This window comes from Electrona antarctica, assembly GCF_951216825.1.
Source record: "Electrona antarctica genome assembly, chromosome: 11".
NCBI lineage: Eukaryota > Metazoa > Chordata > Actinopteri > Myctophiformes > Myctophidae > Electrona > Electrona antarctica.
In genome coordinates, this window is record NC_136792.1 from 17,152,153 (window position 1) to 17,208,407 (window position 56,255).

Below are 56,255 nucleotides of genomic sequence, written 5' to 3' on the forward strand. Positions count from 1 at the left end.
GGTGGGATGGGGCTTATGGGTGTAAGCACACTTGGGCGTCAAGGCCAAGCCCCCAATAAGGCTATCCAACGTTGAAGATGCCACTGGCGAAATGTGGAATTTCAGCACTTTAATGGAAGTGGACCGGGGCTAGGCTAGGCTAAACTTCCGCTCGCTCGAGCCATTGAGTTATAATTATACTTCCGGGTGGGGGGGGGGGGGGGGGGGGGGGGGGCTAACGCTCCAGTTCGGTCTCTATCCTTCTTTATACTCTATGGTCAAGGCGCGGCAAAAAGCCGCTCGTGACAGGCGTCTCTTCCTGGTGTTTAGACAGGATGGAAATGAAGCTCCACCCACGCGGGGGCAAGCGTTTCCGGGAATCTGGTCGACGGTGGAGCTTCATTTCCATCCACCAGCTGTCTAAAAACCAAGGTATATTAAATGGAGGTAAAGTCACCAACGTCATTTTCGCTATCACGCAATTCCAGACGGCAGATTCGTCACACCGGCAGAATGCACTGTCAATGTCAACGTTAGTGAGAGCTCAGTGACCAGCTCATGAACAAACACTATTTCTGAATGACTGAGATCTTTTGTAAAGTAATCGCTTCTGGCAAATAACAGAAGACATGACAACACATTATTGTCTGCTGTGTTGCGTTTCGATGTGTACACTGTGTAATTTTATAGAGGTATCTAAAGAGCAAAAAGTAAGTTTCTGAACGTGCCAAGTATCGCAAGACTGTCCACCGTTTCCTGTCTGGCAGCCAAATCTCGCGATACCCCCGGAACAGAAACGATACCTGCTGCTGTTTAAATCCTCAAATAAAATGATGTACTGTGCACTCTGTGCACATCGAAAAGTAAGTGATTAGAAAACAACCTGTGATATCTCTTCTTTTATATTCCTGAACCGATTATATGACACAGGTCTCAATGGTTCATAAATAATGTTTGTTATGAGCTGGTCAAGCTTGCTCCATTCACTGCTTTGTATTCATGTAACTTCCGGTGCGAGATTTGGCTCCCATGAAAGTGTCATGGCGCAGCACTGTCACGTGACCATGTCACTTCCTTCTCTAATCTTCCTTGCTAAAAACCAGGAAGAGACGCCTGCCACGAGCTGCTTTTTGCCACGCCTTGATGCCCAAGTGTGCTTACACCCAATATTGTATTCATAGGAGACCATTTCCTAGGGTGCGCTTCGCCCCGGGGATGGCGACCTGACAGTTTTCTGAAAAAGCTATGTTTCTATGTCATTGGTTCTATACAAGATATACAAGATAAATCATACGATAACGACATACAAGGCCTGAGGTTCAAGTTCAAGTTCTTTATTAATGTCCCAGGGGGGGGCAATTTGGTTTACAGCAGATCATAGAGGTTTGAAACATAAAAACAGTACAACAATAGCCAATTTTCTTAGACAGTAAGGGCGTTGCTGGCCCTTCTTGCACAGCATGTCATAGTGTTTGCGTAAAATTTCAATTTATTATCCATGATCGTGCCAAGATACTTATAATTGGGTACGATTTCCACTGGCTGGCCTTGGATGACACTGTTCAGGGTAGGTTAGGGTTGGGGCAGGGTTAATAATGTCCGACATACAGTACATACTGTTCCTGTTTCTCGGACAGGAACAAACTGCATGTTGAAAAGGCCCTCAGCTCTGAACTCTGTAGAATCTGCACCTGGCTCGCTGACAACAAACTATCTTTACACCTGGGTTTTCTGCATCCATTCTCTTTGGATCAAATAATAATCTCAGTAAATAAAGACAGTTGGCTTCTTTGTTAGAGTGGGTGACAATATTATCACACAAAAAGATGAAATTACCTACCTATAGGTTCCATCTTTCTGGTGATAAAATGGCCACCAACGTAATCAAAAAAGTCAACCAAAGAACAAGATTCCTATACAGGATCTCCTCACTGGTCAACAAAAACACCCTGAAGACCCTAACAGGAGCCCTCGTACAAGGTTTCTTCGACTATGCATGCACCTCTCTTGGTACCACAGCACCTCAAAGGCCCTTAATCCTGGTCTCTAAACTGCCTCCCCCTGGCCAGCCGGGGCGCCTGATGGAGGGGAAAGGAACTGGTTGGAATAATGTGTTTTCCACGCGTTACGTCCAACCAGGGAAACTCCCCCCTGTCAGGTGTAAAGGAGCAACTTGGACACTCAGGCATGAAGGAAGCATGAGTTCAAGTCCGTTGCTCTCCCCATGTCCCCCATATATGGGGACTAGGTTGGCGGAGGGTGTGTAGAGCCCAGGATCACATTATAGATAATTGCCACAGGGGTGAAAAATGGGTTACAAAATCGTGGGATAAAAATTTAAAAAAACAAAACAAAGGCCCTTAAAACAAGGCTCCAGACTTCCCAAAACAAACTGGTCAGGTTACTACTTGGCCTCACTCCCCGAACCTACCTCACCCCTGCCCACTTTGACAGGCTGGAATGGCTTAGCTCTATGATGATTTCCTGTTTTTGGCTATATACTGTAGAAGTGTATATTTGTACGTCTCTAAATGTTATGATGAATTGAACATGGTGGACCCTATACAAGTGTAATGCTTTATGGTGTCGTCCACAGTTAACAGTTTTGTATTGAGTTGTGCTTGAAATGTACTGTAATTCTCCAAACTGTTCATAAATACTTCAATCAATCAATCAATACGTTCACCCGTGGCTTTGTGCGGTGCCACTCAAAGTGACTACTGGGTTGAGCTTTCTGGATGCATGGTCCAACGCCAACCCCTATAGTATGTATGTCAGAAGCAGTTGAGGGCTGATTTCACCCCTGTGCTAAAAAATGAAAAGGCTGCACACTCATGCCAAAATGTATTTAAAAAATCACACCCGTGTGAACTGAGTGGTGTAAGGCCTGTCTGACGTAATGAAATCATGTCTGATGTAATGAAATCACACCCGGGTGAACAGGGTGAACATAGCAACCATGCTCATTTTTTCTGCACTAACGTCTGATGTAATGAAATCACACCCGGGTGAACAGGGTGAACATAGCAACCATGCTCATTTTTTCTGCACAACAAAGCCAGTTGTAGGAGTGGTTTACACCACTCAAAAGATGAAACCAACGTTTCAACCTGTAAGGTCTTCTTCAGGGAATGACCTTTTAGTAGGTCTACACCAAGTTGTAGGCCTACTCATCAAGGCCATTTGCTTATTTGTTTAAACCTTGAATGATGTGTTTGTTTGTTTGTTTGTTTGTTATTTGTTTTTTCATTTAGGCATTTACCAGTAGTTTTGAAAACAATTTAGCTTTCATTAAAGACATATTTTCACAACAATTATTGTGAAAATTGATTGATTGAAATATTTATTAACAGTTTGCAGAATTACAGTACATTTCAAGCACAAACTCAATACAAAGACTGTTAACTGTGAGTGGACAACCCAATTAAGCATTACACTTGTTTACAAGAGGGTCCACCTTGTTCAATTCATCAAAACATTTAGAGACGTACAAATAGACACTTCTATATATAGTCAAAGAACAGAACAGGAATTCATCATAACGGAGGTAAAAAGGGAAAAGAAACATATACAGTAAGGGGAAAAAGGGGGTGGGCGGTGGGGGGGATTCAGATTTTACGGAGGCCAGTTTCGAATTGCAGCCGTCCGTAGGTGCCCTTTGAGAGCGGATTTGAAGGAGTCAAGGGATTCGCATGTCTTAATGACTGTTGGTAGGGCATTCCACATTTTGGTGGCATAGGAGCGAAAAGAAATTAGTCCCTTGTTTGTGCCGAATCTGGGTTGTACATGGTTCGTTGCACTTCCTCTGGTGTTATGGGTGTGGACTTCGTTAACATTAAGAAAGTATCTAGACAGGTACATGGGTATCTTGTGGACCAGACCCATTGCAAGATGCTGTACTCTGTCGTCGACCCTAAGCCATTCCAGCCTGTCAAAGTGGGCAGGGGTGAGGTGGGTTCGGGGGGTGAGGCCAAGTAGGAGCCTGACCAGTTTGTTTTGGGAAGTCTGGAGCCTAGTTTTAAGGGCCTTTGAGGCCCTTAAAAACTTATATCTAGATAATTAAACAGTTAACTTGTAATAGATTTATCTCAAAATATATTGAATCAGGCTGATTCAGGAACTTTAGTTTAAATATAATTTAGGACGATATTAGACAATATTAGCCATGGTTCACACTTCACAGTCATATCAGGGCATAAATGTGCTCATATTCAACATTTCTAAAGCAAGTTCAAGTTTAAGGAGAACGTTGTGTGCTGACGTGTCGCTGTCCATTGTCGTGGTGCTGAACCATTTATACCAATCGATACGTCAACGTCGATATTTTAATGTCCAATGCAGGCCAGGTGGTCACAAGTTCACAACAGAAATGTGTGGGTTTTGGTTTGTTATTTTATGTAAACAAAGTGAATAACGGTTTTACATCATAATCTTTGATATCCATCCTATCCAACATTAGATTCTGCAGTAGACGCGGATTCTATGCGCGGATTCTATGTGCCGTGGCGTCACTACCGTGACGTCAGGGCACATAGAAATCCGCGCTGTCCGTAGTGACGTCACGGAACATAGAAATAGGGCGAGTGAGGCTCGAGAGCCAGAGCTTACTAGTTAGCGATCAAGACGAAAATTAAAGCTTAGTAGTGGTACCGAGGCTAATCAAGACGGAGACGTGATATCTGATTCTGAGCCCTTTAACAGAGCTCGTCATTACTCTGGCCATTACTAGCGTCATTACGTCTCTGTTGCGAACGCGGAAGGAGAGAGGTGGGGGTGGAGAGCGTGCATAGTGTCCACATGGTAAAAATGGCTGCGGGTGAGGAAAAACAACAGACGCACAGACCCGGTGTGTTTAAACAGAAAAACAAAGGCCACAAACATGGCAAGCATCGTACGAAAGGCGAACTTGAGAGAGAGAACAAAGGTAAGACTTTGATTCGAATTGATCACACACTCCTCGTCAGTAACATAAGGTTCTGATGGGGCATATTCTCTGCTAGCCCAGCACACGTGTTATTTTTGTCCGACTCCTAGCTAACCACATCAGCAGTACATTTTCAAGGTGGAAAGCCTGGTGAGGCGATGTTACAATACTCCAAGTAATCCAGAGTAGTCTGACAATAGTGACATTTAATAGCCCCAACTGTGACCTCCCTCAGGTCACGCGGGGGGCTGCTAGATTCAAGACTAGAGACATTTAACGCCATGGACCAGAGCTAGCTAGCTATGGTAGTTCGTTATAGTTACTAGTGAAATGAATGGCTGCCATGATGATTCCAGCAATCGCTTGTACTACCGATCACGGTGCCTTTTAAATAGATAACGGTAACGTTGACAACTTAGTGCTTCACGTCTAACGACAATCAGTTACTGAGCCAATTCATTGTTTTGCTAATTTACATCGACAATGCGATAGACGGCAAAACAACAAAAAAATCACCCTCGTGTTAAGTGAGGGGCGCTCTTATCATCATAGCCTACATCACATTCCGTGCTCAGCCAATCAAATCATCACAATGTCATTCCGGCCACTTTTGGCGTCTTAGCTTTTCTGCCCTCAACTTTTATCTTATATATGTACTTTTGGCTCGGCTCTGCCAATCAATCATCGCTATCGGGTGATCAGCCAATCATCAGCCAAAGTTTGTGTTCACAGTAAACCTGGAAAGCTGGGCATAGGAGGGGCTAGCGCCCCTCAAACATCAATGCCAAAAAAATATTATTTAGGGAATTTGCTGACATTTTCCAAACAGTGCTTGTTTGTTTGGCAAGTTCAGCTATTAGTGTAGATTTTCATCTTACACAAACATTAAATTCCCATTGACAATGGAGAATTTGTCATGTGTCTGAGCAAATCGGCTATTTTCGTTCTACACAAAGATTACATTTCCTGTAATACATATTATGTCTACACATGTGTCTGTTACATCATGATGATGTATGATGATAAGAGCGCCCCTCACTTCACACAGGTGTGATTTTCTTCATTATGTTCAACCATTAACAAATACTATGGTAGACGTTGCACACTAAGGTGATTGTTCTATTAGCAATTTTAATTATTGCAGAGGGCTCTGCAGTGCAGAGACTCGAGGTAAGGAATTTGGTGTAGAAGCACCTCCATGTTGACCTCACAATATAGTGGCATAATGGCAGTACATTATCTGATCCTAATGATCTGTCATACAGGAAGAGTGTCGGTGACAGCCCTTACAAAAAAACAGAGAAAAGAGCAAAGGAAGATGGACAGAAGACACAAGGCCAACCAGCTTCGCAGAAATAAGAAAGACATGGTAAATTATTTTTAAATTGGTGTGGATAATATCCATCCATTTATCCATCCTCATGAATATTTGATCCATTGACATTGAATATTTGTCTTGTCCATCTAGGTCCTGATAGAGAAGCGACGTCTTGGTACCAAGGATGGCCCCCCTCACTTGGTGGTTGTGGTGGCCCTTCATGCTGCAGTTGATGCTGGGTGTGTTACTAAGCTGTTACGTGGAGAAGATGCTGGGGGTCTGGTTCATCAGGAACTCTGTGTTAGTGGCATCAATGACAGCTTCGGTCTGATTCTGCCTCGTTTCAAACAAAGGTTCACTTTTCTGCGCCCTAACACTGGTAAGTGTCAACTAATGACTGATGATTGTTCAATAGATTTATTAAGCCCAAAATGGATTTTTACCTGCTAATTTATTTATTTTTTATGTATAAATTATTTCTTGAATAGTTTTCCCTGGCCTTTATCACTAGATTACTATGCATTGAGTGAAACAGGATATAAAATATGACCCATTTGGATGAGTTTATTCATTTGCAACTGGCTTATGATTATGAAATATTTCTTGTGTCTTTTGTGCAACATATATATAGTATAGAATAGATCATTGTGCTTGTCCCTAAAATACCACAATCTGTTATCTAAAATGTAGATAACAGATTCTAAATGCTGCTTCTAGTCTGATATCTTGTGGCTTCCTCGCTCTTTGTATAGCTGACCTGACCTCCCTGCTGGATGTCGCAAAGGTTGCAGACAGCCTGCTATTTGTCCTCGACTCGACTGAAGGTTGGGACAGCTATGGAGAATACTGCCTCTCCTGTCTCTTTTCCCAGGGTCTGCCCAGCCACGGTGAGTACACTGTAGCTTCACAAGGCTGCACACATGAACCTCATTACAGACTAGAAATATGGACATTTCATGAAGTTTGGTTAGTGTTATAACAACTTAAACCAACTGTTTACCAGAGTCTGACAGCTTTCTATGCTAGGCCTAGACCCCTACTTTCCCCCCTCTATACCAACTATCAATAGATAGCTGATAAGCTCAGCATGTAGATTGTTCTATTATCTATTTTCTCTAAATGTTAGCCCCAGAATACAAACGTTGGGCTTCATGTGGTTAAATGTATTGAAATTTGTTGTTATTGATGGTTGGGACTTGGAAGCGTACCTATCACTTGGCCTTTGATTGATTGCATTGAAATCACTACCATGGAGTGTGGTGAACATGAAGCTTGTTTCCTCAGTTGTATTGACCTGTCTTTTTCCATCCGGGTGCTTTCCTTTCTCCTGTAGCGCTTGTGTGCCAGGGTGTTGGTGATCTTGCTGTGAAGAAGCGGACAGACTTCAGACGAGCTTTGTCAAAAATCACAGAGGTCCGATTCCCAGATGCTCGTCTCTTCCCGTTGGACACAGAACAGGACGCCATGCTGCTTCTGAGACACCTGGGCTCTCAGAGACAGAGGAAGTTAGGCTTCCGCTCCAAACGCGCCCACCTCTTGGCTCAGCACGTAGCCTATATTCCCAATAGCTCTGAGGTCACGGGCGGTGCACCCACAGGCTTAGGGACCCTCTGTGTGTCTGGGTATGTCCGTGGCCACCCTTTGCAGGTTGACAGACTGGTACACATCACTGGACATGGAGATTTTCAGCTCAGTCAGATTGATGCTCCTTCAGACCCCCTACCCCTCAGTACAACAACACCCAGGCCAGAAAAGCCTGGAAAAGGAGGAAACACAGACATGCAGGTGGATTTCTTGGGAATCAAAATCTATTTAGTTCAGTCTTATTACCGGTATTATTATTTAAGTTTTTGTTTTATGTTCTTGATAGAGGGTGTATACAGCGATTGTCAGCAAAAAACAATTGATATTGTTACACAAGTAATGTTTTGCTAAGATTAATGTTTGTAAACAGGACTGCTGTCATAAGGAATGTCTCTAAAGGGATTAATCTTAATTAATAATAATAACACACAATTTGTATATTGATTACAGTCAGATACTGAAAATAATTGTTGTATAGTGCAAAGGATCCACTATTAAGTCCACTGACAACTGGATGTCGTCATCACTGAGTTTTGGGACTTGAATCATGTCCTCTGTTCCATATGTTCCACAGGATGGCACTGAGGAGGAACGTCCAGTTCGGGTGCTAATGAAGGCAGATCCATCTCGCAGGGAGAGCCTGCTGGCAGAGGCCGCGGTGGACCCCATGGATGGAGAGCAGACCTGGCCCACTGACACAGAGCTTTTGGAGGCAGAAGGTGGGAATGGAAGCTGTTAAATTACGTTGGAACATCTTGGAACAACGTTGAATCAAAATGACCACTATTTGAATATGGTCAGTGGTTGATCTCTAGACCACTGGTTCCCAAACCTTTCAGGTTGAGACCCAAAACAGAGATTAGATGTTTGCCCTTCGCACCGCGTTGCGAGCTTGTAGATCAGCTATTTTTTTATTTATGGAATTCATTAGATTTGTTTGTTTTAAAAATGTCTAAAACAATGTTTTTAAGGGGCACCTGGAACATTTTAGTTAAATGTTTTTAAAAACGACAATGAAGGGAAAATGTACGTCATATTGTCTCTATTGTTAACTGTTTCCGCACCGGCCCCGAGAAAACAAGATTGATTCACCTTGTGCACGCTCGTGCACGCACACGCGCAGTCTTTACATGGCACTCTTGATTAAGTATGGTTTATTGTGATTGTATTGGCAATGGGAAATGAAAAGCAATCCTTTCACTATCTCCATGTTTTTTTTCTACTGCTGGACAGAGGCCAGTAAGAATAGGCGTGTGATGAAAGTTCCAAAGGGAATGTCAGACTACCAAGCCACCTGGATTTTGGATGAGGATGCAGACGAGGAGGAAGACGGCTGTGATGATGATGATGATGATGACAATGATGGAATGATGGTGATGGATGAGGCCATGGCTGTAGATGAAGAAGAGGATGATTCACAGGTACAATATGTAACACAGGAAGCCGGGGTCTTATGATTCTATATGGTTGTTCAGTCAAACTTCTGCTTTGCTTGAATGTTAGTCAATTTGACAGACTGTGGTTTGTAGTCATGGCAACATGAATAGCATACGTTATGGTTTCTGTCATGGAAACGGACCGCCCTTAGGTATGTGACCTTTAAGGAGGAAGTGTGTGGGTGTTGAACAGGGCAGTAATTGGTGGAGAAGGTGTGCGTCTTGAGTGCTGCTGGTTCCGGGGGTGGAACAGTGCATACGTGACCCATGGTTAGTGCACCTCTCTATTGGGAGGCATTGTTTGTTTTCTCAGTGTCTGTCTCTGGCCTGTAGTGCCAGGCTACTCACCACAACAATAGTGTTTGGAACAACGGTCCCGAGAGAAGCCTCCCGACATCCCGTTCTATGAACACAACTTCCTGTCTGGACATGGGGAGGGGACGACCATTTATTTATTTCCAGCTTTGCTTAAAAGAAGGGGGACATTCTTTATGTGCAAAGGATTCATTTTCGATCTCTGGTTGTTATTAATGTGTTTGATGTCAGGGTTAGCACACTGGAATATTTGGATGATGTTAACAATGGGAAAAGTGGCGCTTCAGAGGGTTATGTTTATTATCATTATTGCAGCTAGGATTGTTCTAAGGCTTGTGGGTCAACCCCATGCTGAGTGGATTCCCTCATATACCGTAGCAAGAGTGTGTCACTGTACATTGCCATACTAGGGACTAAGTACCAGTTTATTAATTTGATGTTAATGAACATGGGCAACTCATGCTCAGAACTTGCAGTCCGGGTTTCCGGGTGACGCAGTTCCTGCCCACCACCGTGGAAACTGAAACTGGACTGGAAGGTTAAAATCATCATGCAGTCATTATGCATCCGGCTTGGCCAGGTGCTCTAACGCAGTATTTCCCAAACTTTGTATGTATTGTATGTATATTCATGACAAGTGAATAGTGACAAATACCCCAAAATAACTAAACAAACAAAACAGCATCCTCCCGGTGAAGCTCCTTAAGTCAGCTGAAAAGAAGCAGTTGATGGCTTAATGTTTATCGGAGGACACGTGGTTGTCTACACCCTACTGTGGTTATAGCAGTGACAGGGCACTGTACACCTGGGGGAAATTGGCATACTGACTAAATTGAGAGAACAATGGTGGGGGGAAAGATGGCAATAAGAGAATGAAGATGATGTTTGAGCAATGTCCAAGTGACCAGCTTTTTGCTGGCCCAGTGCCAGTAAAGCAAATGGACTACATGAATACATGTGTTGTTGGGTAGCCACAGCCAGACAATCAGAGATATCTGCCTATTGATACGCCTGGTGACATCTAAGTTCAGTAAATGGGCTAACATTGGGTGTAAACAATTCAGAAATGTAAAAAGTAAAAGCTTCAAAGAATCGATGCGAAGACTTTGGGGCGGCCCTTCATATGGAATGTATCAGGATTGGTTTTCAAAGCAGTGGGTGTAGATCTGAAACTATTGTTTTCTGGTGTCCAAGCCCATTCAAAGGATTTAGATTTCCCTAGGCATACCGGTAAGCAGAGAAGACTAGTTATTATTATTGTTTTTGCTTTACAGTACAGTGAGATTAATATTCTCAGTTCTGAATTAGGAAATGCATCCTGATTCCTTGAAAATCATAATTTACAGTCAACATCAACATCTCTTCTAATTTATTGTCAATAGATTCTCTTGTCTTTGGGGGGTGGGGGGTGACATACAGTACGTATGTATCAAGAATATTTAATAAATGGTCACAGACAGAGAACTAACTGCACTTTGGTACAAGGATAGAATTTTCCAAATACCAATTGCGCTGATAACCAGTGCGGCTGGTCTTGGAATGGTCATATTTTATATTGATAATATCACTGTGTTCTGTGACAGGATCTTGGTTCAGCCTGTGACTCCGGAGAAGAGGAGGAGGAGGAGGAGGAGGAGGAGGAGGAAGAAGAGGAAACGCTGTGCTCCACAGATCGATCTGGAGCAGATCAACGTTATGATCAGCATATAGATGAGGCTGAGGAGGGAGAAGGGCTGAAGCGCTATCGTGAAGCTCGGTCTAATGATTTGTTCCCCGATGAGGTGGACACACCCCTTGATGTGCCGGCGAAAACCAGGTAGGGTCCTTCTATTGCATTAGCACTGTATGAACCATTTGCTTTACATTATTCAGAGCCTTTCAAGTAATACTGTGTGAGACATCAATTTAAAGACAATAGCGCTAGTAACATTTCATGCAAGTTTTCAACTGCAAATGAAGAGACGGACCTCTGAATCAGTCACCCTGATCCAGTCATGCCTTGCCATAATTTTAGACATTGCTATCGTTTGGTCTCAGGTTCCAGCGCTACAGGGGTCTGAAGAGTTTTCGCTCCTCACCTTGGGACCGCATGGAGAACCTGCCCCTGAACTACTCCCGCATCTTCCAGTTCCAAAGTTTTGACCGCACTCGTCGCCGTATACTAGCCGAGGCTGCGCAGGAGGAAGAGGGAGCCATGGTACAAGCATGTGCATGATTTTAGATTTTTTTTTGCTATACCCTGTATACCGTATTTGTGGATTCACTAAACCCTGTTCACGCTATTGTTGTAGGTGGGCTGGTATGTGACTTTGCACATTATTGATGTTCCTGTCTCTGTGATGGAGAGTGTCCAGTCTGGCAGCCCTCTGGTGTTGGTGTCCATCTTGCCTCATGAGCAGAAGGTATGGACCATGAAAATGTGAATGTCGTTGTCGCTGCCCGTCAGGCAGAACACTTTTAAAATATTTTAAAAATAGCGGATCTCGTTCATTTGAGTCCTTTCTCAAGTGGAATACTGCACATATTGATGGTTCTGCTATCATTTACTTCCATACATAGATGTCAGTGATGCACATGTTGGTACGGAGGCACCCCAGCAACACAGATTCCATCAAATCCAAAGAGGAGTTGATCTTCCACTGTGGGTTTAGGAGGTTCAGAGCCTCTCCTATCTTCTCTCAACACACCTCAAGTAAGTCCAATAGTACATACAAGTTCGTAGAGACTGCATGCATGTAAATCATGCACCTGATTTCTTATAATGCACCACAGCAGTGATTTTCAAACTTTTTGTAGCCAAGGCACACCAAAGGGCAAGTCAAAATCATGAGCACCTGTGTTCACAAACAGAATTGATTTACTCATGCCAAATACAAAGTTTTAAATATTTTTTGTAACGTATAGGATTTGCCTCTGCATTTGGGAAATGAGTGCAAACAAAGTATTGATATAGTAAATTAAAATAAATATTATAATTTTGTATAGTATATATTGCAATAATGGTGTGGCGTTTGTCATGAAATCTCAACTTTATTTGTATGCATACCGTTTGGGAACCACTGGCATATAGCACAAGATATTGCTTTTGTGTATTACCGCGTCGGTTCACTTTGATGTCAAAATCTGATTTGCTTTTCATTAGGTGACAAGCACAAGTTGGAGCGTTTCCTTCTGCCAGATACCCCCACTGTGGTGTCTGTGTATGCTCCCATCACCTTCCCTACTGCAGGGGCACTGCTATTCAAACAGAGGAGTGATGGTATGCCATAGAATTAACCTCTTTCAACCTGGTGGCCCTATTTTGGCCATGTCATAGGCATTATTATTATTAAAAAAAACACACAAATTAGTTGGAGATTATTTATTTATTTTTAGATTTCACGTTTGTTTACATATCCTCCCAATGTCTGTAAAATGCTGCTGTGGAATTGCTGAAAATGAGAAGGTCTAGGAGGCTTGAATTTTATTTAAGTAAATCAATATTTTCTCCAGGTATTATTTGGGGCAAAGCGTTTCAAATCCAATCCATACATGCTTTAAAATGCATTTAATTTTTTTTTAAACATTAACATAACATTGACAAAAATAACGAGATTTACTGACATTTACCGGTACTGTCTGGCAAGTTTCAATTCTCAAGTGTTCCTACTGCACTGAAATGAACAGATGAATGACTTCCGCTAAAATCAAACAAACCACAGCATGCTTTGGAAAATGGTTCGCAGTAATGTCAAGTATAGAGTGAGTCATAGCCATACTAAAAATGCCAGTATGGTTCTTGAATAAGTGATCTTATTTTATAGTTGCTTTTTGGTACTGTGACCATTTCTTTCTGTTCTCTAGTTATGTAATCCAGGGGTTCTCAACGTTTTTGGCCGGGGACCCCCGGAAATGCTTTGGCAATGTCTCGGGACCCCCGCCCCGCCCCCTCCCGACCCCCAATATAAATTGACTGCTACAATAACCTTAAACCATTTTGGGCGGGAACCCCTTTTGGTGTTTTAAGCATTGTTATAATTTAGCTATTGAAAAATAGCAGATCTACAAGTCTAGTTATGTAATCAGTATGCAGTACCTGTATTTGAGGTGGTTCTTTTTGTCATCCAGGCATACAGGACTTGGTGGCCACAGGCAGCCTGTTGAGTTGTGACCCGCAGCGTGTCGTACTGAAGAGAATTGTGATAAGTGGACACCCATTGAAGATTAACCGGCGCTCCGCTGTCGTCCGTTACATGTTCTTCAACAGGGGTGAGCACTGCTGTCCAGTAGTGCATTCATATGCTTTATATTTCATTACACTAAACTTGGTCTGACGTTGCCCCAGTGTTAATTTAACTCTAAAGTGTGTACAAATGGAACCAAAGATTTGATTATGTTCCTCTCTCTCAACAGATGACATCATGTGGTTCAAGCCAGTCGAGTTACGAACCAAATGGGGCCGGAGAGGTCACATCAAGGAGCCTTTGGGTGAGGGAATTTAGGGAAAACTAATGGAATGTTTCACCTGGAATATAGTTTTATGTTCAAGACACGGGTGCAGTACTTTAAATTCTGGATCTTGTGTTTTTCAGGAACTCATGGTCACATGAAGTGTGTATTTGATAGCCAGCTACGCTCTCAAGATACCATCATGATGAATTTGTACAAGAGAGTGTATCCTCAGTGGACATATGACCCATATGTTCCACTGCCCTTACCCTGGATCAAGAGAGAGAACACCGATCAGGAGATCTATGGCGGTGCCGGTGACATGGAGTAGGAGAGACAACACACGTGGAAATAGTAAATTGTATTGAATTGCCATGACAAATAGTCATTATGCCTTAAATAAACCTGTTTCAATCTAAAGTGCCTGATCTTGAAGTTGTTGGCAATCCAGTGTGAGATGTTCCTTCACTTGTGTTTTCATGTTCCTAGATCCATTTCTACCCACTAGATGGCAGTCATGATTAAGGATCGGTAGATGAAACGTATCTGAAATGATTGTGTTGAATAACTGCATGACTTTTGGTTGAACTATTTGGGGTTGTATGAATGAATGCTCATGATCAAAGGTGCAAGTGGTGCGGAGGGGAACTTTATGATGATGTTGAAGTGCACATTTCTATAAAAACGGTTTTCAGCAATAAAATATTTTTGCAGGCTCATAATAGATTATATGAAAGTCTAATGCTTGGGATATATATATATATATATATTAGTTCACATCTTATTACTATCAAACCAATGTTGATAATATTGACACAGATAAATCAGGTAACATGGCCTGGTATATTAATTACAGTCATAGCTGAAATCTCCATAATTGTCTGTATTTGGCCGCAGCAGCTTTGGATTTATGCTTTTATCACTGATTGCCGTATGTACTACAATGTATTTCTTGTGTGTTCCGTTAAACTTTCTTACACCTATTAGATTGTCAACAAGGGTTCTCCAAATATTTTGGTCCTGACTCCTGAGCCAACCTCTGTAACCTGGTGAGGCGCAGCGTCATGGCATCTGCCTCCAAGTCTCTGCTCCAGGTGTTTTGTGGTCGCACAATCTTTTCCCGTGGGGGTTCCACTTGAGTTATTGTCTTGTGGTATTCAAGGCTGGTTAAATTATAGCCATCTCCAATGATGCAATAGTGTTATGGCCTAAAGGTTGTGAGGTGTGAGCAGCAACTTTCTTTGGAACTTATGATTTGAACTACATAATGTGGCTGTACTGTACTGTAGTTATAATCACCAATACTGTAGTTGCTGAACTTGACCACTGTCTGGTGCATCTTTTCACCTACTTCTCCCTGGTGATCTCTCCCTGACCTGAAGCCCCCTTTTCACCACCACCCAGACACAGTACAGGGAGAGATCATGACCCTGCTCTTGTTTTCTCTCTGGATCCGAAATGCTCAACAGTTTTACGTCCCTCCTGGTTCCATGCTTTCTTTTCATTCTCTTTTTTTCACTCGGAGAAACAGTGATTTATGAATTGTAATATTTATCATAAAACGGTGCTCTTGCATGCTCACAGCAACATGATTCATCCGCAGGCTCTGCTGGGACTGCACCACAGAGGCATGCCAATATGTCTGGGAAAGCACAAGGTGAAGACTTGGGGATGGGGAGGAGAACATGATCCAAGAAACCAAGGGGAGCAAAAGTTCACTCTGTACATTTTTTCATACACTGAATTTGATTATGACGGAAAAAGTTGAAAAATAAAGATAATACAATCGGGAAAGAATAATGTCTCTTTATTGCCTTGGGGGGCATGCTAGAAGCCCTGGACAGTTTTACTGTAACACTCCATTTATCCACTCCATTTTCTCTCTTTTTTTGGGGTCTAACATGAATTAAGGCGAGGGCACTGTAACAGTGATGTGTTGAACACATCTTGTTAAAGCTGAAGGGAGGGGTGTGGTTGGTGTGCATTTCTGGCCCGCAGTTCACATGGAGAGGGGGGAATTCAATACCCCCGCTATGGAGAGACTGTCCTTAAAGGAACACATGTAGAAGAAGAATGGGACTGAATTTAGATGCAATGCATGCACAACTTTTCCACCGACACTATCAATTTGACACAGATAAACATTTTAGTTGTTTTGGGGACCAACTGCGACGTGGTGAGGCAGAATCCAGAACCATAAGTGAAGTGTGTGTTTGGCACGGGCCCGTCGTCAGAATAAGGAGTGAACGCTGGTGGCTTAGCGCTGTTTGGATCAGGAATGTCTTTGCGGTTCCCCAACTCGCTGCCACCACACTTCTGCTGGCTCCCACTGAAGATATAATGGGTGAGAGGTTTTTCCGTTGGACGAGGATGAAGAAAGGGAAGGAGGAGAGATAGGGGACGAGCCAGTTGATGTTAAAGGCCGTCTGATTCTGATATATACCTCGGCCCTATGACAGTGTCGCTCGCCTATAGCAGATCTACAAGGCCGGCTATTATCAATTTAAAGATAACGAATACAACCAAAGGCTTAGGCAAGAGAGATGCATAGAATTCAGCAATTAAAGTAAGATCGGGGGTGGGGGTGAGTGCGGGTGAAATGGAGGAGTGTGAGAGAGAGTCTGACTGAGGTGGTGTGGGCGAGGGAGGAGAGGGAGAGAGTGGCTGGCGTTTATGGATTGCAGATGTGGCGCTGTGGGGTTTTGGCAGGCAGGGGCCATGTGTGCCTGAATCCTGCACCGGCTGGGTGGCACCGGGGTGAGAGGGAGGTCACTGCACCGCAGCACACAGCCCATAAAACACTGAGAGTTGGGGAGAGGAAGGAGCAAGCGAGGCCTCAAACACATGCATGCCACGCACGCACGCACACGCACACACACGCACACACACGCCTGGGGATACAGGGCAGTGAGGGTGAGCAAATCACACTCTGAGAGGTAAGGTTTATGCATGCAACAGATTCCAATTTAACACAAAAGTTGTTAGGAAAAAAACTGTTGGTGTTAAGCTGTTCAGCTTAGCATTATGTCAAATGTATCAACAAACTCACTCAAATCTTCCTGTGGAAAAATGTTTCTGTCTTGTTTCTATATTTTAAATTTAAATGGATTTTTTTCATCTGTCTTGATAGTATGCTGTTGCTGTGTTTATTACAAAATATCACAAGTTTACAAAAGAATAGCGAGTCAGCCACGTGGTTTGAGGATGTTCATTTTCTTACCAAAGTCATCCACCCACCATTCTATCTATTCTGTCTCTTTCCATCCTCATCATTCCATATCAATCCCATGTTCATTTTTCTTTCTCAGGAAATGACAGTGGATAGAATAATGACTGGATATAACTGGTCTTGGCCAACTTATCATTCTGAGAATGAAGAATCTTAACCTGCTTCACCCGCACTCTTTCCCTACTTCTTCACTCTTTCCCTCTACTTTTTCACTCTTTCCCTCTACTTTTTCACTCTTTCCCTCTACTTCTTCACTCTTTCCCTCTACTTCTTCACTCTTTCCCTCTACTTCTCCACTCTTTCCCTCTACTTCTCCACTCTTTCCCTCTACTTCTTCACTCTTTCCCTCTACTTCTTCACTCTTTCCCTCTACTTCTTCACTCTTTCCCTCTACTTCTCCACTCTTTCCCTCTACTTCTTCACTCTTTCCCTCTACTTCTCCACTCTTTCCCTCTACTTCTTCACTCTTTCCCTCTACCACTCTTTCCCTCTACTTCTTCACTCTTTCCCTCTACTTCTCCACTCTTTCCCTCTACTTCTTCACTCTTTCCCTCTACTTCTTCACTCTTTCCCTCTACTTCTCCACTCTTTCCCTCTACTTCTCCACTCTTTCCCTCTACTTCTTCACTCTTTCCCTCTACTTCTTCACTCTTTCCTTCTACTTCTTCACTCTTTCTCTCTACTTCTTCACTCTTTCCCTCTACTTCTTCACTCTTTCCCTCTACTTCTTCACTCTTTCCCTCTATACTTCTTCACTCTTTCCCTCTACTTCTTCACTCTTTCCCTCTACTTCTTCACTCTTTCCCTCTACTTCTTCACTCTTTCCCTCTACTTCTTCACTCTTTCCCTCTACTTCTTCACTCTTTCCTTCTACTTCTTCACTCTTTCCCTCTACTTCTTCACTCTTTCCCTCTACTTCTTCACTCTTTCCTTCTACTTCTTCACTCTTTCCCTCTACTTCTTCACTCTTTCCCTCTACTTCTTCACTCTTTCCCTCTACTTCTTCACTCTTTCCCTCTACTTCTTCACTCTTTCCTTCTTCACTCTTTCCCTCTACTTCTTCACTCTTTCCCTCTACTTCTTCACTCTTTCCCTCTACTTCTTCACTCTTCTTCACTCTTTCCCTCTACTTCTTCACTCTTTCCCTCTACTTCTTCACTCTTTCCCTCTACTTCTTCACTCTTTCCCTCTACTTCTTCACTCTTTCCCTCTACTTCTTCACTCTTTCCCTCTACTTCTTCACTCTTTCCTTCTACTTCTTCACTCTTTCCCTCTACTTCTTCACTCTTTCCTTCTACTTCTTCACTCTTTCCTTCTACTTCTTCACTCTTTCCCGCTACTTCTTCACTCTTTCCCTCTACTTCTTCACTCTTTCCCTCTACTTCTTCACTCTTTCCTTCTACTTCTTCACTCTTTCCCTCTACTTCTTCACTCTTTCCCTCTACTTCTTCACTCTTTCCCTCTACTTCTTCACTCTTTCCCTCTACTTCTTCACTCTTTCCTTCTTCACTCTTTCCCTCTACTTCTTCACTCTTTCCCTCTACTTCTTCACTCTTTCCCTCTACTTCTTCACTCTTCTTCACCCTTTCCCTCTACTTCTTCACTCTTTCCCTCTACTTCTTCACTCTTTCCTTCTACTTCTTCACTCTTTCCCTCTACTTCTTCACTCTTTCCCTCTACTTCTTCACTCTTTCCCTCTACTTCTTCACTCTTTCCCTCTACTTCTTCAGTCTTTCCCTCTACTTCTTCACTCTTTCCCTCTACTTCTTCACTCTTTCCTTCTACTTCTTCACTCTTTCCTTCTACTTCTTCACTCTTTCCCGCTACTTCTTCACTCTTTCCCTCTACTTCTTCACTCTTTCCCTCTACTTCTTCACTCTTTCCCTCTACTTCTTCACTCTTTCCTTCTACTTCTTCACTCTTTCCCTCTACTTCTTCACTCTTTCCTTCTACTTCTTCACTCTTTCCCTCTACTTCTTCACTCTTTCCCTCTACTTCTTCACTCTTTCCTTCTACTTCTTCACTCTTTCCCTCTACTTCTTCACTCTTTCCTTCTACTTCTTCACTCTTTCCTTCTACTTCTTCACTCTTTCCTTCTACTTCTTCACTCTTTCCTTCTACTTCTTCACTCTTTCCCTCTACTTCTTCACTCTTTCCTTCTACTTCTTCACTCTTTCCTTCTACTTCTTCACTCTTTCCTTCTACTTCTTCACTCTTTCCCTCTACTTCTTCACTCTTTCCCTCTACTTCTTCACTCTTTCCCTCTACTTCTTCACTCTTTCCCTCTACTTCTTCACTCTTTCCCTCTACTTCTTCACTCTTTCCCTCTACTTCTTCACTCTTTCCCTCTACTTCTTCACTCTTTCCCTCTACTTCTTCACTCTTTCCCTCTACTTCTTCACTCTTTCCCTCTACTTCTTCACTATTTCCCTCTACTTCTTCACTCTTTCCCTCTACTTCTTCACTCTTTCCCTCTACTTCTTCACTCTTTCCCTCTACTTCTTCACTCTTTCCCTCTACTTCTTCACTCTTTCCCTCTACTTCTTCACTCTTTCCCTCTACTTCTTCACTCTTTCCCTCTACTTCTTCACTCTTTCCCTCTACTTCTTCACTATTTCCCCTCTACTTCTTCACTCTTTCCCTTTACTTTTTTATACCAGGCACTGCAGGCAGGGTTTTGCTCCACAGGCCTTCTCCCTATCACCGCTATTGTAATCTAACCGACTCCCAGAACGCAGCTATTGTGACAACCCATGAAGTTCCACTGCCACACACACACACACACATCTATAGGCCTACTGTGGAGGATTGGATCTGTTCTCCGGCTCTAGCTCTAACTATTGATTGTTTTTTAAATGTATATATATTTTTTTTTATATGTTAACAAATCAATTAACCACTTAATTGTTATTTTATACTGCGGTGCACAATGGTGTGCAAAAATATAGAAAATTTCAGATCTATGAGCTCACAACACCTCGTGATGTGACATATGAGCTTGTAGATCTGCTATTTTCAATACATACATATACAGTATATATCTTCATAATTAATTGATTATTTAATATCAATTTATTTTTGTATCTGTTCACATCCGCTGAGCTGTTGCCATTCATTCATGATTCTGGGTCCTCTTACTATGTATAGTGTTCGCCAGTAGTTGACCAGATCAACTAAATAATACATACCTGGTTCATATGGTTAATACACACGTTTACTTCCATATACATCTCTGCTGAATGCGGCAAATTTGGTTGAGTGCATTGTGAGTAGGGGTGCACGATTATTAAAATTAAATTATGACCGATATCCGATCTCCGATTATTTGCAGGGTCGATTCTGATATTATACATACAGAGGATCACAAGGAAACTAGGCCTAGGGGCTTGGCCCAAAGCCTGTTAAGAAAGTATTCAATCAATCAATCAATAATACTAGACATTTGAGAAAAAATCCTCTGCTAGCTTCAAACATTAGAAATACACAAAACAAAAGTGACAGAGACAGGCAGCTGCTATGCGAGTACAAAGCCATCGACGATCACATTATTATTGCATCATCAATATCTGTGAAAATAATCTGGATTATTTTGAGACCGATCCGATACCGATATGGCATTTTTATGTCCTAACGATTATGTCCTCTATCCTCTGAAATAGAGGGTATGTGCGTGACATCATGATCATACCCAGAAGTTATGCGGGAACGCCTACGGAGTGGCAAGAAAACGACTTTCTGGCCTTGACAGCCCTTACAACCAAACAACTACCCCTCCCTTTATTATGCTGTTCTCAATTTCGGTGCAGAATTGCAGACCTAGTTGAGTAATGAGTTTATAGGACTAGATAGTACAATCCCTTAGATAATCAGAACTTGGCATCAAGTGGGGTAGGGAGGGGTAAATCACAGACATAGATTGAGTGGAATATCAATGGGATAAATGAGATAAATGAGGTGGCTGGCATCTCTTAGAGATAGGGTGAGAGTTCAGTAACGTTCAGTAGAGTTGCTGCTTCTTCGCCTGGAAAGGAGCCAGCTTAGGTGGTTTGGGCATCTCCCTATAGGGAGGTCCTCGAGGCACGTCCCACTGGGAGGAGACCCCGGAGCAGACCAAGGCACAGTTGAAGGAAAGACATCGACTCAATGGCCTTGGCGGAGGAAACCTCCATGCAAGGCACCGACCTGCACATCAGGAGCAATTGTAGGGTTCAGAGTCCTGCTCAAGGAGACTTAGACACAAACTCTGGATGTCATTTCTCTATCTGCCACTTATATATAACGGGTGTCCCCCGTGGCACGCTCGTTATGCGATGCTCGGCCAATGGCACACCTTCCAACCTATCACAGTCAAGGCCCAGTCAACTGAGATCTTGCCAATGCCCATGCAGTCTAGCTTCTGAAATACTGGGGCGAAAAAACAACAAAAGATAGCCTTCACTGGCAGTAACCTTGGGTCACCAGTCTTTCTACCTCACCTCGGAGTGACATTGGCAGCCCCTCACCCTATTCATGCACATTTCTGTTGTAGCCAACGTGTCCAAAATCACACCAACCACAGCAAGCCAACATTGCTTTAAATGGTCCCCCATTAGCAAGTCGGCAAAACCGGTCCGAGTTGTGCCCCCCCCCCCCCCCCCCCCGATCATTACGTCACACTTCCATACTCCAATCATACCTCTTTTCCTCAAGGCACTCCATTTAATAGGGACTACCTTTTTCGCAGAGCCTTGGAGTCGATGGGCACTAATGGCCTAATGGCTTTCTCACATTCTAACACAGCCAGAAAACCCCACTCTTGCAGCCTGCTCGTGTCTTGCTAGTCATTACTCCAAACCTACGCCTCCTGGTATTGAATCCCGCTGCTGGCACTATTTTTCCAACAACCGCTTTTTTGGCCGATAAAGTATTAATTAAAGGGATATTTCACTTTCAAAAAAGGTTTTGGTCATTTTAACGTCTACTCAGGCTTATGTGAACACCCCGGGCAGTTCTTAAGTTGCTTGATTCAGTAATTAGATATTTGATATTTATTTTAGCTGCCCTGCCCCCTTCCTATACAAACCCATTATAACTTAAAACTCCATTTTAACCATGATAGATTCATCAAAAACACCTAAACCTTTTTCTGTTGACTGATATTGTCCTTCTAATACGTGAGGGGCCGTGGTTTTTCATTGACTGTTTCATTTATTTTTAATAATTATTTTGGAAACGAATTATTAAAAATAAATTAAAACAGTAAATGATAAACCACGGCCACCTCACGTATTAGAAGGACATTATCAGTCAACAGAAAATAGGTCGGGTGTTTTCGATGAATCTCATGGTTAAAGTTATAATGGATTTGTATATAGGAACGGGGCAAGGCAGCTAAAATGAATATCAAATATCTAAATACTGACTGGAGAAACTTAAAAACTGTCTGTGGTGTTCACATAAGCCTGAGTAGAAATGATGAAATGACCAAAAGTTTTTTTGAAAGTGAAATATCCCTTTAAGGTCATAGTGGGTGGCAGCGGCTCAGGGGTAGAGTGGCCGGTAGAGATGCTGGATGGATGGCAATGATGAGGTTCCCGGTTCGATCCCCGGCTCCACCAGAGTTAGTGTTGAAGTGTCCTTGAGCAAGACCCCCGATGTCCATGTTGGTGCCTTGCATGGTTGGTGTATGAATGTGTGTGTGAATGGGTGCTTGTAATGCACAATCTATATGAAGTGCTTTGGATAAAAGCGCCATTTATAGGTTTAGTATTATATATGTTTTGTGAGGTTAGGGTTGAGGTTATGTTTAGTATTATATAGTTTTTGTGAGTTTAATTGCGTGGGGTCCAAATGAACACAGCAGAGCGCTCCCTATCCCATTGACGGCCCAGGATAAAACAAGCTGGTAAAAACAAGCGCCCCATCAGCGCCCATCGACTCCCAGGCTCTGCGAAAAGGTAGTCCCGTTTAAATACGGCTCTGCTTCAATTGCATGCATGAGACACTGCTGCTGCTACAAGCTCGTAGTTCGAGCTTGTAGATCGGCTATTTTCAAAAATGTATACTGTAGGGCTGAAGTGGGTAATGTATGTTTTATAATAATCAAAATCTACAAAGTAACTAATAACTAAAGTTTCCAAATAATTAAAAGTACAATATTTGCCTCTGAGATCTAGTGGAGTATTGAAAATTGGAAATACTACAGTAAAGTTAAAATACCTCAACATTGTACTTGAGTACATTACTTCAGTTCATGTAGCTAACGGTATAGTTACTCTCACTGTCCCATTCCACATTCCAATGAACAGACATTATATAATGCACTGGCTTGTAAGAACCTTCGTTCTTATAACGTTCTTATAACCTTCGTTCTTATATAAGAACCTTTGTTCTTATAACATGTACGCTCAAAGAATGAAAATAATTAGCATGATCAGTAATAGTTCCTTGCCCTGCACAGCTCTTTCCGTGCAATATTTAATCATATGGCAACATAATATTGTTTACAAGTCATTAAACCAGGTCATGATTGTTCAACTTGGTGTCCAAAGCACATATACTGTAAAGGGCATTTGAAAAACCACTGAACTAGAGAAATATAAGTGGTTCAATATTGACCCATTACAATAGCCGTGGGTTTGATGGAACCATTATGTGCTTTATTGAAACACTGACAGTTTTCCAAACAACACTGAGAAACATTTTTTCTTTGTTTTTTCGGATGATGATGTTATGCCATTTAATTAAACCAACTAAATCAACTATATGAAAACCTACGATGAACTTCTGTTCACTCCCCTCTTTTCAAATAGGTGTTGCTGCTGGACAATACTTCTGCTATTGGGTCAGCTTTATTTTTTCTTTTGTGATATCCTTCCTTCCCTTTCTTGTTCCCCCTTTTTTCCCCCTTAGCCTGGTCCTGACTCCCTGGTTCCTGGGGCCTGGCCAAGGCGTGTGTCCCATGAGGAGCCAGAGAGGAGATGGAGAGAGGGGGCAGTGAGGGGGTGCAAAGACAGACTCCAAAACCACAGCTGCAGCAGCCTCTCCTCTCCTCTCCTCTCCTCTCCTCTCCTCTCCTCTCCTCTCCTCTCCTCTCCTCTCCTCTCCTCTCCTCTCCTCTGCCTTCACTCTGTAAGGAACTGGCCTGGCACACTCCCCAGCCCTGCCATTAATCAGAGAGAAGGGTATTTTAGAGTGTGTGTGTGTGTGTGTGTGTGTGTGTGTGTGTGTGTGTGTGTGTGTGTGTGTGTGTGTGTGTGTGTGTGTGTGTGTGTGTGTGTGTGTGTGTGTGTGTGTGTGTGTGTGTGTGTGTGTGTGTGTGTGTGTGTGTATGCGCGCGCGTACATGGACGTGCGTGTGTCAAAAGAGAGCAAGAAAGAGAGACAGAGAGATGAGTGTGCGTGCGTGCGTGTGTGCGTACGCGTGTGTGCGTGAGTGAGTGTTTATGTGTATCTTTGTGTGTGCCGATAGAGAGCTGGATGGAATGGGGGGTTGATGGTATGGAGACCAGGACCTCACAACAAAGCTGAGGAGTTCACCCAGCGAGCGCAAGGAGGAGGGAGCGAGGTTGACAGACAAAAAGCCTGGCGAGCAGATTGTGACTGCCAGCGAGCGGGACTAAAAGGATGAGATAGCTAGATGATCTGCAGAAGTTTTTAGTATCACAGAAAGAGCCAATCCAGACCCTGTCTTGCAACCTGGCGTTTTCAAAGAAATTCAAAAATGGACGAAAATAGTAGATCTGCAAGTTCATGATGTGTTGCATCGCTATGCGTTGTGAGCTTATAGATCAGCCATTTTCACACAACAAAGTGTAAAATACTACTTAAGTGGCGTTCTCTGATGGAGTGACAGAGCAGAGCTACCTTATCAGAAAGTGTTTTATATGTTTCCCAAACTACAGTATAAGCTTATAGCTTTTCCATTATTAATTTGCATGAATGTAAATCACATGCAAAGATGCCCACGTGACTGCTACTGTACGAAGGTAAGAACATCGTTTTAAAGGGACAGTTAACTGAAGAAGGGCATCCAGGTTATGCAAAGTCCATAAGACTACCCCTTCAGCTATCCCATCACTCCCATCCAGCCGCGTCCCCTGATTATCCAGGTGGGAGTGAAATTGAGAAAAAAAAGCTACTACCCCCCTCCCCCCCAACACCCCCCCCCAAGGGCCTCCCAGAATGCCTCTCTGCTAACATCACCGCACAGAGTCCTGGCAAGCCAATCTTTCCCCTATTCTCCCCTTCCCCTCTCCCTGCTTCCTGCCCTCATGATGTCACGCAGCATATGGTTTTCAGCAATATCAAGCCGGAAAAGAGATTTAGTCAGTAGAGAGGAGAGGAGAGAAAAGAGGGAGGGCTAGAAACAGGGTACATGTCGGACACAGAAAACAAAAGGTTGCTCTTCCCCCATTCGTACTGTGAATGGAAGGTAGAGGGGGAGAGGAGGGGAGGAGGAGGGCTGTACTGTGTGAGGCTAATGAGGAGAGACCAGGGAGCAAAACCCAGGCAGCGGACAGCCATGTGCACCACAGACTCCTGACAGGCTGGCCTACACACAAACACGCACGCATGCACACGCTTGTGCGTGCATGTAGACACACACACACACACACACACACACACACACACACACACACACACACAGTGGTCAGTACCCACACTGAGTAGAAGAAGGCGGGCAGAAAGCAACATTTCTGGAAAACCACTGATGTTCAAAGGGAAAAGGTCAATCTTTGTACAATTGATTTGATTGCATGGGCACAAGATTAGCTTGCAAGTCTACTGTTTGTTATCAAACTTTATAGTTTGAATTTCACAATAATGCAGTCAAATATCACAAACTAAATTAAACTAAATTAGAAACATAAGTGGTGCAGGCCTACTGAACAAATCTTTTTTCTTGTAGCACAAATTATGATCTCATATTGCATTCATACCCATTACCCTCTGTTATCAAAATGTAACCCAATAATTTCTGATCTGGCTGTCATCATGACAAGATAATTGCCCATTGCCAACAGAGGATGAACTAGAATAGCGACCAAACGCTCACAACAGCTCGGCTCATTCAAATGACATGCCTTGCACGCCTATCCCCTAAAGCTGTCGCAAAACTGCTCATTACAATGAATTAGGAGAGGCCTTGTGTGTAAATGTTGAGCCTACCACTCAATTTATGGTGGTGGACGGTTGCCTCTGAATGGTGGGTGTCTGGGATAAGCCCGCTTTAGCTTATACTTCGTCATACGATGGAGTAGGAAATTAAGAAAAAAGCAATAGTGGGGCGGCACAAGTAAGCATTTGGTGATGTCCATGGCATGTCCACTGAAATGGAAACGAAAAGAATGGAAAAATAAGTGGATGGGGCTGGGGGGAGAGAGACAGCGACAGAGACAGAGACAGAGAGAGAGAGAGAGAGAGAGAGAGAGAGAGAGAGAGAGACCTAAAGGGAGTTACAGTATAGAAGTGTGCGACATTGGGCTCAGTCTCTCAGATGGCTGTGGTGTCTGGTTCAAGGTGTTAAGATTACTTTTTTTTTTACTTTGCTCTCAGCTCTCATGGTGCTGCTCTGTGTTGTCTTGACTGCTGCAGGCCACCTGCCAGACAGTAATGGAGCAATAATAAGTTGATTGGAATGCTAGTCATTCAGAGTGCAAATTGAAACGAGGTGCTTTGAGCCTTGGAGAGCTGGCAAGTCTACAGTGTATCTGCTCACAAGTGTCTCGAAATAAGAAGAATGAGCTGCAGTCAGTCATGTGTTCACCACTATATATGGACCCACGTACTCTGTGCAGGACGTGTACCACACATAAACGTAGCATTGCTAACACTTGTAGAAATAGTGGAGGTGTGTGATTTAGAGGGTGACACTAGACTGTTAAGTGATTTAGTTGTTCAGCTGCACCAAGCCTGCCTTATCTCCAGTTCCTCTCTGCATTGGTCCTGGAGGAAGTAGCCATGCTCAGCATGCACTGCGTTGTGCTCCGTGGGTTGGGCTCCAGTCCGGCTCTTGCAGCTTTAATTGAATCATTGCTTACACCAACCCTTTGGAAGATTTTTCAGTTCATTAAAAGTTCAGTGTTTCAGGTTTGTTGCACTCCAGATTACGTTAAATTGTGTTTTGACAAGTTTAGTTTCAACGTCCAGTACAGGTCTCTGGAGGGAGATTGATTAGTGAGATAAGGTCTGTCTGGAAAGACAACAGCTGTGTCCCCCTAAAATGGAGAAAGATCGAGGCGCAGTACTAACAAAATCTGAATGTTGTGTCCTTTGAAGTTTGTTTTGTTGTATGTATGTATTAACAAAAAACGTTAACACTTGTACTACAGTGTATTAGGACCTTAATCAGTCATTGAAACACATTTTGGTCTGGCCCTGGACAACCCCCTATGTACAGTCAAATCTTAAGTGTCAATTTAAACCCGAGAGTGTATAAAGGACCGTTTCAGGTCCATTTTGTGCGCTCTCAGAGTGAGTCTCTGGATTTGACTGTGTAATATATTCTCTTGCTTCTGCCTCGCTCTGACAGGGGAGTTAGTAACAGTTCATCATCATGGGAAACTGGAAGTGAGAGACATCACTCTCCTCCGATCGACTGGTGAGTCTGGTGATCATTACAACTTATTTAATAAAGTTGTAGCATAAAGACGAGGCTGCGTGAATCGATTGTCAGTTGAGATTAAAAGATTATACTGCACCGAAATTAATAGGCCTCAGTCTAGTAAGTATAATATACAAAATCAAGACATTTTGTCTAATAGCAGAACTAATGGAAAGTGTATTATTTAGACACTTTGGCAAAGGCCAATCACTAGCAACTCTGAGACGGCCAGACAATGGGAGGATTTGGAGTGAGTATCCTACTGATGTGCTCTCATAGGAACATAATATATCAAACAAAAAAAGGAGTTGACAAAACCCTACCTCTTCTAACCTGGAAAGTATATGACACTCTTTCTTTCTTTCTTTCTTTCTTTCTTTCTTGTGTTGCACAAATTAAGAGTATCTATATTGACCCTCGCCCACCCTGTATCTTATCTTTTGATTGAATAATTAAATTGATTGGAATCATTGACTGGAATATTACAATTTGGATGATGGCTATTTCTGTGACATGTATATGCCACAGTTTAAATTATGGCATCATATCATATTAGTTTATAAAATGGCCTAATGCTGATGCTGACAGATCAGACCATAAGCAAATATCACGTATAATCTATAGACAACTAAGCACCAGTGAAGGTGAAAGTGTTAAATTAGGTCAAATATATATGCTAATTAATCATTAGTAGCCTAATTATGTAGACTTGGTCTACTATAGAAATAGATGGGTTGCTTCTACTGAAGGAGGCTGGGTTGCGTCCTTGCGTGTATCTCCTACATGTTATGGCCATCGAGTGTCGCTGTGCGCGCGTCCACGGCGGTAGAGAAATCTGGTCCGACCCGGACCCCGACAGAATCTGAAGGGTTTGATATTGATAGAACTGTTTCACGTGAGAAAGTGGGTTTTTAGCATGGCAGACAGACAGTGAAAGGAGAATCGTCAAGGAGGATAGCGATACATGCGGTCGGAACTGTTTGCAAATAGTTCGGGAGTTTTAGGAGAGTGGGGTCTGACTGAGAGTGAAGGAATTCATTCCGAGACGGAGACCAGACCAACGGCCACGACACCAGACATGAGTCCGAGGTAGGTGTTTTGAGACGGGAGAGAGGAGTGCGATGCCGTGCCGTGCATGAAGTAGAGAATACACAACACACCGTGTCTGGACGAGCGCTCTGTGGCAGAAGGCAGATGAGACCCATAGTCTGTTGTAATGTGTAATTTCAAATGAGTTGCTCTGAGTCCTTTGGTTACATTTTGTTCACTATCGGTATCGGTTAGGTAAGGTTACAATTTACAAGTTGACTGTTGATATTCTGAACGCTTGGTAGTTTTGGCTATACTGTAGGTGTCTGTGGTTGCCATGTCAACGAGTAGCCTGCTATCACTTGTTGCATGTAGTCGCATCTGAATAGTTTATGATGTCTAAACACAGTGATGATCACACGGGATCATACAGGTGGAGTCACTCCATACACATGACATCACACATAGGGTAAAAATAAATAAAAGGAGTGTAGTGCATCATAATAGCAGGATGACATTGGAGATTTTGTTTTTTTTATTTTTTTACATGACCCGTTACAATATTAAATTCAATGGACTGGATCTACTGGAGATGTTAGTTTATATGGCAGTTTTGCCAATCAGTGTGAAACAGGCCATATATCTTTATCTTCCAAGGGGATCTTGTGACTACAGGCCGCCAGCAGCATAGCACATTTAGCCCTATCTGCATCTCGCCTTGAGGTGATGAGGGGGAAAGGCCTTTTACTGATATGATATAGATCAGATCAGGTGTTTAGGCTATATATATTAAACCACTTATAGTCTATAAGGCAGGAGGACACACATGGTTACCGGTGAGAAGGAGAGAAGTGACGCATTCTTTTCTTTAACGCCTAATCGACTATACCATGATTACCATCTCATTATACTTTGGTTTAACTTTAAACTTTCTTTCTTGTGTCAAACGTTGCATTGGGGCTGCAGTGACATACAGTAGGCTAAGTGCCTGTCTCTTTAAGACGATGTGTTGTGAAGTTCAAGTTGGGGTCACATGAAGTTCCTGCCCTCTATTTTACCTTTTAGTTTTATTATAGACTGACATCACACGGGGCGCTAAAACACTTAAGAGGCGCATAGAGGCTCCATTATCATCTCAGCGAGCGTTATTGCCTCCACTCAAAAATAGCCGAGGAAATTACTAAGAATAAAAAAATAGGAGGAAACTGGTGCTGTTCTAGGCACGTATTTTTTATAGGAGGGGATGAAAAAGAGGAGAGGAGGGGCACGGAGAGAGAGAGAGAGAGAGTGAGAGAGAGAGAGAGAGAGAGAGAGAGAGGTGGGTGGGTGGGTGGGAGGAAGGACGTAGAGCGCAACAAGAAATTCATATCAATTAATAATAAAAAAGAGTTGGCAGACGTGCTTGGAAAACTGGCATGGATTTTGGAGGCTGGCAGTTCAAAGTTGACGCGTCAGATATGACTCCAACAGACTGTTGAGATGATCATTAAGGGCGACTTAGATCGGATGGCAGAAGAGATCGGGCATGCAGGTAAGAAGATGCCCTCTTTAGACTTTACTCAAGCTTTCAACAGCGAACAAGAAGCAAGGGGAAATGTAGCCTATAGCCTAGCCCTATATAACTTGTTTTGGACATTAAAGTGTAGGCAGTATGCTACAGCAACATGTTACATGGACTTTCCTTTCCCTTTGTTTCTTTTATTTTATTCTCTTATCATGGAAATAACTTTGCGCGTTTTATAATGCAACAGTTATTGTTTCGTATGGAATTCAATTATTTTTTATATCAATAATGGCATATTGGCATTATTGGCATATTTATTATTTACGTAAAACAACTCATATTCTAAATTAGGCCTATGTATGCAGGTGATTGTATTTCGAGCCTATTCTGACATACCATAATTTATCCCGAATAGCCTTTGCGTGATTCTCTAAAATCCTGGGACCGATGATCATTACCTGATATGATCTGTTAGACAAAAGAATACAAAGTGTAAACACTCATACGTAAAAAAATACCAACATAAATTGCCAAAAAAGAATTGGTCGTCTGAATTAATACAATAAATATATATAGCCTATTGTTTGACTGCAGAATGTGATGCACCACAACCACCTGTGGATTAAGTCGCAGCATGGTGTTGAACTGGAGAAACGTTTATGTATTACGAATGTATTTGCAATTACATGTTTTTCTTAATTGCTGATCTTAATTGGCTCTTTTTATAGCCTAAAGATTAGGCAGCAGAGCTTGAGGAACGAGTTGCTTTATAGCTCTGTTGACAGACAGGTAGAGAGATGGCTGATATTGTTTAAAAGAAACAGCTGTGTGTTGCTCCACCTTGCTTGCTCAAAGGCCTGCGTAGTTTTGAATGATTTTCCGGAGATAAAGGATGTGAGACACTTTCAGACAGAGAGCTATGGTTTCACGCGCGTTTACGTTTGGTGTTGTGCTTAAATGTGAGGACAGATCAGAGAGGACAACGTATTGGTATAAGGAGCTTTATATATAACATAACGCACGAAAAACAGTCAAAGTAATGCTGTTATTTCAACCTGACATCTGATTCATATAGACTCAAATTAAGCAATGACTCGAGCCTCAGAGGGCATTATAAAGTCGTAAAGCATTATTAATATATGCTATCTATTGAACTATTATTTATTTAAAAAAAATATATTATTAATAAATATATATAAAAAAATCTGTAATCATATAAAAATGTTTCAACAAGATGTCAGACTTATTTCAGACGTATATCTGAACATCTCCAATGTGGAATCGATTAGGCCTATAGGCTATGTGGTTAACATAAAAGTGGCTAAATGTATTATAAGATATTGAGCTCAACTTGAGGAAAAATATTACACTTACAAATGTTATTGTTTTCAGACTTTGATCATTTCCCTTTTTTCTGAGTATATTTGACAGTTAGGCTAACTAAAATAATGCATCTTCAAACTGTATCATAATTGTATCACATTAATGTCATATAGTATAGCTCATGGCTGACATGCGGTAGCCTATATTAACTGAGTCCAGGGTTTGTGAATGTAAATCCACGTTAGTTCACATATGGTAAAAGTGAACATGCATGCAGGAGGCATGGAGCTGTGCATGCGAGGTGTTTTATAAACGCATGATGAAATTCGAAGCGTCGATCGCGGTATACAGCTTTCGGATAGAAACCTCGTATCTGCATATTTGTTTTCGTCTCGTGGCCTGTAAAGATTGTCCAACATAAATTAATTCGTGGAAATTATAAGTTAATGCCACGTGTTGTGCGCTTGTAGATCGGCTATTCACTATTTTAATTAAAACAATATATGCCTAATCATAAAAAGGAACTGCTTTGGACATACAAGGTTTCCACCTGACAGCAACGATATAGCATATGGCTCTAAAAACGAAACGTCTGCCTCCTCCTGATGCAAGCCTTCTGCAGATTCTCACTTGTGAGTTTCTGAACTTGACTGACTCGCTTATAGCGGCTGCTACTTCCGCTCCTCATAGTTTTAAAGTGCATGAGTTTCATCACTAATAGTTTCATGCTGCTCAACAGCATTTGTCCCTTTCACGATGAGACCAACATTGTTCTTCAGTGTAGCCTATACTTTCACTTTGTCCACTAATACTATATAGGCCTACTCCTGCGACTCCAAATAAAACACAGTCAGAACTTATTATTTCATAAGATGCTGACTTTTTAAGCAGATGTTGTCATGCTCAAACCAATAATTGATAGGCATACAGGCCTACACGATAGTCTTACAAAATAAAAATAAAACGACAGCAAATTGTCCTTTTATTATAGTCATCATATAGGGCCTAAACGTATTTTGTTACACGTGCCATGTAAATTAAAATAAAACGAAATAAAATACCATTACAAGCTTCCATCATTCGAAGCTTGTTCAGGCAGATATCTAATTGTTTATTATGATAGACAGTAAATCTAGAGAGATAGGGAAGTCTAGTCTGCCCGCAGCAAACTCACCCGCACAGACACAGCAGTCAAAACATTGTCATATTGAACCCTTTTAAGAGCATATAATGTAGGCTATATCAATCACCCAAGTATATTTAGCTTTTCAAGAGGTTAGCCTTTATGATAATCCCAGAGCCATCTCTTTAGAGGCGTAGCCTACAGTAAATTAGACCTATAGTCAAAATACACATGTGCTTGTTAGCTGAATATTCAGATATAGCCTACAGCGTTTACAAGAGAAGCCTGCAGGCATTCATTTTTGGCTGCTTTCTAAATAGCCGATATTTGCCACTTTGTGAACTGAGTGTGTGTTAGATTTTCAGATTAAGGGTTTAAAATGCCTATCTGCGCCCCCGAGCATCTAAACAAATAGTCAAAATAAAGGTTGTTATGGGCCTATATCATTGTCAATTAACCAATCCAAAATATTCTTCTTCTTTATAGGCCTAGAAGGGATTACTGTAGGACTGATTACTAATCAGTTTAGCCCTAGTCAGTCAATTAACATTTTCATTGCGGTATAGGCAAAACAGGTGCGTGCAGCACAGAAATACATGCCGCTTCTCCAGTGAAATTATTATTTTACAAATATAAAAGCAATTAGTTTGTGTCACAGACTCACAGTGGCTCTGCATGTAAAATTAGATCCATCAGACGCGAGGAATATTGAAAAATGACGGGTCAGAAGAACTGCATTTGAGTGTTCCCGAGTGTGCGTGTGTGTGCGCGTGCGTGTGTGCGCGCGCGCGCGTGTGTGTGTGTGTGTGTGTGTGTGTGTCACAAAGCGCCGCGCATCGGGCGCATGGGGAAAATGTATATGCGCGAGCACAGCGTGTCATCACTCACCGCGCGGTTCACAGCGTTGCAGGCCTATTGTTAACCGCCTATATAGGCTAGCACCCCCTGGCTGCCCCCCATGTTTACAGACTTCACTTCAACATTGTATGGGGATATTCTGCAGATTAAATACATTACATTTACAGTAGGAATAAACTTAAGACCACTGTGAAATCAAAGCCAGAAGAGAGACCAGACGTGGAAACAATATTCATGCTTTCTTCTTCTTGTTGTTGTTCTGTTGTTCTTTCTTTCTTTCTTTCTTTCTTTCTTTCTTTTACAGACTTCAACATTTATTTATTTAATGTATTTATTTTGTGGATTGAACATACAGCCAATCCAATAGACCTGTATCCAGAATCCAGATCTATGTCTAATCTATCTAACGTCAACAACATTGGTTGAATTTGAGCACATACCTATAAGAGCCTGTACTGTACAGATACTGTATTGCTGTAAGCCTGTTGTCAAATCTGCTATGGAGTGATGTATGGATGAAGACAGCTATGCTAAAGAGCTCTCCGTCTCTGTTCATCTGTTCATTTTACTGGGGGCATTATAGGCCAGTGGTTGTAAAAGTGGTGTCTGTCTGGACAGCCCCAGGGGTCCTTGAGGGGGTTCTAAGTGGTCTGTGGTCCTCAGCCAAATTAGTTAAAATAGCATAAAAATAATTTTGACCACTACTAACCCTATGCATCCGTTATTTTCAAAACATCTTTAACAACACATTATCTTGTACGGTGATGTGATGGCCCCTTGCACAACATGTTTTCCGTTGGGGGTCCGCGGCCAAATCCATATTAATTTGGGGGTCCTTGGCATGACAAAGTTTGAGAACCATTGTAATATAGGCTACTCAATGAAATCAACAAGACGAGGATGCACTTCAGTCAGGAAGACCACGATCGGATATATTTATTTAGTTGCTTGTTTCCCATCAGTGAGACTAAGCCCTTAGGGAGGGTTACAAACGTTTTCATCTCCTAAAGTAAAGCATCTTCAGACACCACTGTTTGAACAATGCATCCTGAATAATTTCTATAGTTCATATAGTTTACTTTATATGTGGTGCAACAATACACATGAATATGTGAGTGATACTGAAGTTTTTACAGTGCTGTGTGTGTGTGTGTGTGTGTGTGTGTGTGTGTGTGTGTGTGTGTGTGTGTGTGTGTGTGTGTGTGTGTGTGTGTGTGTGTGTGTGTGTGTGTGTGTGTGTGTGTGTGTGTGTGTGCATTGGAATCCTGCTGTTCTTCTTGAGTTAAACTATTGAACCATCCAATTTTGCCATGATTTACATCCCGTGCGCTCAGCGTTCCTTATATGACTGGGTATAGAGGAGCAGCCAGACCTATCTTTTTTTGGACACATCTTTTCCCCACAGGTTTATACCTGCTGTTCATCACACTTGCAAAACATTCACTTTGTTTAAACCTTCTACTACTTCTGGAATACTTTATCAGCACACCAGCAGCTTAAAAACACTCATCTCTGTTTTTTTCTCCTCTTTTTTTTGCTTCTTATATTCTCCTTCTTAATTTTCTCTGAAAACTGCTGCAGAGGAAATGAGTGTGTTGACTTGAGTTTCTGATAATGACAAAACCATTGCAGCCACTCAGCCTTATAGCAGAAAGTCACATACAGTATATCCAGTGGTCTTTGTACACTATACACCTTCCCATGCTTCTGTTTCATTGGCTATAATTAATCAGTGAATGATTGTATTATTTACTTAATTGCATGCATTTACAAATAGGCCTATACTTAAAAAATAAATAAAAGGCGTGTTGTTGATCATTACAATAAAGAAAGAAAAATAGAACAAAAACAGTTAAATATATATAATTAATATTATTATATACTACACATTTTTCAACATTTTCTTTCTTTTCTCTTTTTAGCTTATTACCCAATCTTTAAGCTATTTCGGGCTTTGTGTTAATTTAACTTTAAAAAACGCACGCACACACACACACACACACACACACACACACACACACACACACACACACACACACACACACTCTGTTTCTCTTCTTCTCTCTTCTTTGACACACACAATATTTGGCAAATGACTAATTAATGACATTAGTTTTTATTATTTTATCAAGTATTATCATTATTGTGTGCCATTTGAAATGCAGATGAAACATGATGTTTACAGATGTGTGTTGTTGTTGTTGTTGTTGTTGCAGGTGGCGGTCTAAAGACGATGTTGGATGCCATGGAAGTTCCAAGTCATGCTAGGCACCTCCTCCTGCAGCTCAACAGCCAACGCACCAAGGGCTTCCTGTGTGATGTTATTATCGTGGTGCAAAATGCCCTCTTCAGAGCTCACAAGAACATTCTGGCTGCCAGCAGCCTCTACCTAAAGTCGCTGGTGGTCCACGACAATCTCATCAACCTTGACCATGAGATGGTGAGTCCAGGCGTTTTCCGGGTCATCCTGGACTATATCTACACCGGCCGCCTGAACGAAGGAGACCCCACCTCCCCCACTGAACCCAACCTGGGGGCCGTCTTGGCTGCTGCCAGCTACCTGCAGCTGCTTGATTTAGTCGCCCTGTGCAAGAAGAAGCTCAAGAGAAATGGCAAGTACCCCCCACGACCAGCTCCTGCATTCCTGCCCTATGCAAAGATGGCGCCCAATAACATGGGCTTAGGGAGTGGTGGCAGGTATAGGGTTCCTACTCCTGTCATTCAGTCCTGCCCTCCAGGCGGAGTGGTGAATAGCCACACACCCCGTGCCCCACCACTAGAGGAGCTAGTTCCCCACCCCATGGCCATTCACGCTGGTGAACTGTACGCTCCCACGTCCAACCAGGGCTCTCAGGTGTTCCCTTCGCCACAGTCCGCCGCCCAAATTGGCCCGCGCTCGGCCCACCCTGAGAGAAACTGCTCACCCATCTATGGCCTGGACTTGTCCAAAAAGAGCCCCCCCTCCCAGTCACACCTGGGACATGCTCTGCCACATAACGATGATGAAAGAGGCGGGGCTCTGAGTGGTCGTGGCAGCCCTGTGGCAGGAGCCAACGGGAGGGCCTATCCCTCGGAAAAGATGGAGGCATGCGACCAGGCAGGCTCTCTCACGCCTCTCCCGTTCCCTCACCTCAACCAGCCACTCGGCCCCCATCTCCCCCACCTGCACCGCTCCAGTTCACATGGCCCAGACCACTACTCGTGCCCCCTTAGCCCTGACACCCCCACAGACGCTGGAGAGACAGCCAGAGAGATGGGCAACATCTACCGCTGGGTGAAGCACGAGCCCCCGTCCTACATGGCCGAGGACGAGGAGGAAGATGAGGATGAGGACGATGGGGGCGGACACGGAGAGCGGGAGAACCACCGCCAGCATCACAACCACAAGGCTGGGGAGGAGAGCGAGGGGGCGGATGATAAGAGCGGCTCGGGCAGCGAGGAGACGGGCAGCAGCGAGGGTCGGCCGTCCCCCGGGGCCATGGGGAGGTTCCACATGCCCTACGAGCCCGAGAGCTTCGGAGACAACCTGTATGTCTGCATCCCCTGCGACAAGGGCTTCCCCAGTTCTGAGCAGCTCAACGCACATGTGGAGACGCACACGGAGGAGGAGCTGTACAGCAACTCTGGTGGCGAAATGGGGAACAGCAACAATGGAAATGCTAAAACCAACAGCAGCAATGCTAACGGTTACGGAAGCCTGAACAGCAGTAGCAGCCTGAACAGCCTGTCCCACCTTGAGAGTAAGTCCAACCAGGGGCTCGGTTCCGTGGGCATCGGGGAAATGATGCGCCCCTACCGCTGCTCCAACTGTGAAAAGTCCTACAAAGACCCCGCCACGCTGCGCCAGCATGAGAAGACCCACTGGCTAACACGGCCGTACCCATGCAGCATCTGCGGCAAGAAGTTCACCCAGCGCGGCACCATGACGCGCCACATGCGCAGCCACCTGGGCCTCAAGCCTTTCGCGTGCGATTCCTGTGGCATGCGCTTCACTCGCCAGTACCGACTCACCGAGCACATGCGCATCCACTCTGGGGAGAAGCCCTATGAGTGCCAAGTGTGTGGCGGTAAGTTCGCCCAGCAGCGAAATCTCATCAGTCATATGAAGATGCACAGCAGCGGCGGGATGGGGGCGGGCCTCACCGCCGATGGGAAGCTCAAGCTGGACTTTGCAGAGGGGATTTATCCTCTGAGTAAATACACAGCAGAACTGGGACTGAAGCAAGAAAAGGTCAACGAGCTCCTCATCCAAGCCCAGCACCACCACTTGGTGGCTGACGCCAAGGCCATGGACAGCCTCTATCCGCTGTCCAAGCTAGCCGCCGACCATCTGGGTCTCACGCACGATAAGTTGGACATCATGGGGGTTCTTCCGCCCCCACAGGCCCTCTCTCCCCACGCCCGAATCGAACGCTACTCACCCAGCTAAGGCCACGTGACCTGCATCCATGGCGACGATCTGTAGATGTTTGTGCACTCATGGTGTACGTTCCACCTCAGCTCAGTATCTGTTCTGCACCTCAGGCCAAGAGCTTTTGGTCTCCTGGTGCGTATGGAAAAGTGTAGAACTGTCCTAAGTGTCCTCCTTTGCAGCCTTTAAGTCCTTTACAGTGCTCCTTTAAAAGGAAAGACTGTGCTATGCCGTGACCAAGGAGCACTCACTCAAAGCAGTGCAGTATTTATGTACAGTGAATGCAAACACATTAGTTTTTTTATCAAGCCATTGAGCCAAAGCAACAGATTCAATACCAAAATGAAATAGGCTTTTTTTTTCTTACTTCCTTTTTTTCATAATTTATTTTTTGTATGTAGTGAAATTTAAAAAAAAAAAAGGGGGGGGGGGAGGGGGGGACTGTTGCAAAGAAGTGTTGCAATCTGACCCTAAACCTGTGTACTATTAAGTATTGTATGTGTACATAACTGAACAAAGCACATAAGGACAAGATTCAGGGCTTGTGTCCAGACCAGAGCGGATCTTTTAACCAAAGATAAAGCCTGCTCTTCTGGACTTTAAAGAAATGGGAAGACCTTTTAGTGACATGCATTAGACATGCATTGTGCATCTTCATATGACTGATGAGATTTCGCTGCTGGGCGAGCTTTTTGTATTTCTTTTGGGGTACTGGACAATGTATGTATCTCATTCTTAAGCTTTCTACCCATCATGTTCCTGCTTCTCTAGTCACGAGGAAATGACTAAACAATGACAGCAGTTGCTTCAGCATTTAGGTAAAGTGATCTATGCTTATTTTCACACCAAATTATTTGTAACACACTCCCTCATATTTTGTTGTAAATCAAGGCTTATATTAAGTGACAGTAATAGTAGCTTAATCACTCTTACACTCAGCACATAACCCTTTGAACTCCCAAGCTCCCTTTCATTTCTATTCTTCAATTTGCGTTTTGACTAACATCACATCGCCCGTAAATTGTTATTGAAAAGCAGCAAGCACAGCCCTGTGATCTCATAACTGGGACACGAGAGCACATACCCAGATGATGACACACCAATCCCTGTTCATGTGTGTAGTTTCATCCCCATGGTAGATAGAGCACATGGGTGTTGCCTCTGACATTGTGTAATATTTACAATGGTGGATGCAGCTGAGGAACTGTCAGCAGAGAAGGAGATATTGAAGGCAGTGTCCAGGGTAGAATCAGTCACACAGATATCTGTCACTCACTACCAGCAATAACGGCATTCACCGGCCATGACTCCCCACGCCTTAGCAATAGTCCTATGTTACGTCGTACAGCAAGTGTTGCTCTATTCATTTGACCTTTCTGACCTGCTCTCCCATGTTGCTCTCTGTGAGCCTTGCTACTGTTGACAGGCCAAAGTGAGCGTTCCACACTGTCACTGCTGTTTTCCTCCTCAACGCACGCACGCACGCACGCACGCACGCACACGCAGGCACACGCAGGCACACACACACACACGCTCACACAGGGAGCCGCCAATCTGATGTATTATTAACGGGTGTTTGGGTGCTCCCTGGAAGCTTGTACTGGGGAACAGCACATCCCAGCTGCCGTGCTCCAGTAAGCCCTGTGAAATCCCACTTTCTCCCTAACAATTCACACATCTTGTCGGCCTGATGTCCCATTTCATGCCTGCCATCCTGCCCCTCTGATCCACACATTAACATGAAACCCGAGACTAGCAATTGTCTCCCATCCTTGCCGCCCTCCCTGCCGGTGTCAGGCACAACAAGAATGACATGCTTCTCTGTTGGCTGACCGGCGATTCCTCCAGCTAGAAAAGAAAACAAAAGAACACTTAAGGGTTGTGGGTTGAAGGCACATTTTTGTCTTCAAATGTTTATTCCAAAGCATGCTGGCCTTTTCCTTTGCCTTGACTGTTGGATCGTTTTAGATTAGAAGTTGCTGACCACTATAGTGCCATTGCCAACCTCAGTGGGTGAATGTGAAGACTAAAGCCATGAATGCACTGTGATAGGCGTTGTGAATCTTAAAGACTTACACTCAGCTTAGAGACAATTTGCCCATCTATGGGGACTGTTTTATGTTGTTTTATTAATGTAACAATATTGTAAGGGCTTCATTTCAGTAGCTTATGATCATATCAAGGATGTTTGTTTTCTTTCACATTATTTCCCTTTCTATCAGTTGATCTTAACCAAAGCAACGCATGTGTTACTGATGCTTACCTCAGGACTGAACCCGGCAGGGGGATGCAAAACTCTAGCAAACCAACAAAAAACAATAATCACACACAGGCACGTGCATATGCACGCACGAGCACGCACGCACACACACACACACACACTTTGTTTCTTTTTCTTTTTTATATTGTATGGGGACGGTTGTCCTGTGTTAAACCTGTGGTTAATTTTTTCATACTTACAACCTTTTGCCTATTGCAATTTTATGGTGGAGAGATGATAACATGTTATATTAACAACATTCTTTTGTTTTGTTTATCTTACGATGTAGTAAATGTTTCCATTTGTATTGTCCTCAAAGAGGCTTGTGTGTGTGGGTCTGACCAAATACAATGTTTTGATAAGGCAAAGTCATTTATTTTTGGTAGCATGTTAAAACTGGCTGTTTGGTAAACGCTGAGTTACACCTCTGTTGGCGTGTCTGGGTTTAGGTGCAACAATGGTGTCATTTTGTGATATCTTTGTTTACCTTCAAGACTATTTATTATCAATACTACCAGGAACAACGCAAACAGTGGCCTTTGTAAGGATGAAAACTAGCCTCGAGTTGTTTGACCTTTTTCCTCTGGAAGCTATAGCATCCACTCACTCCATGATACAATTCAGATAGAGTTAGAACATGCACAGAAACACAGAAGGAGCAAGCTTGTTTTGGATGGCAGCAAGTGCAGCTTTCCCCTGCAGTAGTACATGGATTAGTACAGGGGTTCTCAACCCGTGGGTCGCGACCCCTCGGGGGGTCGCCAAATTATTTTAGGGGGTCCCCAAATTATTTTCCAAAAAAAAAAAAAAGATTTATTTTAAAATTTTATTTTCACTTTTTTTCAAAAATAGCAGACCTACAAGCTCGTAGCGCGCCACTCGGTGGCGCGCTATGAGCTTGTAGATCTGCTATTTTTCAATAGCTAAATTATAACAATGCTTAAAACACCAAAAGGGGTTCCCGCCCAAAATGGTTTAAGGTTATTGTAGCAGTCAATTTATATTGGGGGTCGGGAGGGGGCGGGGCGGGGCGGGGGTCCCGAGACATTGCCAAAGCATTTCCGGGGGTCCCCGGCCAAAAACGTTGAGAACCCCTGGATTAGTAAATGGAAGACTTCACAAATACCTTCCATAAAAGCCATTTAACAAAGACCTCCAACCAAAAGTGTTTTGAAGCGAAATATGAGGCAACGCTGCAGCTGTCAGGAGTGTGTGTCAAATATACTGTAGCGTTTATGGACCACAGACACCCAAATGTAGAGATGGGCGGATGTGCAATCGTGGGAATTTTCGATCTCATTCGCCAACCCCTTCTCTTCCCTCTCATTCACCAATTCACTCTGACTGAGAATCTATCTCTTCTGTTCCTTCTCTTGCACAGTTAAAATAACATTGAACTGTTTCCACTGCCTCACCAAATCTGCGCAGGAAGAAAGAGGGAGATAATGCCTTAACTTTAACATAGGATGTGGATTGTTTTTTAAATTCCCTTAATTCCCTTAATGTGTGTGTGTGTGTGTGTGTGTGTGTGTGCGTGCGTGCGTGCGTGCGTGTGTGCATGCGTGCGTGCGTGCGTGCGTGCGTGCGTGCGTGGGGGTGTGTGGGTGTGTGTAGGAGATAGTGAGGGAAGGAGCGTGTTTCTGGAAGAGGAAGCGTTTGCTGGTGTGTTTGTGTGTCCATATGCTATTTGAGTATATGAATGGCTGTTAATGTATGCCCTGGGAATAGGGCTGGTGTGAAGGACTAGAGCTGAGGAGCAGGAAGTGAACTTTTGGCTAGTCTGTCGTCTTGAGCAGGATGTGCGCCGTGTGTTTCTGCTCAGAGGCAGATAGAGAGGGAGAGAGGGACGCAGATTGTGGAGTGAGAGGAGGAGTAGGGAGAACGCAGCAGGGTGGACATGATCCATTGTCTCCATATGAAAGACTATTCTTACTTCTTCAACTCTCCATTCAGAAAAAATAGGAGGCTCTACATTGTACAATCCTGAGATTTCATTGAGAGTGTACAAATGTAACACTGTGTTAGCCTGGCTAATAAGCCAGACCGAATCAGCCGTTGGCAAAAATAAATTGCCATCCCGCGACAGTGTTGTGTGATATTAGTCTGGCTTATTAGCCAGGCTAACACTGTGTACATTGTGCGTTTGTAAACTCTGAATTACGGATGGGTAAATTAACTATTAACAGACTGATTGTATGTTTTGTTAATCATGCAGCTGCACATAATGTACACAGTGATTTGGTTACATTTTTACACTATTTTACTGTGTATCTTTGTCACGCAAAGCTGTCCTTGTGATGATGTGTAGTGAAAAAGCAAGCCATTCATGCAGATAGCTATTGTTTTACATCATTAACAATGTTTTGACTTTGAATATATTTTGGACTACTTTTATTTTCGTCTCTTTTTTCCTCAATTAAACTACGTTTACATCCATATTGTGAATATTTATAAAGTTATAGGGACTGGCTGGTCATTGTGAATGGCAAAGACAAGGCTGGGTAACTTGCAATGTAATTGTGTTGCTAAATATATTTAATTAAGAAGTGAGAACTCTTCAAACTAAGAAAGTATGAATTCATAATGATACCATCATTCATCACAATTAATTATATGAAATAATATAATGTAAAATTAACAAGATTTTAAGACATAGATGAATGAGTTGTAGTTGTAAGAACAGCGACCAATTTCTAAGTGTAGTTTTTCAGTTTCATTTCATTCCATACTAATGCTTGTATGGCAACCATCCCGGTCCCGTAAATTTTATAATACTCACAGTATGGAAATAAAATTGGTCTGGATGAGTTCCCATGACCCAGTAAGCCAAAAAAGGCTTTGATGTCAAAGGAAATCCAAACTATCCCTTTAAGCTTTTTTTACCAGCGTCACCAGGCCACGTGACCTCTGTACTGTTAGACTTTGGAGATGGCTGACTCTGACAGGTTAAACAGTCTACAGAATACCTCCAAATGTCTATTAGACTTTGGAGATGGCTGACTCTGACAGGTTAAACAGTCTACAGAATACCTCCAAATGTCTATTTTGCGATGGGCTCCATATAACCACTATTATATTTGACGTTTATTATAGGTTGTACGCCAAAACAGTTATAGCACTGAGCAGACGTTGCCGATGCCCAACAGCGAAGCGTACACAGTGATAGCTTCTATAACAAGCTGCCTTGTTGAACATTTCACCAATTCTGACATTGCCTTATTAAAAAAGCCATTATCTAGGTAATATTGAGCACAGAGCAGACTTGCCGCTAGTTTGCCCCTCATGTATATTGTGTTATACAGTATGTTTTTACTTTGTATTGTTTTATTTTACAAAGAATCATGTTCTGATGTAAGCTTGAGCCAAATAGTATACCCTAGATTTATGGGCGATGAAATCATGAAACCAAAGTCGATCAACACCAAATGTGCCAGCAGTACGTTGGTGTTGTCATTGATTGTGTAGATGTGTATGCGTGTGCGTGCGCACATGTGTGTGTGTGCGTGTGCGTGTGTGACTGTGTGTGTGTGTGTGTGACTGTGTGTGTGTGTGTGTGTGTGTGTGTGTGTGTGTGTGTGTTTGGTTGCGCTGTGCAGTGTATCCGCAGTACACCTGTCAATCTGTGTGTTTGAAAGTCTTTCCCACAGTAGAGCAGGGTGAAGTGGAGGGTTTTTTTGACACATTCAAGAGTCTTTATTATAAACAGATGCTTCAGATTTATTCCCCCCAAACTGCCATTTTCTGGAGAAATCTTTGAATTATGATTTTTATTACCCTTGTGACCTCCTAAAACTCCCTAAATCGGCTGTATTCTTTTGTACTATGCTTCCTTCTCGTCCTCTCGTCCTCTCTCTCTCTCTCTCTCTCTCTCTCTCTCTCTCTCTCTCTCTCTCTCTCACACTCATTGGCCACACTCCCTGTCCTCCCATGTTACCTCGGAGCTCTCTCCTCACCTCTGTCTGCCCCTCCTAACTTCTTGACATTCAGCACAAACCAGTGCCCCCCCTTCCCACTGTGATTCACTGACTTCCAGCTGTTATTCATGTTGAAGAAGACACTTGTCTAAATGTTTATGAGAACAACTACTTTCTTTCCCTTAACGCCCTGATCGACTTCCAAAATGTGCTTTGTGGCATGTGTTAAAAACACAGCGGATGATTGGCCAAAGCTTTTTAAAAAAAAAGAATGTCTGACATCGCTTTTGTACTTTGCTCCGCCAAATCCAGAAATGGATTACAAAAAGGAAGATTAAAGACAGAGTTTAAAAGGCAAGAGGAAATGCAGAATAATGTGAGGGGAAAATATGCTCAGAAAGATGCCAGTAAAGTAAACATGTATGAAATTGCACAATTGAGCCAGGCCCCAGCTCCAGCAGCCAAGTCATGTGCCGCGATGGAGAGAACAGGCGGGGGAGAGGGAGGACAAAATAAAGCAGAAACAGAGGGAGATAGAGGTAGTCGATGAAGCTTCAGTGAAAAACAAAGAAATAAACATAACTGTTTTTAATACCTTTCATTCGCTCCCTCCCGCCCCCCCTAATCTGTGTTCTCATGTTCATAAAACAATGTGTTTCCCTCTGTCGGGAATGGAGAATTGTGAGGAAATGATTCTTTTCTCTATAGTTTAACGCTGCAGTTCATTGTCAGGTTTTTATGTTAATGTTCATGTCAGCATGCCCTCAGAATATGGCATCCTATTTTCCAGAGCGAACAATTATGACCCAATCAGCACATGACCGACAGAAGGCTCTTTGTAGATGAACAGGAGAAGGGTTGTAGCTGCCCATGTACTCCCCCGTTTGTTTAGCTTGGAGCGTCCACTCTCGTTCTGTTTCTACCACAGGGCAGATGAACAGACAAGACTGACAAAGTGGACCATGTGTGACCTTGAAATGGTGTGTGTTGCTGTTTCATTCATGCCGGCTTGAATCCAGTAATACCTGTTTGAAATGTGCAACGTGTGGTTCTGAAACACTTTCACTGATATGTAAAGGCAAACAGTTAAACAACTAAACAGGGGCAAAACAAATAGCATTCATAGCAGTTAAAGCTGATCTGATCGTAACACAGCCACGCGCAGTGCACGCACGCACGCACGCACGCACGCACGCACGCACGCACGCACGCACGCACGCACGCGCACACACACACACACACACACACACACACACACACACACACACACACACACACACACACACACACACACACACACACACACACACACACACACACACACACACACACACACACACACACGCGCGCACACACACACACACACACACACACACACAGCTGGATGGCAGACTGCTGCTCCAGATTAGGTCAGATTTAATTAGGCTGCCCTGCTCCTTTTGGAGTGTCACTTCTCGTAGAAAAAGTCATTATTAAAGCAAAGGCAATGCTACCCAACACACACTGAAAAACCTCTGCCAGAACGTTATAGAGCCTCAGGGTCCACACACACACACACACACACGCACGCACACGCACACGCGTGCACACACACACACACACACACACACACACACACACACACACACACACACACGCACACGCACACGTGCACGCGCGCACACACACACACAATACACACACACACACGCGTGCGCACACGCACACACGCACGCACACACAAACACACACACACGCACACGCACACACACACGCACACACACATTCATGTGCAGAAATGATGGATTGTGATGTAATGATGATCAGTGTGATGTTTTTAGGTTGTTGTAGGCTATTGGTTGAGGTTACGGGGTAAGAAAGTTCAGCTGTTACATAGACCGCCATGCAGCCAGAGGCATTTATCATAAACCGCCACGCAGCCAGAGACATTTATGGATGAATGGAAAAAGCAAGGCAATAAAATGCATTGCATATTTTATGGAAAATATCAGACTAATCAATGGAAAACTGTTTCCTTTTACAGTAGCAGGCAAGAAGCACAAAATGTTTCAGATGTCAATAATCTCCAGTGAGTGTTTCCAAAGTGCCTTCTTGAAACAAAGTCAAGTGGTGAACACATTAAAACGCAATACATTATTAGACCAAACAGTATTTTTCTACATTTCATTGTCAATATTGATCTTACTTTGCTTTAGTGAAATGAATGTATTTATTGCATGTCAAAAATGTTTTATAGGCAATTTCTTTGTGTAAATTACAATTGTGGGTTTTTGTTTCATAATTATTTTTCTCTAATTCTGTTGTTTTAATTCTGTTGTCTTAATTCATGTCGATAAGGCTTTTATTTTTTCAAAAGCCAATGTGAAAAATGTCATTTTCTGTCTGTTTGTTTGTAAACTATACCCACATCAACTTGGCAATAAAATAAATTGCATAATGGTTTCACACGGCATGTGTCTCAATTATTTAGTTTTATTGTTTGCACAATAAGAGGCAAATTCTGTGATTTATAGTAAGCCTATTTACACTGATTTACACTGTCAGAATCTTAAACATTAGCACAGTGAGCTAAACATTCTCTCTTTTAATCTTTGTGTGTTCACACTGTGTAATGCGGATTCATTTGGAATTCACATTTCAAGACAAATGTGGGACAAGGGAGTAGAGCGTGTCTGCTTTATATTCTCCCACATGGACACGCAAGTGCCTCATTTAAGACAGAGAATTTCAAATGAATCTCATACATCACACAAAGTCCATATGCAACAATGTACAGATCCATTACTCTGTCAGCAGGAGCAAAACCAGCCAGACGTGCACACATAACGTGCACGCACATGTGCATTGTGCACACCTTTTTCCCCCCGAAGTGTGTGAGCATAACCTGAATAACAAGAGCAGATGAGAAATCATAGTGCCTCCCAGATGTTTGACATCGATCAAACAGTTTTGCCATGAATTACCTCTTCAAATGTGTGGAAACAACCGAATGAATATAACACTGAATTCTGGGCCAGTCCAGAATGCGTCAGTTTAATTCTGTGTTGTACAATGCCAAAGACAGTGGCACCGGTCCCTTTATTACAGCTTTTATATTATGCAAAGACATGTAATAGATGTTCATATCCTATGAGTAAGAACCATTTATTTTTTATATAATACAATTATTATTATTATTATTATTATTACTAGACCTGTATGTGCCCGTCGGCCACCGGCCTACTTGAGAACGATGCAACTTGGGAACCTAATAATACCTGTTGTCAACTTGTCATAGCACCCGTTTTTTCCCTACATGGAGATCTCTGTATCTGCATGTCTGCCTGTGTCTGAAGAGTGCAAACTGACTGTGAAAAGTGGAGTGGTTAAGTAATCAATTGGCTGAGGCAAAGGCTGGAAATTGCACAGGTTAGGGGACTTTGGCTTTTTAGGCCCACATGGCAGACCAGAGCCTTTTGTGGTGGTTCTGGAGAACCGTGGGTCCGACCGACTCGATACCGGGCACTGCACTCCCTGTGGGGGTGTGGAACGTGTGTGTCGAAGTTGAAGTCAGTGGGGCAAACGGTTCTGGAGTTATGCGCATTACAACCGTACCAGTACCTGTACACAAGATAGTGACAATAAAGAAACTTTGAACCTAATTCCTGTGCAGCCAATCCAGTTTGAGAATTGAGCCAGTCCAATTCCACTTTATATTGCTGCAAATGATATTTTAAGATATTCTGTCTGATTTTATGTTAGCATTTAAAATGTCCCAGGGAACGTTTGAATGGGCACATGTGGAGACATCAATGCCTACTGGAGTCATGCCCATTGCCCATGTTCACCCTGAGTCCTCTACTCCTCCCTGCCATAGGCACTGGCATCCCAAATTAAATGCCAAAGGTCTAGGGTGTCTGGTGTCGGGCAATGGTGCCATGATTCCACCTGGTAATGTCAGAGGGCATCTTAGAGTATATATTAAATTATTAATAGAGACGTCACCGGATTTCTCCTCCCATCCACTTGCATTAAGTTGCTCAAAAACGCATGAGGCGATTTCACTCCTCTTTCCGGGTAGGAACAGAGTGCATTCTGGGATGGATTGGGCCAAATCGTGAATGCGCTGGCCGTTGACTATCATTGCACGCGTTCACGTATGAAACAGCGTTCACGTGTCATTGCCCCAATAACATGAACGTGCGCAATGATAGTCAACGGACCAGCGCTGGCTCGAGCTGCAATACCAAATTCGGCCAATATGTCCATTTCGCCTCAGGGTTTCCTCTCGGTGACGTCTCTGTTATATTTATACTCTAAGGAGGGCATAGAAGGTGGGTGCCCCCCCCCCCCACCCCCCAGGTCATCATCAGCCCTTCAGCTGAAGAACTACAGTCACATGTAGGCCTACTCATGCTCCTGATTCGATTGCTAGTATCAACCCATAATCACCAGTAATCAAGACCATGAAATGGAGCAAGTAGGCTCTACTGGAGCCTACTGGCTGCGATTAGGAAACACGGAAGTGAAATTACTGCCGCCGAAACAAAAACATAGTGAAACTCCACAATACAACAACTTTGCTTTATGTTTACTTACATGGCCGGTTAAGACTGAGGTTAGGGTTAGGTTTAGGGTTAGTAGTAGTCGGACAACGCAACCAACGCCACGTCGGACAATGGCTGACAACAACGTCTCCGCTCCAGTAGCCTACTGGCTCCATTGCATGGATATGGGTTGCTAACATTCAAATCCGCTATCCAATGTATGCCATAAAGTCACTTGTGCACACATATTTATTCACATATGCATTGGACACTCCTATGAGTATAAAAGTAAATCAAAGTAATAGCAGATACCTCTGTGACTTAATCTCCATTTTGCCTAAAGGTAGCTGAATATTTAGATTCTGCCACAGCGGCCAAATCCATATATATAATACATTTCAGGTTAGGGTTTGAGGTAGGTTGTCGGTCTAATGACAGTCGGACCAAGTATGTCTAAACCAGTAAGACGCCTGATGGCAAGAAGCGACCTCGCCCTAAAAGGAGGGCCTTATAATTTTCGGTCCTGTTGATCACCGGGTGCACTAATAACTTTGGGGCAGGCCCGTCTAGTTTGAATGGACAGGTGGGCCTGTTGAGAACTCTTGTTTTCAGCGGGTGCACTAATAACTTTGGGGCAGGCCCGTCTAGTTTGAATGGACAGGTGGGCCTGTTGAGAACTCTTGTTTTCAGCGGGTGCACTAATAACTTTGGGGCAGGCCCGTCTAGTTTGAATGGACAGGTGGGCCTGTTGAGAACTCTTGTTTTCAGCGGGTGCACTAATAACTTTGGGGAAGGCCCGTCTAGTTTGAATGGACAGGTATCAGTCAAAAGGGAGACATCGAAGAGGAAGGATGGATGGGGAAGGATAAACATATGGAATGTCAGAACAGGACAGGTTCTGACATATATCCATATATGGAGATCTAAGGGTTTGAGGTTTGAGGTCAGATGTAGAGTTGCTGGCCAATATTGGTGACATCATAGATCTCCATATATGGGCTTAACTGCAACATCAGGTCACATTTACTATGACATCAGGGATCTCCATCCGTGATGATGTCACGTGATGTCACGAGACCTGGGCACCATATGAGGGCTTTCCCATGTACAGTATTGGGATTTTGAGTGAAACACTGACGGACAAAAATGTACGATGTCATAGTAAATGCGACCTGCAGTCGCAACTAAAGCCTGTACCCAAGAAGTCCACCTTACTTACTGTACATTTGATGGAGGAAGGCAATGTGAGTGTGCGTACTGCGTATGTGAGTGTGTGTGAGTGCGTGCGTCTGTCCGTGTGTGTGCACGTGTTGGGTGCGGGCAGATTCAATGGAGGTTTAATGAGGAGAATAGACCTTACTTGTGTGTGTGTGTGTGTGTGTGCACTTTTTCTGCTGAGAGCCACACTTTCTGCTGCTCCGAGTGAGTTGAGACACTAAAACATGTTCACTCAGTCCACATGCCATCCCTTATGTCACTTACAATGTCCTGCCCTTAGGTCTCTAATCTCTCTGCTGTGTTGGTGTTTCCTTGCCTCTCCGTCCGTGTTTCCTTGCCTCTCTGCCTCTGCGTCTTCTTCTAACTCCATGGACTCGCACTGAATGGAAAACAGCTGGTTTTGGGACCTCTCCAAGCACATTATGCCCGGTTCTTCAACAAATTCCCCTTCACCTTTCCTCTCCTCGCTGTCCAGTGTGCTCCCTCGCTCCCTCTCCTCGTTTAAGGTGGGGCTGTGCAGCTGAAACAAAAGAAAAACAGCTTGTATGAGAACATGTTTCTCACCCACATATGGTACTCTCTCTTTCTCTTCCTTTCTGTGAATTAATTTCCCAACTCTACTCCCTGGTGATGCTCTCATGTTATGACTGGTTCTGCTTTTGACAAGTAGAAAAAAAGGGGTCTGAGATATAATGCAGCTGAGCTACACAGCCAAGTATGCATACAGCTAAGCTGGGTAGGTAATATGTTTAAGTTATTATGGCGCTCCCATACCTATAGCCTTGTTCACCTGCTCCCACAGACCAGAGGTGTCATGTTGTAAAGTGATGTCACAGGTGCAAGGATTGTGAGTGTCAAACTTAACTTAAAGGGATAGTTCACCCCCAAAATGCCTTTTTTCCCCTATCGATTACTGACCCCATGGAGACTTGAATTCATGGATATTTGTTTTGTTTTAGTCACATTCCTAAGCCCATAATTTGATGACCAGCAGTGGTTTCCTATGGAAACGAACCACTGCTGGTCCTTACATTATTGACTTAGGAATGCGACAAAAACGAGTGCCATAGTTATGAAAATAACTCAATAACTCAAGTTCAGGAGGCAGGGCCTCACCTTATCATACCACACCTAAACTCCTCCCAGCCACCGATTTGAAGCTATTTGAAATACTTCAAATAATAACTACTTACCACACAAATCTGGAATGATGTAAATCGGGAACAATTGACAATTGCATGTTGCATGTTGTACCTATTCGCTGTACCCATAGTATAGTAAGCAGTGCGTTACCTGTGGTAACAGGCTGTTACCACAGTACTAATAACATTAGCTATTACAATCAATGGGTTATAAACAGACATGGGCCTACTCTGGAAAAATGCAAGTCGGGAACGATGCAAGTTGGGAATGAATGCCCCACCTGTGACCTGTTTATGCAACACCTTGTATTGTATGTTTTTGCTCCTGTAAGTCAGTCAGTTAGTCATTCTGTGGGGGTGATACCAACAGTCAGACACACCCATTAGTCAGACACCCTCCCCGGCAGACCCTAACCTAACCCTAACCTCACAGGAAGCCACGGGTGATTTTTAACCCGCAGCACAGATTCGTTTTTACCCGCCAAGCATGTCGGGAGCCACAGATTTATAACCCACAGCACGGGTTTGTCTGACTAATGACTGTAGGACTGTTGGTATGTCTAACCAACGTATACACCCCATTCTGTGAGCAGCTAATCACTGGAACCGTTTTACCAATTGGCGTGAAACTGACGTGCACACACACTTCCAGTAGGCCAATGAAGAACCTTTCAAATCTGATCTGCCTCGTGGTGGCGCTATAACATATGCTTGGCTGCTTCACTTTTCGGCCTATAACTCTTGAACCGTAGGTCGTACAATCAAAATCTCAATTTCCCTGGATTCCTTGGATCATGATGTAGCTCCCTGTAGGCCTTGGCCATTTGTGCCAGACTACCATTAGCGCTTTCTTCAAAACAGTTTTTGTTGCTACACCTACAAATTCTGTCCAAAACACATTACTTCTGGAGTCATGTGATTGTATCAGTCCGATTTGTCATATTCCATTACAATTGGCTATAACTGACTGCATTTCCAAATGTGCGTGCCCTTATAGGCTACCCGGCTTGGCAGAGACCTATGCTCTGAGGAACGCACTTTTGTAGTTGTACTTGTTATAGATAGATACAGTACATGGTACAGACCGTAACTACTTCCATTTGTGCTTCAGCCAATTGGACCCTCCACCACCCAGTCTCTACTCTACCCTTTCTATTTCTCCTCTCTTCCTCAAGTGTGGGGGGGTCACCCACATGTCTATGTAGAGACCACCACTACTCCCAAGCCAAAGTATTCAGAGTTAACCACAACTCACTCAAACCCACCAACCAACCAACAGCCCACTAGCTATCAAATCCCAGACCAGCATATTGCTTCGTTTTCCAAAATACTATCAATCATTTTTTTGCCTATTCTGTACCACCTCAATAATAAATTATCTAAAAAAATCTAATTGTGGTCCTAGCCTTATGAACTATGTATTGAACACTTGGTCTTGGATGATTTCTATACGATTTTGCAGCCTGTCACCAGATGTGACTAGCGATGAATAATTGTCTCTGCTTTTGGCAGAGCTGGCAAGGCCTGGTTTCAGTCACACATCATCACAGCTCATCTGATCACTGGCTGATGTGTGATTGTGTGTGCTAAGACTCATACAATAACGCCGATTTCTGCCTTATCTCCAATAGCCTGTTCTGCTGTCATTTTGTGTTTTCTTCTGCTCTCCTGCACTCTGAAATGTACTTTTTGTTGACAGCCATAAAAGTGCCCATGGCTTTACATTATGTGTTCTTAAATCATTATCATTGATTAATTGATGATTTTCCAATACAAAGTTGTGACTACAGCATTATGCCTAGGTACATTATCTCATCATACCATTGTCACAGGTCATGCCCAGAGCCATAGAGTAAAACAGAGTTTCGACAACTCCATTCACTTCATGGCGGCTCTTCTACATAGACTTCTGTTGAATGGGGACAACAAATGGGGACAAGTCCTGAACCGGACGTTGGCAGAAATGCATTGGACTCAGGCAACAGCCCAGCTTTAATTTTAGATTGTTTTTAGTAATAGTACAACATAAACATTACAGAGACTTTAGTTGTCACTGTACAATACTTTAAAACAGTTGTCATGTTGCACACATGCCTAAAATTGCTCTTATTTGCGCCACCCTCGTTGAAAACAATGTATTTCAAAGTCCAGCTCAATGTCCTAACTCTGTCTTACTGCTCTGGTCATGCCCATGTGGTAGATGTTCTGGGGCCCAAGCAGCACCATATAGTCAGTTGCCACAGTAACTCTCCAATCTTTCTAATTGAACTCACCTGTGTGCTGTTCTAGGCTCTCTATTCTTTACATTAAAGCCTTTGGAATTACTTCCTGACTAATGCCTACCATGCACTACTAGAATACCTTTAAAAGACTTTGAAAAGAAGTAAAACTGCATTCTCACATCTGCCTAGAAGAATTTAAAAATACTTAAAACACTGAAGTCTGACACCCTGTAATATATTTGTACACACAGTCGATGGAGGCAACCATGCAAGGTTGCGTTTAGGGAGCACTTGGCGGTTCAGTCTTGCTCAAGAACACTGCAACATGACATCAGGAAGAGCTAGGGATTGCACTGGAAACCTTCCAGTTATCATATGGCCACTATACACTAGACACATTGAGCCGGTCGACGTCAATAAGTATCAAGTATCGGTTGACAGTGAAACGTCTGTGTGGGTAAACTTGAGTCACCGTTGATATAGGTCAGTACAGGGGGTGGGTGGTGGGGGAGCTCTTTCTCACATTTGTCCAGTGCAAACATGGAGAGTGAAGCACACTACGTGGAGTACATACAAGAAGACCACACACAGGTTTCAGAGAGAGGAGTAGTGTGAAAATGCTCTTTCTCTAATTCCTGCAGATTACTGCCACCTCTTGGCATGGAGTTCTTTTCTCCCATAAAAGGTGCACAACAGCAGCAGACAGAAATATGTCTGCTACACACAGTACACAGTGTGCACACAGCAACATTTTACACCTGTTAGTCTGTAGTAGTCGGGACAAGTCAGTTTGATGTGTAAGGGCTTTTGAACGAGCGATAGTGGCTCAGGTGGTATAGTGGCCACTTGGGAACCGGAAGGTTCTTAGTTTGATCCCGGGCTCCCCAGAGTTAGTGTCGAAGCGTCCTTGAGCAAGACACTGAACCCCTAATTGCTCCCGATGAGCAGGTTTGTGCCTCGCATGGTGTTACGACCATTCACATCATAAAGCTTCACATGAGAATAATGTGCTAAGACTGAAGACTAACATTAAAGATGAACAACATTTAACTGAACATCAAGACTAGAAAAGACTCTCTGAATGAATTTCATGACCTTACACCAAACGATATAGATAAGCAAAACTCTCATGAGTTTATTCCAACATTGTGACAGTGAACTTGCTTGAAAATCGTTTGGTGTAAGGCTGGCATTTGTTGCTCTCTCCTGTGTCATTCCTGCGAGAGGTAAAGTTTATTATCCTGCTAATAAAGGAGTTAGATTTGTTTGTTCTTTTGCCAAGATCTCTGTATGTTTAGTTAGTTGTCCTGCTAGGAAGGCAGAGTTCTTCTAGTCTCCTGATAGTGAAGCAGATGGTTTTGTTTGTTGTATTGTTTATTGGTTTGTCAAGTCTTGCCTGTGTTCTGAATAAAAGAACACCATGGTCTCTGTTACTGTGGTTTCTCTGCCCTTGGGTCCACATGCTTCCATAGGACTGTGAAAGCCATTAACATGTACTGTAAGCGATCATGCACAGTAAGGCAGACATTATTGGAAAATAAACCCGCATCTGTCCAGCTATGCCCTGAAGGGGTTTATTTATTTCAAATAACGAACGCCTTACTGTATATTATTATCCCACTGATTATACCACTGCCACTTGCAAGCAAAACGAATGGCTTGACAAAACTAATTGAATAATAAAGTTCACTAGTTTTCCGCTTTTATAGCAAAATAAGAAAAGCAGAGGAGAAGTCTGTTAAACAAAATAAACAAAATATATACAGTATATATTTCTATCTAGATCTATCTATCTATCTATCTATCTATCTATCTATGTGACATGGGATGGGGCCTGCAGGTGGCCCCCCTGGCGATGGTCCGGAGCCAGGGGGGGGGGGGCAGAGCACACCTGACACCAGCACATGGCTGGATAACAATAACAATAACAACAATAAAACAAAGTGAAAGGAAAATAATGGGTGTTAATGATTAACCAATTAATTGATGGATTTAACATATTAAAATGTTTTAACGAAAAATGGATAGATGATTTTACTCTAGTCTTTATACTTGCATAATTACAATAAACATAAAATAATAATCCAATCTGAATAATATTTGAATGTTATAATATTATATTATATGATGTGACTATGAATAAAGAATGGAGGGTCAGGTCAGGGTTGCTAAGTGAGATGACATCAGATCAGCTATAGACGTATTCACAGAGGGGTGCCCTGGGGGCTGCCCATTACTGAGGTGTAATCCATGAAGCAGGTGCTCCGTAGGCCAGGTGTAGCTAATCAGTGCTGCTGCGCTTAATGGTACACCTCAGTAATGGCCGCACTCAGGCAACCCTCTGTGAATTTGTCTATAGGTGTCTAGCTGTGTAAAGTTGTACAAAACAGTGCAGTGTCAAGGAAAGTGCAATGAGGAAGTTATAGGGCACTTCTGCTAAAAGACCAGGGTGTCACCAGGGTGTCACACAAGTGTGTGTGTGTGTGTGTGTGTGTGTGTGTGTGTGTGTGTGTGTGTGTGTGTGTGTGTGTGTGTGTGTGTGTGTGTGTGTGTGTGTGTGCGCGCGTGCGTGCGTGCGTGCATGTGCACGTGCGTGCGTGCGTGCGTGTGTGCGTGCGTGCGTGTTTGGGGAGGTGGGGGGTGTGTGTGTGTGTGTGGGGGGGGGGGTTGTGGGGGGGTTGCCAGTACAATTTCCTGCTTGCAGATTGACTCACATGTGGGCACCTGCCCTTACATATTATCCACCCATCCTGTTTCTGTCAGCTGACACAGTGTGTACGCACTTTCTGTAACCTTAGACACAGGAGCATAAGTCACAAGTCCAAGATACACAAATGTCAAAACGAAAGCTTGACAAGCATCAGATTTCAGTATTCAAATACAGGGTGTTATAGCAAAAGAATGTTCATAAATGTGGATCATACCGTA

The 56,255-nt window shown here is 43.2% G+C and overlaps 2 protein-coding genes and 1 long non-coding RNA gene across 5 annotated transcripts; all 3 read left to right on the forward strand.

Annotated features, from left to right (window-relative positions):
* The first annotated feature begins 4,583 nt into the window (after nt 1-4,583).
* On the forward strand, nt 4,584-14,404 carry tsr1 (TSR1 ribosome maturation factor). 2 transcript variants are annotated; one of them, XM_079514447.1, is made up of 15 exons: nt 4,584-4,903; nt 6,169-6,272; nt 6,372-6,600; nt 6,974-7,108; nt 7,555-8,006; nt 8,380-8,524; nt 9,039-9,253; nt 11,185-11,372; nt 11,594-11,753; nt 11,848-11,958; nt 12,116-12,248; nt 12,699-12,815; nt 13,664-13,804; nt 13,949-14,023; nt 14,128-14,404. In XM_079514447.1, the coding sequence occupies exons 1-15, from the start codon at nt 4,777-4,779 to the stop codon at nt 14,313-14,315; spliced, it is 2,520 nt and encodes an 839-aa protein (XP_079370573.1). In that variant the 5' UTR covers nt 4,584-4,776; the 3' UTR covers nt 14,316-14,404. The 2 variants fall into 2 exon arrangements, with proteins under 2 accessions (XP_079370573.1, XP_079370572.1); XM_079514446.1 differs by having other exon boundaries at nt 9,039-9,226; nt 11,140-11,372.
* A 14,373-nt stretch (nt 14,405-28,777) lies between these two features.
* Nucleotides 28,778-38,375, forward strand: hic1 (hypermethylated in cancer 1). 2 transcript variants are annotated; one of them, XM_079514419.1, is made up of 2 exons: nt 28,778-28,886; nt 35,851-38,375. In XM_079514419.1, the coding sequence occupies exon 2, from the start codon at nt 35,868-35,870 to the stop codon at nt 38,061-38,063; it is 2,196 nt and encodes a 731-aa protein (XP_079370545.1). In that variant the 5' UTR covers nt 28,778-28,886; nt 35,851-35,867; the 3' UTR covers nt 38,064-38,375. The 2 variants fall into 2 exon arrangements, with proteins under 2 accessions (XP_079370545.1, XP_079370544.1); XM_079514418.1 differs by lacking the exon at nt 28,778-28,886 and adding an exon at nt 30,257-30,357.
* Nucleotides 38,376-41,910: 3,535 nt separating this feature from the next.
* On the forward strand, nt 41,911-44,516 carry LOC306932293. The gene is made up of 2 exons (XR_013791095.1): nt 41,911-43,250; nt 43,315-44,516. It is a non-coding gene; the product is annotated as an uncharacterized lncRNA (long non-coding RNA).
* The last annotated feature ends 11,739 nt before the right edge of the window (nt 44,517-56,255 follow it).

Coding starts and splice junctions, on each gene's coding strand:
- tsr1 (XM_079514446.1), top strand. CDS start 4,777: ATGGTAAAAATGGCTGCGGGTGAGGAAAAACAACAGACGCACAGACCC. Junction 6,273..6,371: donor GCAGAAATAAGAAAGACATG/GTAAATTATTTT, acceptor TTGTCCATCTAG/GTCCTGATAGAGAAGCGACG. Junction 11,959..12,115: donor TCTTGCCTCATGAGCAGAAG/GTATGGACCATG, acceptor TTCCATACATAG/ATGTCAGTGATGCACATGTT.
- hic1 (XM_079514418.1), top strand. CDS start 30,306: ATGATCATTAAGGGCGACTTAGATCGGATGGCAGAAGAGATCGGGCAT. Junction 30,358..35,850: donor AGAAGAGATCGGGCATGCAG/GTAAGAAGATGC, acceptor TTGTTGTTGCAG/GTGGCGGTCTAAAGACGATG.